Below are 63,349 nucleotides of genomic sequence, written 5' to 3'. Positions count from 1 at the left end.
TGAGAATTTTAAACCCCTTTTGTTTAAAATTCTCAAGCAAAAAAATCTTCTCCTACCTTCTCCTATATAATATAAAAAGATTAATAATGCGTGTGAGCCATGCCATAGCAGAGGATTTTCCAGACTTGAAAAGCATTACTTATTTTTTAACAGACCCATACTGCACCATTAGACATTAGAAGTGGATGTAACTGTGTAACGCTGATGTTTTGTCGTCTTTAGTCGCAGCTTGGTGTGTTTGAAAGGTCCGACCTCCAGCGAAGAAGTTCTGGCCGACACACTGTACGGCGAAATCGACTACATCATCTAATCCTGGACACCGAACCTGTCCAGACTTGACGTTAGTACCATAGTGAGCTCTGCAAACTTCACTGAGCCTGAAAGCCTTTAGCAGTCTGCTGTAGAAAACTATTACTCAAAACTCTATGTACAAACTGGTCACCATTATCGTGCTTCATGTGCCAGTGTTCAGCTTCTCTACAAACAGCTGCAGCTTTTAGCAGGAAGTGTACCATGTAAAGGCCCCCCCCCCAAACGTCTGCAGACAGGAAGCAGCATTAGATTAAAAGATAGAGAGTATATACTGTATCTAGATGCATATGACTGAACAGTGTAAAAATAAAACTAGTACTGTGGATGCACATATTTCTAGACCAGTTACCAGAATCAGACCTGGAGGATCCCAGCGCTTCAGAACTCAGTATTTTACACTCATTACTACGCTGTCATGTGCTGAATTTGGTGGTGTGTGTGTGGGGGTAACATAAATTGCTGCTCCAGGATCGAGTACAACAACGATTTAAGAATTAAGTTAAAATATGAAATGCAATATTGTGTGTTGATTCAAAGCTACAGAAATGTTACCTTGCAATTAATAAAAAGCTGGAAAATGCTCACTGTCATGCTTCATCGTTAATCTTAGGACTGCATCATCAGTAGGGCGGGGCATAATAAGCAGACTGATCATTTATCAGTCACATATATCATATGTGATCCAAGATATCGTAGATTAATATAATTACAAATTATATGCCACTGATATGATCTCAAATTTGTTCTTAAAATTCTTTAAAATAATTATTTCCAAGAATTATATATCATAATTAATTATTTAATTATATAGTATATAATTTTCAAATTATTTTCAAGAATTATATAATATTAAATAAATATCATTCTTTTTTTAATGTAATACCTAATTATATAATTCTTAATTTTGTTCTTAAAATTCTTTAAAATAATTATTTAAAAGCATATAATTATGTAGTATATAAAAATTCTAAATAATTGTTACAATTCTTTATATTTAAGCATTATATAATTATAATAAAATAATTATGGATCATTTTGTTCTTACAATTCTTTAAAATTATTTTAAAGCTTTATAAAATTATAATGAAAAATAATTTTGTTCTTATGATTCTTTCGAATAATTACTTTAAAGCATTCGATAATTATATAATATTAACAATTTTGTTTTTAGAATTCTTTAAAATAATTATATTTAAGCATTATATAATTATATAATATACAATAATTTTGTTCTTACAATTCTTTAAAATTTTACAGCATTATATAATTATAAATAATTTTGACTTTCAAATAATTATTTTAAAACATTATGTAATTATATAATATATAATTAATGATTTTGTTCTTAGAATTCTTTAGTTATTTTAAAGCATTATATAATTGTAATAAATAATTGATTTTCAAATAATTTTAAAGCATTAGATTATATAATATACAATTATAATAAATAATTTTGTTCTTAGAATTCTTTAAAATAATTACATTCAAGCATTATATAGTGATATACAATAATTAATCATTCCGTTCTAACAATTTTAAAAATGATTAAACACAACTTGAACATGTCTATTTTTTTATATTCTAAACATTTATATGAATACATACATGAACAATAAACTAACTAAGTTTCTTGAAATGCAACACACTTGCATTGCTTGTATGTATCTTGACATTTTATTTTTATTTTCTGCTTTATTATACCATAAAAACACACCGGATGGGAAGTCAATCCATCTCAAAGCACTCTGCATATACATTCACGTTCATGTGCACAGAGTCATTTGTAAGGATCACCAACAGCATGTTATTGTATTAGTATATTTATGAGAGGAAATTGCACAAGTATATTCAATTTTCTCAGATTTTGCTGTTAGGCAAAAAGGAAGGTAGAACAAGTTTTGTACTGAGGCCGTTTCTAGGGGGAAAAAAGAATTAAAGTGCCTTGCATTGAGGCTCCTTGTTTATTAGATACAGTGAAACTCAAAGATATTAAAAGTAACCTGACTGTATTAAGAAAGCAATAAAAATGACCTAGAAACAGCTCCAAAGCTTTAACAACATAAAACTGCAATGATCTATGGAACTGAACCGAAATTTGCAGCTAACACTGAAAATAAAAATAAAAACATGTTTTTGAAGTCAGGTTACTTGCTTCAGAGTGAGAAAGCAACAATCTTTCATCAGAAAAGTGGCCGTTTTTTTCCCCTCTCCTGGGTTTGGCTTCAGATTTGTGAAAAAGAAAGATTTTTTGTCCACGTATAAGTTGTTCTATAAGGATATGGTGAGCAACTAATCTCCTGAAATGATGCGCACAGACAGAAACTGATTTTTTTTTTATTTCCATATTGGCAAGTCTACAGTGAACAGCTTGTGGCAGAGTTAGGAGCCCAGGGGACCCACGGTGGTTCGGCTTAGTTCAGTGATGCTGTGAGCCAGAGCGCTGCTCCTCCAGTGTGGCTCTAAAGCAGGGTCGCCAAACTCCACCTGACCACAACACGGTCCGGTGGACTTCCTGTTCCAACATGCCTACTAAACCTGGTAATAAACTAGCGAGATGCATCTGGCAGCCCTGCTTTAGAGTTTTTTGCTCTCTGGCTATGCAAAAACAGCAGCAAGTAGCATCACACAGAGTGTGCACACAGGCTCCATTCATGTTGTGCAGAAATAAAAACAGGACAACAAACGAAAACTGGGTTACACAGCGAAAAAAATTAAAATGTGTGCCAGTTACTCACAAGACCCATCATCAATATCATCTGACGTGAAAATAATTTACAAGGAGTATGTGGGAGGAAAGGTAAACCAGGAAATATAAAGCTCTACTTGTTTTTGTATTACCCTAGTCATAAAGGCAGACTAAAAATGTACCAGTGCGAGTACCCCGGAGGAAGAATTGGGAGGAGTTGTAAGAGATCAAGAGGCGGGGTTTCCTCTGCAACGGGTCAGCAGTCAGCATGGATGCACAGAGCATCAGCCACAGTCACACCCAGATGTGCGGGGAAGCGCTCTTGGGGGGGCGGAGCCTCATCATCCAGGAGAGAAGCATTTAATTCATTAATTCGAACAAGAGCCAGAATTCAGAGAACGATTAGAATACACCTGAAGTTAGTGGAGGACCTCGAAAATACACAGAGGTTGATTATGAACATGTTGGAGACGAGGGGGTGGTCACGTATCTCAACCAAGCAAAACTTGAATCATGGACATGTAAATGTAAGACGGCGGACGAGAGCACTACTCAAAGAATCAGTGACTTATGAATAGGTTTGGGGGGAGGGATAAAACAGAAAGAACTTGAAACAGCCAGAGAAAGAGATACAAATAGTCCTCTCTATTCCACAAGTGCATCCATTTCGGTCAGGACTGATTTATCTGAGTGATACTGGATGTCCCTTCAGCTGAAACAGGCTTTGCACTTCCCTTTAAATTTTATGAGAAACTATAGTGCACAGTAGAAGTTCTGAGCCTCGTACACAAGACCCCCCGCAGAGCTCGGAGAAGACAGCGCCGGCTGTCCGGCACCGGTGACGTTGGATTGGACGTGGGCTTCAACGTCATCAAGGGCCCCTGGTGAGGCAACGCTACACTGCAGCGGGCAGGCCAGCTATTTTTAAACAAAAAAAGTGATCAGGGTATAAGGGGGCCACTCTCAGTCTTGGCCCGGGTCCTTCGAAGGCCCTCCGTCTAAATAGATCTTGAGAGCTTTTTCCTTGCGAGGAGAATAACTGACCCGGTGACCCGTCTTCAGCAGCCGACTGCTCTCTTTCTTCATCAGTTCGTTGCGCTCTTCTTCTGAGAGCTCCATGGGCTCCTCAGTCCTGTCCCTAGAGGATACAGACACAGGGTTTAGGCTATAATTAATAAATAAATAAATAAATAAATAAATAAACAAACAAAAATAAATACATACATATGCAAACACTATAATCTGCAGTAACAGATGAGGCAAAAAGAGGAGAGGGGAGAGAAAAAAAACAAAAACAAAAAAAAACATTACCATGATGAACTGAACTTCATAGAAAAAAAAAATCCCACTTTTTCAGGAAATTTAATTTTGTCAGACATTGGAAAAAAATAAAATAGAGGGATCATTTTCAGTCTTCTAAACTTTTCTCTCTCCCTCTCTCGTGTGCGAGTGTCAATATCCAGAATACAATTCAGTAGTAAAAGATTATTAAATGTCCTTTAAGCCATAAGGATTTAGTGTGGTCTTTCTCTCCTGTCCCCTGGGGTTAGAGTGTTACCTGTAAAACACCACTGCACCATCGTCACAGATGTAGAGAGGCCAGACGTTAAGTGTGGAAACTTTTGGATTCCAGTCTAAATCCTGATGGATCTCCAACACGGATATGTCGCAAGGAAACGTTCCTCGTCCCTATAGGTGGTAGACGGAGAGACACAGTGAATGACCACTACAAAATAGGTTGACCAGAGCTAGGACAACACTCAACCTTCATAAATATTATTTTATTTCAATTATCCTGTGTCTGATCTGATGACAAAATGCTTAAAGATGACTGGATGAAAAAATTTTATTCTCCATTTTAAGACAAATGTCTCAAGCCACTAATTAAAAGTTGTAACACCACAAAAAAAAAAAAAAAACACTGAATTGATGCATTATATACACTGATCAGGCATAATATTATGACCAGTGACAAGTGATGTGAATAACACTAAATAAATAAATAATGATATACATCTCCATATGAGCACAGTATTGATCCGGGTTCTGAACTCATGCATTAAGACTAGACCAACAAACTAAATACCCTAAACCACGCTAGGGAGTTCTCAGACTTGAATAAACATGCAATCATACCTTAGCGAACTCCAAGTTCTCAAGAGGAATCTCACTCATTTCACTGAGCTGCAGGGAAACAAACAGGATGAGAATGAAACATCTTCCCAGACTATCAGCAATCAGTGCTAACTTTACATCTGGGATCTATGCCATGAGGGGGAAAAAAAGGCCATCACCTTTTCCTTGAGTTCATCCACACTGCTGCTCTCCAGCACCACCTCCCGGAAGGCCTCCAGCTTCATCTGAGCCGGACACCAGCGCCGGGTCAGCACAGCCAACTGAGACATGGACTTCATCCTCTCCGGTTCTGCACATTAAAAGAATGTCATTTATAGAAATATACACCTTTAAATGATCTATACATCAGGCATTTATATTCATCGAGTCAAATGACTCTTTGTAGCTAATGTGAAGCCATTAGGCTTTATAGGTTTATGAATATTAAAAAGTTTTCTTGCATAAAGTACAAAAGAACACTGATCAGAAATTGCTTCACACATGGCTGTAAACTCACATTGTACCATGTTTTGCACTAGCCTTCACATGATTGTCTATGGAACTACTGCATTGTCCAGATGAGCAAAGTGCAATTATAAAAATTTCCATGCGCAGGAGTCAGGGCCAAAAGCAGCCCGATGCCAAAGCTTCAACAACTATTATTAGTGTTTCTGCTTAGGCATCTGGCATCATTTTCAACTATTTTTTTTTTAACAAAACAGAAAAGAGCAGCTGGGGGAGTCTCATTTAAACAACAAACAAAATAAAGAAAGCTGTCTCAGAAATAACTGGTTTAAAGTGACGTTATAATAACATATTGAGAAAATTTTAATAATATATTTGAGAGCTATTTTCACACTAGCTGTTCACCATGTAGGTCTGCTTTGTTAGTGAGTCTTCAGTAAATCTAAACAGGCGTTTATTTATGATTTCCATTAGAACTATTTAATGGATGCATATGGTCAAGAATCCAAAAACACTAAGAAATTTTCAGCTATTTTTTTTTACCGTCAAGAACTTCAAGGAAGACTTCCCAATTGCTGGAGATATTGATGTCCTCCTCGTACACGTGAAACTCGAGAAACACCGTGCCTGGGTTTTTCCATGTCTTCTTCCTGAGTCGAAACCTACACGAGCACCAACACAAGACAGTTTAGATTCTGTGTGGGTTTCAGCTCCATTGCCACATGATACCTGTGAGTCAGTCCTCTCAAAAGGTCAGCCGTTAGTACAAGCTGCAGGATTGGGCACAGAGATTAATGACCTTTGAGTTTCATGAGATTCATGGCAAATTCTCCTATTATATTAACTCTGTACAAAAAAAATGTGACTATGCACCAAACAGCCATAACATTATGAGCAGTGAGAGGTGAAGTGAATAACATTGATTATGTCCTCATCATGGCACCTGTTAGTGGGTGGGATATATTAGGCAGCAAGTGAACATTTTGTCCTCAAAGTTGATGTGCTAGAAGCAGGAACATTTGGCAAGCGTAAGGATTTGAGCGAGTTTGACGAAGGGCCAAATTGTGATGGCTAGACGACTGGATCAGAGAGCCTCCAAAACTGCAGCTCTTGTTGGGTGTTCCCGGTCTGCAGTGGTCAGTATCTATCAAAAGTGGTCCAAGGAAGGAACAGTGGTGAACCGGTGACAGGGTCATGGGCTACGAAGGCTCATTGATGTACGTGGGGAGCGAAGACTGGCCCGTGTGATCCGATCCAACAGACGAGCTACTTGTTTTAGCTCTCTAGTATTTAACAGTGCAATGGTGAAATGAAATTAAATACTGTATATGACCTTAATTTATATAGCTTTAATTTAAGGACAATTCCATTTATAATTTGCCTTCAGATAATAAAATGCATGCTCAGTTGCAATCAGTTCAGGTGACAGAACAGTGAAAATCTTTGCAGACAGTCAATAAATAAATAAATAAAATCAACTAACTCATCCTTAGGTTGCTTTCAAAGTACCGTTTGGGTCATTTGCACTTTGGAAGTTTTTTTAATGACTTGAAAAGCATTTGGCAGAAATTCAGCAGATAATATCGCTCTATACACTCCAGAATTCCCCCTACAGCTTTTGTCAGCAGTCACATCAACAATAAGTGGTTACAATGGCAGCCATATACAGCATTACCCACACCATCAGACAAGATGGTCAGCTTCAGATTATGAGCTGCTCTTTATATTATTTTCCCATATTCTTCTCTTCCCATTATTTAAGTTGATCAAACTCTAATCTGGTCTTCATGTTTTTAAGGCTTTACCAATGGATTACATCTTGTGCTAATCCCTCCGTATTTACTCTGATGAAGTCTTCTCATGATTACTGACTTTGACTTAGGTTATATGGTGCAGAATCACGGACGCTGCTGCAGGCAGACTTGGAAAAGCTTGAAGTCTTTTAAATGGGGTGCCTGCGTCAAATTCTAGGAATTAAAATCAGGGATCAAATACGCAATGAAACCATTAGAGAGCGGTGCAGCGACAAATCGACCATATCTGAGGAAGTCCAAAAGCACCGATTGCGGTGGTTTGGTAAAATGTGCCACATGAACCAGCACTGCCTTCCTTACTGGCTCCTTTGGAGATCGCGCCCCGATGGCTGGAAAGTATAACGAAAAGCTCCAAAGAAAACATGGATGAAGCAAATTGAAGACCTGATAAACCAAAGACTTACACCAGCAGAAGCAAAAGAAGTGGCCAACAACAAGCAACGATGGCAGGAAATTTTATACAATGTTCGAAAGCCTGTAGCACCTACAGCAGCGTACTTGCTACGTGGTCGACCGTATCCGGACGTGAGCTAGAGGAACTTCAAGTCAAGCTGACCTTGACACAGATACGCCTGTCTTTATGGCCACTTGTTGTTTCCCAGGTTTATACGGAAAAGAAATCGGTCATCCACCACACAGTTGCTTTCTGCAGTCTCCTGGGCCTTTGGGTGTTCCTGAGCTCACTTGCACTAAATGTACCAAATAACTGATCTTTCTAATGTACCAAATAACTGACTTGGCCATACTCACTGTTTCTGGACGTTCTCCGATATCTTTGTTTTGATTTTTCAGCCTTCTGATTGCTTTGTTTCACTGGCAGTGGCCTTTATATAGATAGTTCCAAATGAACAGTTGTACTTTACCAAATCTAGACCTGCTCACTTTTAAGTGAACTAATGACGGAAACACACACCTTGTCTACTTTTGGTCCCTTATAACTACATAAAAATGTGCTGTTATTCATACACCACTTACAATTAGAATGTAAACACCCTAGAAACATTATGGATTAATGAATTCGAATAAAAAACTTTTGTCTTGTGATCTGAAACATACTATGCAGACAGTCATAGCACATAGATCAAAATCAGCTCATTGTAACCAAACGCCTATTTCCTCTGAGGTTTTGCCAACCCAGGAAAAGTGTCTGCAAGCCGATGGATCCGTCATATATTGGAGCAAACGGATATGAGGCATCCAGGTGCTCACCTGTCTATGCTGAGTTCCAGTTTGCACTGTTCTCGAAGCTGGGGCAGTAACACCTCTTTGGACTGCCTCACTGTCATGCCCTTAGCGAACACAGTATCCAACAGGAATCTACAAGGCTAGAGAGAAAGATCACATTCTCATCAAGCATATTTCCCACCACTCACATCTAAACAGCTTTATTTTAGGATTCAGTATTTGAATCCCTAAGATGTGTTTGAAGATGCTGATACTGGCATACCTCGGATTCATTGACTAACAGCTGGTACACCTTTACCCTGTATTCCCCTTTCTTTAGGGCTCGTCCTAATCGGATGGTGATCTACGGATTTTAAAAAAAACAAAATCAGTACTTTTTAAGCCTTCTTCTGAGAGACTAATACTGCATGCCAGTGTGATGTGTAATAGTCAAAAAAGGCAAACCTTGTTGTCATCCGAGAAAGAAGAAAGAGTCTCGTTGAGTCGCACGCTCTCAAACTCCTGGTTGTTGGCGTAGACTCGGAAGACCTTGAACTGGGTAGAGGGGACTCCAACGAATGGCTCAAGGTTCTGCTTGAACGCTGCCAGTGTGATCCTTTTATCAACATGGACAAGTAAACCTAAATGCATAGAAAAAAAGCAGCAAACACAAAAAGTGAACTCAATTATTTTAATTAGATTGTCAAAGTAAATACTCGGGCTGGATGATAGAGATCCTAAAGGAAATAGGGGTACACAGCAATGACAAGCGAGCTTTCTTCCAAAAAAAAAAAACACCCTAAATAATTGTCTCTGAAAAGGAAACTTGACAATATGAAGTATTATATCAAGCAGATTAATTTAATAATTATAACGTTACAGAAAAATGAATCAAGACCTTCTGACAGACCGGATTTAACAGTTCAATACATCGAGGGTAAAAAGCAAACTCATTTATTTCGGTAAAGTTTAAATCCTTGCCTTTAAATCCATGATGTTTTTGACCATAAACAACTTTTAGTTCACAATGTGCAGGTGAGGAAAAAAAATAATAAAACATTTTATTAATACAGGCGCAGCATTTACAGATAAAACTAAAGTGGCATTTTTACTTGAAACAAATTAAAACTTCCATTCGCTTACTACAGACAATATAGTTATAATCAGAGCAGGGCTAACTTTTTACCTAGGTTATCAAATACACAAGGGAAAAACTTTCCCCATACACCAATACACAGCAATTAGCAGTATTTCTTACCTTTCTGCCCATCTCCGGCAACATTCTCCTGAGAATACGATTCAGCTCTGAAGTACAGGTGATGCGTCTGAGTTTTACTCTTGCCGTTCTCGTCGTATTCGCTGTCAGTGCCCGAGTCCTCCTCGGCTGTGTCCCATGTCTCCTTCTTGCCCTCGTGGGCTTTGGAGCGGCGGCTGCTGGTGATGCTGTGCGAGTCGAGGCCGTTGGCCAGAGGCAGAGGCGCACCGTCGGCGTTGCACAGTGTGTCACTGCTGTGACTTGAGCTCAGGATGTCTGAGTCCACGGAGCTGGTGCTGCGATCGTTGTTGGCATCGGAGTCGGAGCGTTCCTCTGAAGCCAGCTGGTTTTCAGGCTGTGGGAAATCGAGGTGCTCAAAATCGCTGTGATCCGAACTCTTCTGGCTCTCGCTGGTGCTGGAGGTTTGTTTCTGCTGCTGCTTCTGCTGGAGGGAAAGGTTCTTTAACTTCTCTGTGCTCTCCTCCAGAATGGCCTCTACGCACTGGCCGCTGCTTTTAGCCCCCTCGAACGAGTCCTCTGAGTCACCACTCACCTTGGGGCAACTAGTTCTGTGTGCCATGGAGCCTGGAGACTGCTCCGGGAGCGAAACAAACAGTCTGATTGTGTTGCCATGACGGTCCAGAAGCTTCCACAAGAGCGAGTCAGTGAATGCAGCCTGGTGATCCTCTGAGTCCGAGCTCTCCACAAAAACCTAAAGGAAGAGAAAACTATTAGAGGCTACAGCCAGTGATGAATGCAACCTTTTGATAAACGCTAACAAAGAACTTCTGATAAATAGCTCGCAATTTTCCCATTGGTGTTTAGAAAGTGAAACCTTGTTACTCCTGAAGAAACCCTCAGCTTTCAGTGTCTTGTTGGGCACATAGAGTAGCCGGAGGTCATTATAGCAGCGCTCCAGGACGACACGCATGGTTTCTGCAAACAGCCCAGTGGCCTGAACAAAGAAATAAACAAGAATAAAGGCGGCTGTTTGGTGAAATGTTTAATCTCTAAAACTCTAAAGAGCACTGGCTGCTAGAAGATAATCCAGGATTAGGTTTTGACTTGTGTGTGTCATTAGAATGATCAAATTAAGTGAGCTTCAGGTATTCGTGTCCGCAGACTGTGAGTGAAAACATACTTGTGCAATGAGTTGCTTAAACTCTGTAATGGTTTGGTTCAGGTATGCCCTGACGCTGACAGGAGTAGCGATGGTCTCGCTCTTCAGATCCACCACATGGACCTTCACCATCACCTCTGAAGAGTTAAAAACATACACGCATTATATACATTTACATGAACATGTACACATTCACAATCTTACTATGGAAATCCTAAATCAATTAATTTGTTTTAGTTTAAAAACTGGCAAATGTGATCATCTCGAAATGATTCACAGATGACTAGTTAATGATTCATGGTACCTCCGGGTTTATAAGGCTGGAACACTTGGTCGAGTCGGCGGGTCTCTAGTAGCAAATCGAACATGTAGGAGGATTTAACCCCGCCAAGGAGCAACCCCATGGGCATGTCCTCCTCCCCCTCATATGAACGCTCCAGATATTCATGAAATTCATCATACTTCACCAAGCGACAGCAGTCAAGTGGGACTACGGCCTCAAGCTCCATCAGCTGGCAGGACAATAAAAAAACATAAATGATAGTGTATCATAGTGTATTATAATATATACAATGAAGTATGGTGGTGGAAGCACTATATTGTGAACACTATGAGTGAATGCTACAACATAATATGTACACACATACATATGACACACTAGCAGGCATTATGCACTCTACACACACCCGTCAGTAATTAGCGCAGCCTAGGCTTACCTTGTATGCTATTTCCGTGGCCTCTCGGAGTGTTTTGTCCTTGTGAACCTCCAGCTTGTTCTCCATCATTACCATCTTGACAGGATGCATGCAGAAGAGTTTGATCTAAACAAATGAAGCAAAATAGAGTCAAGAGCGTTCAGATAGAGAAACACAAGCGCATTAAAGAATAAGAGGTACAAGCAGTACCTTGCAAGTATTGCGTTCGATCTCTCGCTGCCTCTTCTCCTGTTCCTCGGACTCTCGTTCTCTCTGAACGAGACGCTTTATGTGCTCTGGGAAGTCTTCCACATCGAGGTACTCTGCACACAGAGTTTGGCTTTTTAATCACAAACCAGTAAAATAATTTGGCAACATAAAATTCATCGCGTGAATTTTAACTGCAAAAAAATGGCTCATAACCATTAGATTTCTTACTTGCATTCCTTGAGGGATCTTTCAGTCTGTATATGAGCATGTACGCATTTGTGGAGCTGTTGGAATACAAAACATAATTAGGGGATTATTCCCAGTCAGAAACACCAGTGATGTAAGAATGCCATCTTAAAAATCACAAGTGCACGATAAAGGGGTAGCATTAAATGGGGCTTTGTTCAACGCTTACATAAAGAGTCTGTTGTATTCATCTCAGAGAGACGTCATTTAGTTGTTTAATGGCTGAAATTTCTGGCGGTTATGTCTGTTTTGTGGCAGAACTGTGTGTGCATTTTTTTTTCTTTGAAGCCCCACCATCAAAACAGCAGCCAGGGGCATACATGTCTGTGTGTGGGGGGTTTTATTTACCTGGCAAAGGCACTGGAGTAATAGCCTCTGCTCCCTGAGGAACCACCATACGTCTTCCTGATGTCATCCTGTGTGATCTACAGCAAACAAAGCGTCATTAGAATACAGTTGGCTTTGAAAATACATATATACACTACACTGAAAGCCACTTTATGTTTAAAAAAGGAATAAGGAAAATATGAATGTGTGAATATGAAAGCTGAAGAACCTTGCTGACGTGCTGGTCGTTGAAGCTGTACCACTGGCCATCGCTAAAAGACTTGATGCAGGCGTAGTAGTGTCCACCTGCGGCACTCCCAGAATGCACCATTACCGAGAAGAGTTCGTACGTCAGTGAGCTCTGCAAAAGGATGTTGAAAATGAAATATAAATAATCTTCTGTTAGTTTTATTTTCAATAACAGCATGTCCTGAAGTATTCTAAAAGTCACTTGTCTCTTTATTGTATTAATGAATGAATGAAAAGCCTTGCATCTGTTTATATTAGGTTTAATGTTTATAGTAACACTAACGCTTGGGGAGATTTTGGGGTTAAGAATAGGAGGTACCTTTGGCTTAAGTGCCCTCTCAGTGGTGCTGGTACTGTCCAGGCAGATGCCCTCGTCCACTCCATCATCGGTGGAGAAGTCGTTGCTCATCTGGTCACTGTGACAACTGCCTTCGTTCTCTGCCCCGCTGTCAGTGCAGCTCTCTGTCTGAGGGGATTTCTGTAATTTGCATGTGTGGTAGATCGAAGAGGAAACGAGAAAAACCATCACCATCAGTTACAACTAGTTTTAACTATTCAGGAACAAACGGAGCAAAATTTTTAATGAATCCTTTAAACTACTGTTTAAACATGGAGGCAGATTTTTTACCTCGTCCTCGAGGTCAATAAAGGGGCTCATGTCAAGCTCCTCAGGGAAGGTCATACGGTCATTGAGTTTGATTCGATGCATAGTGGTGTAGTCAAAGTCAAAACGTTTCAGCTGCAAAGTCAGCAGATAGGGAAAGTGCAGAAAACGCAAACCCTGAAGAAGACGACGACAGGGAGAGAGGCAACAATACAATAAGAATGCACTATAGAGACAAAGAAAAGGACAACGGTCTGCAATAATCCACTTTGCTCCTGCTCACCTTGCGTGCGTCGCATTTCTTCTTGCAGCGCTCGCAGAAGTACTGGTTGGGCCCGTCCAAAGTTTCGGGCTGGATGAAGGCCTGCAGTGCTTCTTCCTGTTATGTGCATGAGATCACAGAGAGAACATTAACAGTTAAATAAATGTGCTGGCTTTTCTGTATGTCTAAATACTTCGGGTATTTAATGAGGTATCAAACTGATTAGAGACATTAATGCTACAGTTGAATTGTCATCCATTAATTGTTGCATATTATTGACAATAAAATTTAACTACATTTTTACACGACCCATACATAATGATGCATGTACACCGATCAGGCATAACATTATGACCACTGACAGTTGAAGTGAATAAGACTGATTATCTCATCATGGCACCTGTTAGTGGGATATATTAGACAGCAGGTGAACATTTTGTCCTCAAAGTTGATGTGTTAGAAGCAGGAAAAATGGGCAAGTGTAAGGATTTGAGAGAGTTTGACGAAGGGCCAAATTGTGATGGCTAGATGACTGGATCAGAGCATCTCCATCCCGGTCTGCAGTGGTCAGTATCTATCAAAAGTGGTCCAAGGAAGGAACAGTGGTGATCCCGGTGACAGGGTCATGGACGGCCAAGGCTCATTGATGCACGTGGGGAGAGAAGGCTGGCCCATGTGATCCGATCTAACAGACGAGCTACTGTTGTTCAAATTGCTGAAGAAGTTAATGCTGGTTCTGATAGAAAGGTGTCAGAATACCCAGTGCATGCCGGGTCAGGGCTGTTTTGGCAGCAAAAGGCGGACCAACACAATATTTAGGCAGGTGATCATAATGTTATGCCTGATTGGTGCATAATTCTTTTTTTTTTTTTTTTTTTTTTTTTTTACAAGACCTGCACTTATTAGGCAACTAAATGCAAGTGATTTATAAATGATTGTACTTAATCTTAACTGTAATTGCAAATGATAAGCCCTAGAGGACAGCTGACACAGAGAGAGAGAGAGAGAGAGAGAGAGAGAGAGAGAGAGAGAGAGTTGCTGAACACATGTATGGTACAATTCCAAACAACTGACAGGTTTAACATGACTGAGACATACCACACTGCCAAAGGCCTGACTGGCTCCAAAAGGCCTGATGACCAACGGGATGTCCAAGTAGGTGTCGATTCTCCAGCTTTCATTGCCACACTCCAGACAGCGCACATAGTCCTTCAGTTTGCCCTGGTACAGCTGATTTATGAGATCAGCCTGAGGAGTCATAACACAGTGATTCAGAACAACTCAACACTCCAAATCATCAATATAATTAAACACTTCTCAAATGCAAAAGGCGAATTAAATTACATACAAATGCTTGGGCTACCCACTACTAACAATAACCCCAACTTTACTACATTAACTCATGAAAAACATCCTCGCTCAAGGGTGATAAATCATTCGCCTTTCCATCCACATGAGTGAATAATGAAAACAGTGCAAGTCCTGAGTGTTCGACATATCTTCAAAACACTGTACGGATCACATGAGACTGTGTTTAGACAAACAACTTCCAAATCACAAAGTACTAACCCTGAGACTTTTCTGTTACACTGGGCCCTTTGTTTAGTCCCTAGTGGATTAGTGGAATATCAGATAAAGGTCCAAGAGCTGTAGCACGTACCTGCTCCGTCTGTTTCCACTTCTGTTCCAAAGCGTCAAACATGACCCGGCATAGTTCCTGGACATCGTGCTGTTGCCAGGCTGCACAACACACACACCCCCCCCAATGTAAAACACTGTTCAAAGCACTCTCACTGCTTAAATATAATATACACATGTATGTATATACACATATATATATACACACACATATATATATATATATATATATACACACATATATATATATATATATATATATATATATATATATATATATATATATATATATATATATATATATATATATATATATACACACATATCTGTATATATATGTATATATATATATATATATATATATATACATATCTGTATATATATGTATATGTATATATATACATATCTGTATATATATGTATATATATATATATATATATATATATATATATATATATATATATATATATATATATATATATATATATATATATGCGCATGCTATAATGCTAGGCAAAATGATAAAAGTAATGTTAAACTGCCAGAAGTTTGTTTTATTATATTATTTCCACAGACATAGCGCAAAAAAAAAAAAAAAAAAAAAAAACTTTATACAGAACAGCAATTAAATTAGGAAACTAAAATCTTTTTTTAAACTCATTAACTGCTCACTTTCCAATTATTCTAATGCATTAAAGGCAGCTGCACTTGGTCCGTAATCCTGTTAAATCTATAGATTAAAGATTTATAGACAGTGCAAGTATTAACACTAACCCTTCCTTCACACTAGTGCGACAGGCACACATTCATTTTCCATATGCTAGTGTGTGTGTGTGTGTGTGTGTGCAGTGCAGAGCTGCGATTTCAGTAATATTTCTATTCAAATCAGTTATGCCAGAGTAAATCCAAACAAATGACATTTGAATTTTATTGTGCATGCACGGTCCAATGTTTCTGCAGTTCCTCACACACTTTACTTCCTGCCTGAAATTACTTCCTATTTACTGCTGATGTGGAAAAAAAAATGAATATATGTGTGTTTTTTTTAGATCAATGCAAGCCAGCTCCTCTGGTGAAAGTGAGCTGTGTAGAGCAGTTCTGAGATGAGCTCACCTTCACTGCTGTCCCAGCCGAAGCTGCGGGTCACGTCTGTGGTCTCTATGGCTCGTTTCTTGCTGGTCTGCAGCAGCACAAAAAGCCTCTGCAGCTGGAAGGGGATACTAGTGACAGGATCTTCCTCAGACTCCTCAAACTCCCAGCTGAAAGAGAAATAAGAAATCATATTAATCCCTATTAGCTGTGTCCCTACGTTCTTACAGGGGATGACGACATGTTTTGCACTTACTTGTAGAGAGCATTTCTAAACTCTGGCGTCATGAACAGGGTCTGGAGTAAACTGTTCAGATAGCAAGTCATGGCCTGATTGACCAAGCCCACATATCCTACATGGAAAGAATGCATGGTTAGTCAAACAGCATATACAGTCTATAGATTTTTATCTAGCCTATATACTACATCCTCAACTAGTTCTACTGTCACAAAACATCTAGAAGAGGCCTAAAAGAGGTTACCCGTTTCAGACTTGTTGAGTATGGAGGAGTAGGAGTAGCTTGGGCTGCTGTAGTCGCTGCTACAGCCCACTGTACCATCGCGGGACAAGGGTCCGATGAAGCGGTCCTGAGAACTGTCATCCAGACCACTGCTGTCCGCTGTGCCGGACTCATCCTGTACACACGGAGTGGGAGATTATAGACCTTAATGCTAAAGAAAGACTCTATACCCAACTGCTGCATAGCATTTTGCAGACTGTATTTAAAGTAAGGATTTCTCTCAGCCAATGTAAAAGCACACTGTTCCCCAGACACATTGTGATCGATCGTTACACGCAGCGTGTTGTGGCAGATGTTCCAGAGGCAGCTAAATGTACCTTGTACTACCAGTGCTAGTTGTAATTTCCATTTTAACGCTGCTCAGAAAATGCACTTTAAGCACTTCAACCCGGTACCCCGGGGACAGATTTCCAGCAGTGCACAAAATTCATACTATACATAGATATTCATACGATACAGTAATGTCTTAATACAAAACATTCAATATAGTTAAAAAATAAACACTGCCTGAATACGCACCTTAGGTTTCCATTTTCATTTAATTGGTGCACTCAGTATTTTAAGCTTATGACCATGCCTGCATGAGCCATTCAGATTCCCAGCATATAATAAAACTGAAGATGAGCTAATAGCAGGTAGTGTACTAGGCTTGTTAAAAACAGCATGATGAGAAGACTAACTCCTGATAGGATCTCATGATTTGAGAAAGCTTTTTTCAGCAGACGGAGTGTGGGCTTGACTACATTTAGTAGCATTTTATGAACAATACCGTACTTTATTATGTAGTCTGTTGTTCAGTGCAGAGGCATATCAAATAAAGAGCCTTGTATCAACTCTTATAGCCCTGGGGGAAAAGGAAAGTACACCCTTCTTTAATTCTTTGTCTTTAGTTAGCAAGGCTTGAATAACAAAGTGATGTGGTCCTCATCAACTTCTGTAAAGAAACAAAATCACCTAAGGTGAATAGATTAAAAAAAGCAATATAATAAGTACACCTTTCCAGCTGCTACAGTAAATAGCAGCTGGGTGTTATTAATGAAATGCACATGATCAGTTTATCATTAAGATGTGTGACGACCTCTACAAAAGCAGAACTTTTGGTAGTTTGGTGATCTGGAGCACTACATCATACCAAACAGGACAGGACATGTGTCATCATCTGAGTGAAGCAACTATTGCTGCTCAGCACTCCAGGAAGGGTCATCTCCAAGCCATTTTGTAATTCTCCATTGTACACTGCGAAGGACTGTTTACAAATGGAGAATCTTCAAGACAGTTTCCAGCGGTCCCACTGTGGGCATCCCAGCAAATTCGGTCCATTTAATGCTCACAGACAAAGAAAAATCCCTCATGTCTATGTAGACACATTAGCTCTTTATGTTCATGACAGCATAGTCAAAAAAGTAATATGGCTTTCATGGAAGCCCGTCTTGGAAGGAAGGCCCTTTTCTCCAAAAATAATACAGCAACATGAATTAGTTTTGCAATGCTGGAGTATCACCGTGAACACCACCGTCAAGCACGAGGGTGATTATTGGGGCTTGCCACCAGACCTGATAAAACCAACATCTGAATGACTAAAAAAGGGAAAAAAAAGGAGTTTATGGAACCAAGTCAAAGTCCTGACCTAGACAGCTACCAGAATGTGTGGTGAGATCTTAAAAGAGTACTGGAAACTGAACGAAATGCAGAACAGTGCAGTGCCGGTGTATCAAGTGGCAGAAAAATTGATATTCAAGCAAGGATGTGCCTTTGTGTGTGATCTAAGCACAGCTCATAGCCAAAATAGTAGCCAAAGACTCCCTGAAGTGAACATCATCGTTAAGATGTAGACTACAGCTCCACAGAATCTCTCGAGAACTTACTAATAAGTTAGTCCAGCTTGTTATACTGGCACGTCACAATTTGGGGGTTAAATTACGTCAGTGACCTCTTCTGAGACTATTTGATTCGATTTCCCAGCAACCAAACCATGAGACAGCATGCTGGAGCTTTCACTCGCTCTGTAGGTGAACTAATAAATTTTATTTGTCCAACATTGTGTTAATGTATTATCTGTGACAAGGACAGTAAAGACCGCTGGGGTCAAAATCTATGGTCTGCTATTGAAACATTTGATGACCAAAGGTCTGGGCTCAGAACACCACCATGACATAACCAACTTCCCATTTTGGTGTTTAACTTTAAATCATCCCTGATGCTTGTTGCTCAGAGAAATGGCTGCTTTGTCTTTCCCCATTGTCAATCCAAGGGCTGTAATGCTGAAGGGCTGTTAGAGTTTGCCAATTAGGAAACAGCTGTTGGAGGAGATAACCCACTTGTTGACCCAGGCACCAGTGGAGCATGCTAATTACACACTGATAACTGCAAATTTCTAGCTCTGCCCGTCTGCCCAGCTGGCCACTCACAGAAGCTATCTGAGGCTGCTCCCCATCCTTGTCTGTGAGCTGCAGAAAGTTCCTTTTTCCTAGCTCGAACCCAGACTCCACCAGAGACATCTCACTGGCCTGGTCCAGAGGAGCCTATGGAGATGGAGACAGTGACAATCAATCAATCAATCGAGAGAGGAGCAGGAAAGAAGGATGATGTAGCTTTATTTACATTGTATGAGGTACCAAGAGGAAGGATAAGCCAGATAGAGTATTTTAGTATTTTAATGCAGCAAAGAAACTGAATGTGTGTTTACATGCACATAGATCAGATGTCATTACTAACTGCATTTCAGTGGCAAAGCCAAGAGCGTTTAACAAATATTTGTGTCTTAAAATAGATCAAATGACACAACTTTAACTATTTCACCCAAAGACTTCCACCACATGTTAACACACCACATAAACAAACGGCATCTTGGGCAATATGAGCGTGTGCAGCGTAAAATAAAGTTCCCTTTTTTTGGTTTGCTCGTTTATTTCTATAAATATTGCATTAATACATAATTTCCAAATGGATAACAGTTGACTATTGTAATAATGTACTATAAGAACAAAAAGCTACTTATTTATTTATTGCATCATTTCCAGAACTCTGTTGAATTTGATTTTACTAAATAGTGCAGCCATTTTACTTTTTATTTTAATATTGCTGTATGTTAAATGCCCTTTCAATCTTGCAGGTTACACATCTCTTTCTAGATAAATGAAAAAAAAAACAAGCTTTAAAATAATAGATTAATGGTAGAAATACGATTACGACCTCAGTCTGATTTAAGATCAGTCTCAGGTCACATGCATACTTGAATAATACGGTAAGTGACATCAGATAATGAGTGTATTATTCGGCACACTCAATGTGACTCATAACAATGCATATATTCATGACTGCCAATAATTCTGTTGTTTGATTATCACTACAGCAAGGATTTTAGCATAACTGGATAACTATTCATTCAGCATCTTTTTTTTTTGTAATGTATGGGCTTGCCTATTTCTGCAGACTAATGTACCTGCAAATATTTAATATTCAATGCTCCAGTGTGCATTCACAGACCTCTTTGTTCATGGCTTAGCTCATTAGATCTCTGCCAGATCCTGCACTATGAGCCTTGACGTATTAGAGAGAAAGAAATGGATTAAAAATGTGTATTTCTTTCTGTTTCGTGCAGCAAAATGGAGGACAGCTGTACCATGATGTAGCATGTTTGCTTAAACTTTGGATGCTGCATTATACAGCTATTTAAAGGTGCTGCTGGCACAAATACAGAGTTTAATCCAGTGACCTACTCAGAGATCCGAAGCCAAGCCTGGCACCTGTGCTCTGGGTCAGCTGCAGGATTAACATCCCAACCCATCTGAAGAACACTAAGGCTGTCCATCACGGGCCAAAATACTATTATACACAACAACGTTACTATAATCTGAAGGAATTCTGAAGGCTATATGCCACCTACTGAGGTCACCCGGTGTTGAATATTACATATAACCAGTTATCGACACATCACTAATTCATGATGCGTGATAGATTAGGTTACAGATGAAAAAAAGAAAGGAGGGTGTGAGGAGACGCTTACCAGATCCGCCACGTTGGCCCATGCCAGCTCAAAGGTGCCATTCACGTAGCCGGCTTTGTGAGCGACGTCTTCGAAGAGCTTCGAGAGGGTGGTGGAAGCCGGGAGGTTGAGCGTTAGTCTCTCGTTGACTGTCTTGGAGTTGGTGGTGTCCTGGACGATACACAGCACGCGGGGTTCCTCGGCGGCGTTCTCGATCTGCAACGGACAGACCACACATGCGTATTTGTTTCAACTCTTTATGCATAGTAGCGAGTTTAAGCGAGATAATAGTGCGTGGAGCTGCACCTGGTAACAGAGACACCATGGGAACAGCTTCCGACTGTGCAGCAGACATCATTCCATGTAGCTTAGGTTATGTTAACATTAAGGCTATGTGGCTAGCCCATGAATCAGCAAGCGACATCAAAAATAACAAGCACAAAGTGCCGTAAATTGTTAGCGAGTCAAGTAAAGTCATTTGTTTTCATTTATATTCGCAGAAGTTGCGTTGAAATTCAAAATGCGTCATCGTTTACAGCAGTCTGCTATTATTATTATTATCGCCAAGTATGCAAACACAAGGTAAAGGTAAAGCAAAGTAAAAAAACGTGGCCTTCGCCCATGTTAAGGTCGGCGTCAGTCTCCACTCCCTGTCCTGTTTAATCAGTTATCTGAACAGAATTATTCTGGTATCGATAACAAACACGCTGCTAAAACATATGGCGATACTTGGCACGGTGCCGCTGAGCAATTCCCCTGGATTTAGCCGTAGGAGAAGTGCTCAATGCCATGCAGGTGAGAGTGGAACAACCCTGATTACACAACTCGGTATAGATATGACCTGTTTACATTAATCTCCACGGTAAGCGCGGCTTATACACAGGGAGCAGGTCCATTTCAACACCTTACGATTAGGTTTCTAATTAAACCTCAAGAAAAGCAGCGACACAGCAAACACATGCACTTCCTTCATTAGAAAAATATTGCTGAACCAGGTACCGAATACGCGCCAAAATGTATAATATCTGCTTGATGACAAGAGGGAAGATCACTAACTCTGTTTACAAGGCCAGAGCTTCCTTTGTCTCACACAATGCCTCCCCAGACTGCTCTCCTCTGCCAGTTTGCTCATGTTACTACAAGCGAAGTGCCGGGCTTTCCAAGAATGACGCACGTGAAACCGACTGTCTGGGAGGGAGGGAGGGAGGGAGGGAGGGATAGGGGGAAGGGACAGTGTTTATGAAAGGATGTGGAAAACAAGTCGCAGCAGAAATAACTTTTAAGCGCTCAGCGTCTAGGCTAAGGAGCACTGCAGTACATACGCACGCATCAGCATCTTTTACAAAGGAGGTTTCTCTTTCTATAGGACTAAACAGCAGCGCTGTAGAAAGTTGGGGGATACGACAGATGCCGCATATATAATCTAATATATTAAACATTTAAGGAAGGAGTCTCCAGTGTCAGTATTCTGTAATAAACAGTAAGTTTCTGTTATGGGAAAGTCTTCAAGACTGTGTGATCTTTTACAAATCTTTTTTCCCTCTTAATAAAAATGTTAAATGTGATTATGAATAAATAAAATGTATGACACTAATAAATTCTAAATAGTTATCCGTCTCAAAGCACTTAGAAATGCATGTTAATTGGAAAATAATCAACTTTGAGGTAACGTGTGCATCAGGCCACATATCACCCAGTTGTTGATTATTTTCCTATACCATTACAAACCCGAGGGTTATATACTTTACTTAGATAAGGAAACTCGAGTGGTTTCAGAAGCGTGATTTGATGCCGTATGTTGACGTGCTTTGAAACAGGAAGTCAGAAAGAGGGCATGTGGAAGGCTTTCACCGATTTCCACGACAGCCAATAGCCTTTGAGATACGCTTCACCTAAAGCTGACTCAGCAGTGGTTTAACAAACCTGCCTGGTTATTTCCTCTATCTGTACAATAAGCCTCGTGCAGCAGCGGGAGATGCTCCTATACGGAAATTATACGTTTTAACTTTTAAACTGAATTAAAAAATTGATAGTTATAGGGTTAGAACTCTTAACTTTTATTCTCACACACACACCATGCTGTTAAGACACCCAAAAGTGCTCGTGCTAGAGCTACCTGCGAGAACCTTTTCTTCATCTCCTCCAAAATACTTTGCCTGCAACTCCAAAACATACCCTGCTAGCAAAGCACAGAAGAAGAAAACACAGACTCAGTGGAAAAAAAAACAAATGGAAAAGGAGACAAACACGCGGCTGTGTAGAAAAGCAGATAATAGAAATAAGAGTCGCCTAGACGGTGAACTTTTGAGTCACATGCAGAGCTATAATTATCAGCTTAAGAGGTATTAGAGAACGCTGATGATATCTCTAAGAGAGAAGTGATGTATCCTGCCAGACTGGATGTTCCCCGGGACCTGCTACACAGAACCTGCGATTTCCTTTCCGACCAACAAGAGAACGAAGTGGAGATAATACTATATCGATAAGGTCAGATGTAGGTCGTCAAAGCGCGAATAAACGGTGCGACTTCAAAAGCGCCACTGAAGAAACATTCTCAGCTGGCATGCAGCCGAAAGCGCGCTGACAGAGCCGCGGGGCCTCTCGGATCCTGGTTAGCATTTTCCAAAACCCTTTGAACATAATCGCAAAAACAAAATCAAAAGGATCTCTGAAGCAAAAATCGGTGTGTGTGTGTGTGTAAAAAGCATGTGGTGTGAACCACACCATGCTACAAAAATGAATAGAACAATAAGATTTCTTAATACATTTACTCCTCAATCAGGTTAAAAGGAAAAATCCACTGTGAAAAATAGAATATAAATAATAAAAAATATATAATAAATTTAAAAAAAAAAAGTATTAATAATAAAAAATAAATAAATAAATAAGGAAATGTCTTAATCACCAACTCAATAACAGCGAATTCAATAACATCCACAATGGACTTCAAGCTTGATACAGAGGGATTTATTTATAAAGTGATCATAGGAACGTTTCCACAAAAAATTCTCTAAATTCTGTTCTGGATCGCCTCAAACATCGTAAACCAAGTTCACATCCAATTCACCTTTTCTCCATTTGTTCTCCAGATTCTGGCCTTTCCCTGTTTACCTCTGCAAAAATCCATGTTTGCCATTTGCGTGTCGTTTTCAGTTGTGTTGGCTTTGCTTTTTATGGATTGTTGTGGACGGCACCGTATGCAAATGAAATGCTAGAGCATCCACAATGCCAGTATGAAAGGGGGGGGGGATTTGTATTTTTGGACAAATAAATTTACCTGGTTTGGTTTATACAAACAAGACCATTCGAGGACTGACATCCACAGCACTGCAAAAAAAAATAATAATGCATAAAATATAATAAAGCATGCATCGTCTCTCCAAATCACTGCGTCACAATTACCTTTGAGTAAAGCTGAGGATTGTATTAATCAGTAAAATAATGCACATGCTGACTCACCGCTCAGCACTAACCCTGTGAAACTGCTATAACGCTGCTAACAGGTGGTAGGGGTTTTTTCCTCTCCAGATGCCCACAGGCTTCTTGTAACCTACTTATGACCTGAAGCGTACACCATTTTAGTCATTCTCAAACACTAAATACACATTTAAAGAGATGCGCTAGGCTCGGGTGTAGGCTTCCTCTACACGCCTTAAAGAGGAAGGGTGTGACGAAGTGTGAGACCAAAGAAAGTTAGTTATTGGAAAGTAAAGAAGCTACTGCTAAGCATGTTTAAAGGGTTCAAGAGGGTCAAGGAAGCTGGTAGTAAAAGATGTACATGGTTTTATTCTGCCATCCAGATTTGTTTATTTTGGGGACTTTTGTGAGACCAAGAGCAAAGATGATTTCTTTCTCCAAGATCTATCCGAGGGGGGGTGGGGAAAGTGTCTTGGAGCAGTTCAGAAATGAACTCTTCGCAGTCACATGCGCAAGGTCATAATCTAGAGTAAAGATCGATTTTATCCTCTTAGAAGGGTACACAGCAGCCCTGGAGCTGGATGCAAAGTCTCTATTGACTACAGCCTTTGAGTGGAGCTTGACTTTGATGCAGTCACTCAGAAAGCTACAGACGAATCGACTGAAATCTTACACTCAATAAGCTAAAAAAAAAAAAAAACCCTCTCTTATTTAACCTGGTGAATTAAACACGGTTTACGGAAACCTTACACCTGCAGATTTAAGGTGTTGGCTGCCGAGTGGTTTTGTTTCTAATCTAATGCATGAGGAAGAAAATAAATCACGCCATTCCAGGAAATGGTAAATGTTAACTTAAGCCGGTTTTAGACTGTGCAGTTTCAACATTCTTCCGAGATTGCTCGTCATACTGGATGAGATGTTCCTGATCAAATCCTGGCAGAATTTGTTTAACAGGCTGTACAATAGCATGTTCATTATGTTCAGAAGATCTTCTGATGATAGGACTGTGATTGAAGAAAACGAGTGCTTCTCTTTATGTCACCAATTAGCATGAGAAGCTCTCGAGGGTTTTTTCATAGAAAAATAGTGCCTTACAAAGCATCTGATACTGATCACTTCTTCATATAAGTCAGCTTTACATAATAAACACACAGGAAGCTGTAATTCAACTACTATACTATTTGTATTTGCAGCTGTCCTGCGAGTTTCATCCCATACTGTCCTCCTACTGCGGTCACACAGATGACTGAGGTAGCATGCGGTCACACATGGACTCAAATAACCACTGGTAGCTGCCACTGGACTCAAATAACCATTCTTTACAACCATGGTGAGCAGAAAAGCATCTCAAGTCGAGCCATGAAGTGGAATGGTCACGTTTTGTGTTTTAGGACCATTTCTACTCGGGATCAAAGAATTTGTTTATGATGTTTGATTTTGTCTCCGTCTGCAAACTGTAGCAGAAAGTCATACGATGTAAAATGGGGGTTATGCTGCATCAATCGTTTCTGTCAATATTTTTTTGAGGGGCCATCAGTTTCTCTCTCTCTCTGTCAGCGTATTAGACTGATTTTGGATTAAACTGCTTTCACATGTGTGAAGTGTGGTAACAATAAGTGGAGAACCTCTGAGATTGTAGTCCTGGCTGATCCTACACCGTTGGTCACTGGCCTTGAAGGGATACTCTGTATTTTTCTGATGAATCTGAGGAATAACACCAGGTAACATAAACCAAGTAAAAGGTCATTATATTATGTGGGACATGTTTTTTATTCCGCATCAACACACAGAAATGGTCAATTTTCAGAAACTGTCCATCTCCTGGAATTTTTGCCAATAAGTAGATCTGCTTGCAGAAAATCCTTGTTGATTAACGAGGTCAGAAGTGGACACAGTCCAGTGAGTTCACAGGAAGGCTTCGGTAACTCAGAAACTACTCTTTACAACCATGGTGAGGAGCAAAGTATCTCAGATTGTACAACATTACATACACTTGCAACAACAAGCAAAAGACCACTCGGGTTTGGTTCCAAAAAGAGGAATCTGATGCTAGAGTGAAATTTTTCAGATGAAGACTGGAAAATGGATCTGCGGAGGTTTTGTCTTCAGTACCATCCAGGAATCTCACAAGAGACGTCATGAGAAATTTATTTACAGAGCCGCATGAATAACATGGGAAATCTCGATGGAAGGAATTATTACTTCACTGAGATCAGATTAGGAACAAGAGGAATAAACCCAGCAGCAAGACAGTCCCTTTTAAGAAATCTATATTCACTCAAGTCTCGCCTTTCAAAGAGCTATCTTCCAGTAAACAACTTGCTTGACTTGAAGTTGAACAAGTTCAAGTATACAATCTATCTATCTATATCTATATATATATATATATATATATATATATATATATATATATATATATATATAATTACACTTACAATTAGGGCAAACGACAGCTGTTAATAACTACAGCTGATATTTTGATCTGCTAGTAAACACGAACAGGTCTATGAGAAGCAAGCTAGCGAGCTAGCTAACTAGCTTGCCTCTTCGCGTTCTCGCTAGCTTGTTTGTTTGTTACTTAGCACTGTAGCTTTATGACGTAACACGTTACTAGAACCAATAGGTTATATTTTGGGTGGTAATAATATTTAAAAAAAACCCATCATATTGTTAACGCATGTGTGCGTGTCCATTTTAAAAAGCTAAAACACGAGAGAGCAAACAGTTGTTAGCTAGTTAGCCAAGTTCAGGAAGCTAGCTAACAACATGCACGCGCAGACGACGGTCCCGTTTGTTATTGGACCTGTTCCTGAAACGCTGGTGGTATAAGTTACACGTTTAACGCGGTGATTAATACCAACTAAGACGCTGAGGCTAATGCTAGCTAATGCACTTGCTATGCTAACAAACAGCGGTGAATATAGGCTGAGCTAGCGCAGATGCGTAACAACGCGTCATTCGCGTTTCTTACACCGTTTTGCTAACAAGCGAGCAAATCTGCGGTAGTGTCACTGAAAAACAAACTGATCTAAAGTACGGCGTGTCAGTATGAGAAAGCCCCCTGTGCGCGCGCGCGCGCTCGCTCTCTCCCTCTCTCTTCGTTTTTATCTACCCGGTTTTTCTCTCACCTCTTTGGGTACGAGCTGGTTTTCCTCGCTGGGCACCATTTCCATTCGGGCGACTGTTAAACGCACATCAACCCCGGGGCTCTGATGTCAACAGCGACTCTCTGCAGGCGTTTGGATGAACATCATTTGCGCTCGTGGCCCAAATCCAGCCTGAATGCTGCGTCCAAACTGTCCTCTTACCAACTTGTTATCGAAGTAACCGAGGACATTTTTTCCCCCCTTTTCTGTTTTACAGCAAACCACAAACAGCAAATCAATGAGCGCTAAAAATGGCCGTCTCTCAGTGTGCGCGAGATTTGAGCTCAATCTCTGCGTCACTTCCTAAACACGGACTATTTTGATGTGATGACGTCGATGATGAGCGTCAACGTCACGACCTTAATGAGTGATGTGTGACGTGAGGGTGAGGGGCGGATCCAGTTAATCCGGTTTGATAGTGACAATTGTTTTTATTGATTTCTGGATGCTGATTGGTCAGAAGGTGCTGATTAATTTGTATTACAGCCTAATTCAGACAATCGATTTTTACAGTAATACAGCAAAAGTTTTGGGACACCACTTAGTTCCAGTGAAAGGAACTCTTAACGCTTCAGCATACCAAGACATTTTGGACAATTTCATGCTCCTAACTTTGTGGGAACGGTTTGGGGATGACCGCTTCCTGTTCCAACATGACTGCACACCAGTGCACAAAGCAAGGCCCATAAAGACATGGATGAGTGAGTTTGGTGTGGAGGAACTTCACACCAAGTCCTGACCTCAACCCGGTAGAACACCTTTGGGATGAATTAGAGCGGAGACTGTGAACCAGACCTTGTCGTCCAATGTCATTGCCTGACCACACAAATGCGCTTCTAGAGGAATGGTCAAAAATTCCCATAAACACACTCCTAAACCTTGTGGAAAGCCTTCCCAGAAGACTTGAAGCTGTTATAGCTGCAAAGGGTGGGCCAACTCCATATTACATTCATGTGTATGTAAAGACAAATGTCCCAGAGTCTCCACTCTAATTCATCCCAAAGGTGTTTTATCGGGTTGAGGTCAAGACTCTGTGCAGGCCAGTCAAGTTCCTCCACACCAAACTCGCTCATCCATGTCTTTATGGACCTTGATTTGTGCACTGGTGCGCAGTCATGTTGGAAGAGGAAGGGGTCATCCCCAAACTGTTCCCACAAAGTTAGGAGCACGATATTGTCCAAAATGTCTTGGTATGAAGCTGAAGCATTAAGAGTTCCTTTCACTGGAAGGGGCCGAGCCCAACCCCTGAAAAACAACACCTGAATTCAATGATTTGGAGGGATGTCCCAAAACTTTTGGCACTATAGCATATCTTCTAAAACATTATTGTTTCCACAGTAACAAATAATTCACAGGGACTTTTAGGGCAGGCACTACACATAATCTAAAAAAAAAGGTGTGCTTACTTCACAAATAAAAATATAGACTCTGTAGTATGGTGAAGCTTTCTGTACAGAGATGTTTACCTTTACATTTATGGACGGAGTCTCCAGTTTCAGTAGGTTTTCAGCCATGGGAGAGTCTTCAGTGTTTGCGCTGTCTGGTTTCATGGTAGCTTGACAAGCTGAGCTGTTGTTGTTTGTGTTTTTTTCTTATTAATAATATACAAAGACCGGCAAAAGAGAGGCTGGTGCATGAACAACTGTTTATAGGTGGTATAATGTAAGTCATAACCTGAGTAACTCATTAAATTGAAATGCAACTATAAACAGTTAAAATGCATGACATCATTTATTACTAAAAAATTGTAAGCACTGGAAGATTGCTATGGGATAATATACAACAGGATGTGGTGTTCTAGGACAATAACCCATCTCATATGTATAATAGCCTACCACATTGTGTTTCATTCCTTACATATTCCTTTTTCTGCAAAATATTCCGTAAACATGTTTTATTGTAGGCATATACAATAAAAAAATACAGTGTATGTTTTGTTTAAACTTTTAAATATATGCAGTTTGCTTCACAATAAATATTTTATTGTATTATAGCAATTCATTTATACTTAGGGTTGAATGTAGGTCTCTGTAGCTGTGTGACATGATACCAAAAATTATTTTTTTATTAGACTAATCACTGTAATATTAAGGTAAAATAGGCATTGAGACCAAAGCAAAATTAAGGTAAGAAAGTGAAAAAACAAACACATACACATACAGACGCACACACACACACATTCTTGTTTTTATTACATTGTGGGGACACTAGACCCAAAAATGCTTTATGGGGACACAGTAGTCTTGTGATCCAGATATAGGGAAAAATGGTAGGATTGAGAAACCAAATATGACCATAATTATGCATTCAAAAGAGTATGTTTTTATCTCTTAATGGGGAACAACAACAACAACTGCTGCTCTAAATAATAATATAGATAATAATTCGTTAGGTAATGAAGATGTGATTTTGCACAGACTGCAGTCACTCTTCGACCAGACATTTAATGCAACAACAAATGTGTGGAACATGACATTGCATCCTTTGACAGCATTACTAACCAGCATCAGTGATGAAACTGTCACCATGCATAGAGCGTTGCATATTAACTGTATATTAAGGAATGAGGTATTCACATATGTATCTCTTCTCAGTGCGACACACCTCATCATGCCACTTGCCCTGTGCAGAAAGCGAGAGCACTGCGCAGCTCTCGCGTTTTCCCCCTGTCGGCTCTTTCTTGGCACGATCCCAGTTGAAGTAGGTGATGGGCATGCTGTTGACATCGACATACTGGCCTTCTTTAACAATATCGGTCACTCCTATCCAGAAGTCTTTGGTGCCTGGTGAGCTGAGTTTGGCGTAGTCTCGTAGGTCGCTGTTTTCCCTCAAGTTTCGGGGCGTGGCCAAGGTTCCACCCTGAGCAATGCAGTCCTCGTTGGCCTGATGATAATGCTTGGGCTCTTCAACAACCAGGTAACACTTCTTGTGAGCTTTGATGCCACGAAGACAAACTGAAAACAAACAGAAATATATCCATTCCATTCGTTTTTTAATAGCTTAATATAAGAGGACATGTCTTTAGTAGGATCACTTGAGGTAATATTCTAGAGTGGTGTTTTTTGTTTCAATAGAAGTAGATGATTATGATGATGATGGTCCCACAATATATCAGTACTTGTAGCTTCACGAGTACTAGTAAGAATTTTTGGTCTGTTTAAAGTATTAAAACATTTCCTCCATTGTCTTGGGCAATTCCTTTTCTAAAGGGCAATATTTATTCTCTAGGGCCTCCCTGGGACCCATCTGCAGAAGCCCTATAAATCATAACCTCTAACCTTTAACCCTTTTGGGTGGCATCTGTTTCAACGTCTTCAACATTATCTCCTGCAACTACCTCTGGGATTTTTTTTTAAATTTGAGAGAGCTTCTCTTAGTTTAAGCCCACTTTGTGCTCACAATTGTTTAATACAGGAAACACAGTCCACCTAGACCTATAAGTTATCTAAACATTTGATTAAATTATCTAAACATATTTTTTCAATGTTTCAATATTCAACCACTATACCTGCCTTTAACATTGCACCTGTACGATTGTATGTTGTTTATCCTTTTGTTCCTTGTTTTGTTTGTTATTTTTACCATTCCGGATAGTTCTATCTTTCAGCAGAGGGCAGCAAACCCTCCCAGTTCCACGAAGCAGATCATCTATACGCATGCTGAAGCAGTGCAGCAGGATAACCAGGTTGGTTTTATATACTCTGTGTGAAGGATTACTTCTACCTGATGATGTCTGTAATAATATTTTCACACAAAATCAAACTTTTGCACCTGGACAGTTAATGTCATACATTGGTTTTGCCATTAGGTTGGTTTTCCTGATATTTGCATTAATAAACATTTATATATTGTTTTTGGAAATGTATTTATAGTTTTCCTATAAAATACTGGATCATACATGATTATGTTTATTTATTTATTGGTTAGATGACTAAAGTGCTGACAGCAGTACACAAATACACCAAAAGTCACATGATGGTCATTTATTCATTAATCGTCAGTAAGCACTTTATCCTGGTCAGAGTCACAGTGGTAGTTTAAGTCTATCCTATGAAGACTGGACGTTAGGCAGGAAAACACCCTGGATGGGATCCCAGCATTACACACACACTGAGTAGCTGATCATCGCAGTATGTTCACAAGAGGAACATGAGAAATTCCACACAGACAGTAACCTGTTCGCAGGATCGAGCAGGAATGCTGGTGCTATGAAGCGGCAATGCTTCTTGCTGAACCACTGTGTTGCTTATTACATCATAATGTGCCATATAATAAGCAAATGCCTTTATACCTGTACTGTAGCTTCATTCAAGACCAGCCTGCAATATCACAGCCTTCTAATTTCTCTATTTAGAAAGTGTTTAATATGGATACAAACCCTATACATCTAAATTTAGTAAGTAGCAAAGTAGCAGTGGTCAAAACTTTTTTTCCTAACACACGAGTATATGAGCCTGTTTATTCACAGAGATGTCGATCTTGACAGGACTAAAATGATCAGACCACCGCAGAGTGGGTAATTTAGTCGGTAATTTAATTTAGATAAACCAATGACATGGTTAATCTGGATGGAAATAAAATCACTTGTAGGACCTGGAAATTTGGAATGACCCCAAGTCCCCATATCAACTAAATCTGTCTGAATAGGGCTTTAGAGTCCAAGAAACCACAGGATCATATAGTGGGCCTCTGTGTGAGCTTTTACATTGCAAACTGACTTGTTTTTCCCTGCTTGTGGGCTCAAAAGGTATATTTTGATGAGATAATTGTTAGAAAGTATGAAACTGTTGAGTGTTTAGATGGGAGATGGCAAAACTAACAGGCAACAGGATCATATTTCTGTGGTATATGTTATTCCTATATAACTTAATGAATGAAATCAACCTCATATCAATTGAAACAATTATTGTGAGGAGTTTTGATTGGAATTCTTGAATGTTAATTGTATCGTAGCTAAGAAACCGTTTCAGAAATACATGATGTGGCAATTGTTATACAATTATCCTATTACTTTGTGTATAACTGCCTCCTGAGGAACAAAGCTATACAAATTATGTGCCATTCATATTTTACTCTTATTGTTAGCGTAATGCTTTTTACATGGCTGTAATTGAACGGAACAGATATCAAGCTGTGCGTCTTCCTTGTACAAAACAAGCTCGGTATAACTCGGTTGAAAATTAGCCGCAGTGTTAGGGTATGTAAAGGAGACCTGAATAAAAAGATCCAGTCTGAAATCCAGTCTACCTGTTTGTAGCGCTTGCATCTCCTTCAAGGAGTTCACCTCTTGCCATAGTTTATCGATTTGTGCCTTCATATCATCATCTTCTTAGTCACAGAGAAAAAAAGCAGAACCAACAGAAGAAATTATATACACAGTATATATATTGATAATAACATGCTTCTATTTATTTTCTGCAGTTCATTTCTTTCCCTGTACCGATAACGTTACCTTTACCTGCAGCAGCTTTCCTGGAGCGGGAAGGACGAGCACATCCATGATGAAGCAGGGTGCAAGACAGCAAGAAGAGAAGAAAGAAGTAAGGAAAAGCCATGGCTACTGTGAGAAAGCAGCCAGCTCACACAGAGGCTACATTTATACCAGTACAAGAAACCCCTGAGAGAGCACCAAATACACACCAGCGCTCCACATGCAGACTCCCAGCTTATTGGCTGAAAATCTTGAGTTGGAGTGTGAGCTCCAAAAACAAGAGCATTGCATACCAGAGGTGCTGTAAACAACCAGTTCACTGTGTTCACCCATTCATAAATATTTACCTGGGCCAGCATGCAGCTCGTTTCCTCTAGTCGTCAGTCAACAAGCCACCTCAGTGTCACAGGACATTCTGTACGGATTAAAAACTCAAAAATGTCTGTTCCCATTTCATCTACATCATCTATAATGTTTAGGGTTTTTTTTTAGGAGAATATGAAAGGATTCATAACAAGCAAAAGTGCAAGTTTTAAACGAAATGCTGAGTTCAGTAAGAGCAACACCTTCTCCACATTTGACATGTATAAAATGGTTAAAAACATGTATGTAGATAGATTTTGTGTTTGGGTAAATTCCTATCCCAAAATAAAATCCTGTGGAACACAATTTAATCCAATATTTCAAAATTTAAAAGGAATATAAAGCACAAACATGACTAAAGGTAACCATCTACCAAAGGTCAGAAAGTAAGGAGTGCACAAGCCAGATAAATGACCATGAGGCCAAGTGTAACTCTGATGGAGTGGAAGAGATCGACGTCTCTAGAGTGTTCAGAAGAAATGAAAAAGCTTTATGAGTTTGCCAAAAGGCACCACGGAGACTAGACAAACATGTAGAAAAGTCTTCTGTGTTCTGATCACACCAAAACTGAACACATTAACATACACATCAATGCCCATTACTCCGAAAACACCATCCTGACCATCCAGTGAAGCATGATGGTGGTTTCATCTGCTACATCCACCATGTTGTGTTTCATCAACAGGGACTGGGAAACTGTTAAAGATTAGAGGCATGTTGGATGAAACCAAGTAAATCTGTTCCAGTGTGCAAGAGATTAAGAATAGAGCAGAGGTTAATCTTCCGACTGGACAATGATTCTAAACATTCTGCTGAAACTACACTACAAATCTAAGAACATGAGTGTGTTAGAGTGACCTACTCAAATCCGATTGAGAATTTGTGCCAACTGCTGTTCACCAATGGCCTCCATTCAGTGAATCTTTGGCTGAACAAGATTACCAAGAAGAATATCAGGATCCAGATGTGCAAAGTTCCAGGTTATAACACTACAAAATGTAGAAAGTTTCAAGGGGGGTGAATACTTATGCAAGGCACTGTAGTGCGCCAACTCGCAACCGAAGCCAAGGTAGGTCTGAAATGAACAGTGTGTGTTTGGATTTGCTTGGATTATACAGTGGTGAGGATTATAGACTGGTAAAGAAGTCCAGTGGGTATTCTGATAAGAAATATTTTTAGCTCCTGATGCTGTGAAACACATGAATGTAAGTATAATAGCAGTATAATATAGAAAATCAAGAAGATATAGGCCAAGAGATGGTAGCTGGTGCCAGACAGGCTGGTTTAAGCTTTTCAGAAACTGCTGATCTCTAGAGTTTACTCTAAATGGTACAAAACACATCCAGTAAGCGGCAGTTCTGCAACTGGAAACAACCTTGGTGAAATGACTAGACTGATTTTAACTGATAGGAAGGCTACATGAACTCATATAACCACACTTTACAGCTGTGGTGAGCAGAATCTTGACGTGGATAAGTGCCAATGAGGCTATATTCCACTCCTGTCAGCCAAGAACAGGAATCTGAGGCAAACATTCTGCTTTCTCTTCTGATCAACAAGATGTTCAGCGGATGTTTTTTGTGTTTCGCACCATAATGTGTACATTATGGAAAATATTGTCAGTACAAATCCCAGGAGATCAGCAATGTCTGAAATACTCAAACCAGCCCATCTGGGATCTACTAAGGTTCCAGATTCTGATGTAAATTTCCCTTTGGGATGAATAAAGTATCTATCTATCTATCTATCTATCTATCTATCTATCTATCTATCTATCTATCTATCTATCTATCTATCTATCTATCTATCTATCTATCTATCTGATGTTTTATTTTTAGGATATTTTCAGTCAGTATAAACAAATGAAGGACTTTCTGGCTGTGAGTGTGATATGACAGAGTCAGGACTTTGTTGTCTTTCAGTGTGTGTTTTTCCCTCTGTTGGATAACCTTACACAGATTTTAAAGTGGTTGAAGATAAATTTTAGATGTGTATGAACAAGCACTTGGGGCATCTTAGAGAGCAGAATTGGGTTTGATATCATCATTTACTTTGCAGATAGAACAATTTGTGTGAAAGAAAATGAATATATGAATAGGTTGCCCATAGTAGGCCCGGAAAAAAACAGAAATACTTATGGAAAAACTACAAATTCTAAAAGTGTAGAGTGTCTACTTTCATATGAGGCATTATCCACAACTGTGGAGTGTGACATGGCATAGAAATTTATTTACATATACAGTCCCAAAACTGGCGGACATTCCATTTTTGGTATCTGGTAAAAAGAGTAATGAGCAGAAATATAAGTGTTCCTTATAATGTACCCATGATGGTATATTCCAAATAAAATTTAAGGCTTCAAAATGGTGCTGTTAAGGCTGGATATTATACTGAAATTACTGGGTGTTTCTGAGGAAAAGGTCTGCATAATATCATAGTCATATTTAATACATTTATAGTAAAGCTAGTGAAAAGGTCAGTGGCTGATACTTCTGTAGGTTGAAAGGGCTTCCTTTTAATCACAGATGGCAGTGTCATTTCCTGCACGTTTCCGTGCTGCTTAGCGAAGAGGAAAAAATCTCTCGTGACCTTACAACATCTCGTGGCCTCTATCAAGCAGTGCTGTTTTGGAGAAGAACAGAGTGTATGGTGAGATTGTAAGAAATGACTCACAGTGACTGCAGGAAAGTCGGGTTTAATTTGATCCAAATCCGAACACCTCTGGTTTTTCTCTCTCGTAGTAGAAATTGAGGGCATTTGTTCCATTGTGTGTTATAGCTGCTAGAAGAAAGTTTCTAAGTAGGTTTGAAGAAATCCTTGTTTCTTATTTCTGACAAATATTTATCCACTAGGTAGCTGTTAGCTGCAAAGCTAACCGACCAGGCTAAAAAATAACAATAATGTGATGCTGCTGCGTTCACCTTCATTTCAGAATTTGATGTTGTACCCACATGGCTGCTCCCGGCACCAACATTTATGCTACATTCAGCAACGATGCCACCAGAGATCAACGATAGCAACAGCAACCGTCAGCGACTAGATGCGGGCGTGTCGAGAGATGCAGCGAAGATGAGAACAATTTTATGTTATGAAAAAATGACCTGTGACAATGAGTACACACTGCTTCTTCTTCATCTCGTATCATATGATGCAGAATTTTATAGATCTTCCTTCAGAATGTTTTATTTCAGAGCCAAGAAACTGGTTTGTTTTCCAATTGAATGCTAGTTGGTTTTAAATTTCCCTTTGGGATGAATAAAGTATCTATCTATCTATCTATCTATCTATCTATCTATCTATCTATCTATCTATCTATCTATCTATCTATCTATCTATCTATCTATCTATCTATCTATCTATCTATCTATCTATCTATCTATCTATCTATCTATCCCGCTTATAAACACTATTACCATGGCAACCAGTAGTAAGAAAATCTATACTTCTGTATGTGTGAACGTTGCTTAATGAAATCAGCTTCAGGGTTTGCATGTTCTCCCGGTCCCCATGCTTCGGGGGGTGTCTTCTTTTGATTCTTCTCTTCTTCTTCTTTTGGCCGGTCCAAAGACATGATTGGCATCATGTTCGTATTGTGTGTGTGTGTGTTTGGGCTCTGCGATGTGTTGGCACCCTGTTAAGGATGTCCCCTGCTTTGTACCCTGCACCCCCTGGGATCTCTGCAACCCTGCTTTGGATAATCGGTACAGAAAATGAATGGATGGTTGGATGGAAATACCAGTATTTCTTTTGGATCAGTCTTCATACAGAATATTCTTGCTTGTTAAATCTATAAATTGGACTAAACAGTGTGCTCTTATCAGCCGGTAAATATAGCTCACGAAGGTCATTTTTTAATATAGACACACAGCTCAAATGCACAGAGGATGAAGATTATACTTGATCTTGTATTTCTCCAAACCAGGAATAGTGGTTAGTGTTTCCTTTGCACCTCAATGGTTGGGGCTCAAATCTCCCCACTGCACTGTTTGTGGAGTTTACATGCCTCCCTGTGCAAATCCATGTGAGTCTGAAGACATATGTTGTAGGTTATTTGTTAAGTAGCCAATATTTGGCACATATACATTACTGCACAGTGAAATACTTCATCCTTGAAGGGAAGGGATCAGAGCACAGGGTCAGCCATGAAGCAGCAGAGGGGTTTGGGGCCTTGCTCAAGGTCCCAATGGTGGCAGCTTGGCAGTGTTGGGGCTTGAACCCCAATCATCCAAGTAACAACCCAGAGCCTTAACCACTTGAGCTACCACCAGCACATCTCATCTCGTCCAAAGACATGATTGGCACCTCTAAAATTGTCCGTATTGTGTGTGTGTAGATTGGGCTCCGCGATGGGTTAGCACTCTTTCAAGAATGTTCCTTGCTTTGTTCCCTGCGCCCCCTGGGTTCCCTCTTGAAATAGTCTGTAGTGTGTGAGTCCCTGTAGGACAGGCTTTAGGTTTCTGAGACCCTGTGTATGATAAGAGGTACTTAAAATGGATGGATGGACAACTAGGAGAATGAAAATGTTTTGTCTGGTGAAATCAGTAGTAAGGTGTTTACTCTCTGGTTGTAAAAACCGTCTGCTGGCACCTTTGAATAAAAACACAACACAAAATCTGCTTGTCTTCTTGTGGCTTCAGATTAGCACCCGACTTCCTTAATATGTCTTGTCTTTTGGGTGGAAATCCAAAAGAAGAAGAAAAACAAGACACGAAATCTCTGCAAGTCTTTTATTATTATTATTATTATTATTATTTTTTAACTCTTTCTATACACAACACAGCAAAAGCAAATCAGCTTCACTACATCTAAACATTTCTGCCTGGAATGACTCTAGACACAATTACCAAGCATGAAGAGTTCTACTTTTTAAGGCAAGTCATCGAGCTTTCACACACTTGAGACACTAGGAACAGGAAGAAAAAAGCCATTTTATAGCCTGGGACTGAAATTTCACACAACATACTGGAGTTATGGAAAGACTGGACCGGAGTGTGGCATATCATTGACCTCTCACTATTCAAACCTCAGCATCAGGGTCAGTTTGTGGTGATGAAAGTGTGGTGATGGTTAGAGACTAGTTTCTTGTCATCTTTTATTTTTATGAGATGCTTTTTGTAACTAAAATGATAATTAATCTGTCTCTTCTTTTCCCTTCAATCTTTCTTTATCATTTAGCTCTAAAATCAGTTTTTAACATTTTCTTTCATGCCTTCTTTTCTTCTTCCTTGCTTTCTTTCTGTCACTTGAAATAAGTAAACATTTTCTCTTCCGCTTTACTTTGCTTCATCCTCCCCAAAATTACAGTCATTACCTTTAACATTTCAAAAGTTAAGGCTCTTTTTCCTTCTTTCCTATTGTGCTTTCTATAATATCAGTAAGAAACATGACTTTAGACAGTTATTCCTTTGAAAGCCATAAAAATACCTTTTTTTCTTTCATTCTTTTGGAGAGATTTGGAAGTAAGTAAATATTTTCTTTTCTATCTTACAATTTCATTTTCTAGTTATGTCTCAGAGTATAAAAATAATTTTATATTTCCCTCCTAAACTGGCACTAAAGAAAGTACAGTACAGCCATTCTCTTTCTGTTTTCTTTTCTCACTTTGTTTCTAATTTTACTCATTTTAATGTGTTTCACTTGTTGTGGAATGTTCTGACAGATATCGGTTATGCATAATTATTCAGTATGTATGATTAGAGGTATGTGTGATGCATGTTGTTTCCTTATGTTAGGGTACAGTGTATGTGATACAGGCACAGGTACAGTTAAAGGTACAGGTAGATATAGAGGGACAGGTACAGAAGGTGTTTAGGTACAATTATAGGGTCAGGTATAGGGAGAGGTACAGGAACAGGTTAGGAATGAAGGTACTGATACAGCTATAGGTACAGGTACAAACAGAGGTACAGGTACAGGTTCAGGTAGAGGTACAGGTACAAACAGAGGTATAGGTACAGGTTCAGGTAGAGGTACATGTATAGGTACAGGTACAATTACAGGTACAGATCGAGGTACAGGTACAGGGAGAGGTGCATGTATAGGTAGAGGTTCAGGTAGAAGTACATGTACAGTTACAGGTACAGATAGATGTACAGGTACAGGGAGAGGTACATGTACTGTATAGGTACAGGTAGAGGTACAGGTAGAGATAGATGTACAGGGAGAGGACCATGTGTAGGGAGAGGTACAGGTAGAGGTATAGGTAGAGATAGATGTACAGGTACAGGGAGAGGTACATGTATAGGGAGAGGTACATGTATAGGTACAGGTACAGATCGAGGTACAGGGAGAGGTGCATGTATAGGTAGAGGTTCAGGTAGAAGTACATGTACAGTTACAGGTACAGATAGATGTACAGGTACAGGGAGAGGTACATGTACTGTATAGGTACAGGTAGAGGTACAGGTAGAGATAGATGTACAGGTACAGGGAGAGGACCATGTGTAGGGAGAGGTACAGGTAGAGGTATAGGTAGAGATAGATGTACAGGTACAGGGAGAGGACCATGTGTAGGGAGAGGTACAGGTAGAGGTATAGGTAGAGATAGATGTACAGGTACAGGGAGAGGTACATGTATAGGGAGAGGTACATGTATAGGTACAGGTACAGTTACAGGTACAGATAGAGGTATGAGGTATGATAGAGGTATAGAGACATGTATAGGTAGAAGAACAGGTATAGGTAGAGCTTCAGGTAGAGATACAGGTACAGGTACGGGTAGAAGTACAGGTACAGTTACAGTTCTCTCTACACACATTACACTCTTGCAAAAATATACTTTTTGAAACATGAACTCAGCACAGGCACCAGAGTGTAAACACAACACAGATCCACACACACATGCAGAATCACAAAAGCCAACAGTGTCTGCTCTCCTTCACTCTGCTGCTGCTGCTCAGCTTCACCTCCTTTCTAAAGCTCAAATCACTTCCTGCTGAATTACAATCTGAGAAAGAGAGAGCTACCTGCTTGGTCCTGCTGTGTGACCAGCGTAGTGTCCTAAAGGCTCTGGACTTCTGTCTTTGAAGAAGACTTCTGTCTTTCCTTCCTTTCTTCCTTCCTTCCTATTCCCATTCCCATTCCTTACTATTCCCAGTTTTCTTTATTTGTTTTTCTTTCTTTCTTTCTTTCTTTCTTTCTTTCTTTCTTTCTTTCTTTCTTTCTTTCTTTCTTTCTTTCTTTCTTTCTTTCCATCCTTCTCTCCTCCCTCCCTCCCTTCCTTCCTTCCTCCCTTCCTTTTCCCAGTTTTCTTTCTTTCTGTCTTTGTTTCTTTCTGTCTTTCCTTCCTTCCTTCCTTCCTTCCTTCCTTCCTTCCTTCCTTCCTCCCTCCCTCCCTCCCTCCCTCCTTTCAGATTTTGTTTTACAAACTTACTACATTTTTTCCTTGCCTTAGAGCCTCAAAGTCTACAGGCTGTGTTAAACCTCACACTGAGGCAGACACAGAGACACAGAGGCAGACATGGAGTCAGACACGGAGTCAGGCGCTGAGCCTTGCTTTCCTCAGTCACTAACAGAGCAGAACTGCACACCACACGGTCAACACATCCACAGAGGTGGGAAGCAGAAGCGCACACACACACACACACACACATCAGGAAACACTGGAACACTTCAGCACTGTGCTGGGAATGGCACTTGAGTTGGCAAGAAGGATATTTTCAGATGCACTACAGTCACACACTCGTACACTTCACTACAGCGTGGGGGGAACACGGGTCACTCATCCCCTCACAGTCTCTCCTTCCCCTGCGGCTCGTCACTGGGGTCTACTGGATGAAGGGCATTCGCTCCTTATTATCACTGTCTCCTTCATGCTCCTCCTCTTCCTCACCCGCCTCGCTCGTCTCGGTGCTGTCGCTCGCCATCTGCAGGAGCAGCACAAACTGCCTTTAACTGCCTCTCAATAAACTTTCTTTCTTTCTTTCTTTCTTTCTTTCTTTCTTTCTTTTTCATCCCCTTCTCTACTATCAGTTATTATTAAAAATTAGTCCTTCCTTCCTTCCTTCCTTCCTTCCTTCCTCCCTCCCTCCCTCCATTTCCCATTTCTTTAATCAAAGGTTTTCTTTTAAATAAGAAAAGATTGTAAGATAATTTAATTCATTTTAATTCAGCTTTTAATGTTCTTTCTTTCTTTCTTTCTTTCTTTCTTTCTTTCTTTCTTTCTTTTTTCTTTCTTTCTTTCTTTCTTTCTTTCTTTCTTTCTTTTTTTCTTTCTTTCTTTCTTTCTTTCTTTCTTTCTTTCTTTCTTTCTTTCTTTCTTTCTTTCTTTCCCCATCTCTTTAATCAAATGTTTTCTCTTAAATAAGAAAAGATTGTAAGATAATTTGATTCATTTTAATTCAGCTTTTAGTGTTCTTACTTTCTTTCTTTCTTTTTCATTCCTTCCTTCCTTCCCTCCTTCCATCTTTCTTTCTTTCTTTTTTCCTTCCTTCCTTCCTTCCCTTTTCTTTCTTTCTTTCTTTCTTTTTCTTTCTTTCTTTCTTTTCCCATCTCTTTAATCAAAGGTTTTCTCTTAAATAAGAAAAGATTCGTAAGATAATTTAATTCATTTTAATTCAGCTTTTAATGTTCTTTCTTTCTTTCTTTCTTTCTCTTTCTTTCTTTCTTTCTTTCTTTCTTTCTTTCTTTCTTTCTTTCTTTCTTTCTTTCTTTCTTTCTTTCTCTTTCTTTCTTTCTTTCTTTCTTTCTTTCTTTCCTGTTTACATTTCCCATCTCTTTAATCAAAGGTTTTCTCTTAAATAAGAAAAGATTGTAAGATAATTTAATTCATTTTAATTCAGCTTTTAGTGTTCTTTCTTTCTTTCTTTCTTTCTTTCTTTAGATATTTTCACATCTAAACACTTTTAAATGAAGCCTTAACAATCAGCTGTAAGGATAGAGGGATAACATACAGTAACATCTGGAGAGCCCTTCTGTCCCCATCAGCGAGTGCACATGTGTGCTGGAATTTGAATAAAGGCATTACTTGTGTTATGAGGCAGATGTGGACACCTAATAACGTGATCTGAGGAAAATTCACAGGAGCATCAGGTGAACCTGGGACACAAGCCACAGTTCTAGCACGAGCTAAAAACCTTCGTCTTGTGCTTTCATAAGCCGTTATTTGCGCCGACTCCCTCTGACAGATCTCCATGGAAACTACATCCTAGAATTTCTCAATCACTGTCATCACAATGTTTTTCTCTACTTTTTTCCCCCTGCTTTTCCTTTTTCGTACTTGTCAGCAGGCCCAGGTGCACTAAACGCTCCCTCGAGCTCGGAGCTTCACTCACTGATCTCGATCGCTGTTTCATCGGCTATCATAGACATTTCACCTGTACGCTTATACAGATACACACGCATGATACGCTTTATTTTTGCGTCACTCACTAAAGGAGTGGGAGACTTTTCCACATCCAGGATCAGCTTTCCGATGTTTCCTCTGTCGTGGATTCTCTGCATGGCCTCCTTCACCTGGGGTGAAAAGAAGATACACACGTTTTACAAATTCATTTCTCTACCTAAAAAACCAGCTCAGACTTGAACATTTTCATGTGTAAATATTCTTGAGATTGTTAGTTTTTTTCCTTAATAAGCATTTAAAAAAAATCTTATTTATAAACCCAAAATTCACCTCTAAAATCAATAAAAAATATCACTTTTGAACAGAATCTAGCACTATTCTTGAATTTTCCATGATGCTGATGATTTTCGAGATTAAATAAAGTCAATTAAAAAACGAAAAATAAATGTTATACAATGAGCTGATGTGTGAATAGAGGCTTAGACATTTAAAATGAATAAGTAAATAAAGTTTAATTAAAGATAAAATTCAATTCATTTCAATTTATTTTGTATAGCACCTTTTACAATGAACATTGTCTCAAAGCAGCTTTACAAAAGAAGAAAAACAGAGAAAGGGGTGGGGGAAAATAAATAAAAATAAAATTAAATAAATAAATAAAAATAACTAAATAACTAGAAATAAGAGTAAATCATTAAATTTAATAATTAAACTATTTTATCCCTAATGAGCAAGCCTGTGGCGAAGGTGGCAAGGAAAAACAGCCTTTAGTTGAGTGTACATAATCATGGAAGCTAAAAATGAACGTTTATATCTGCAGAATTATGATTTATATTTACAGTAATCCATGCATGATAAACAAGAATCCGTGATACACGGATGCCTCCCCCAAATGCTATTTTTTATCGTTTAAGCCGTAAATTACCCTCCCACACTCTTTAAACACACACAGAACACATTTGCAAGCATATAGCGAGATGAATTAATAGTGCTTGCAGAAAAACCGTAAAAATACAGCGTTCACAGCACAAAAAACGAAACACTGGGGACTGTGTTTCAGTGCGAAGAACTGTGATGCTGGAGAATTCTACTTCCCTTTCCCCAACTGCACGCTTAGCCAGCAGCCAATCACAACCGTGATTAAATGAATGGGGCATTCCGATTGGCCAGACTCATTCCTCCAGCCGTACTGTATTTTGATTTTCAGCATCACCACACCACGCTGTCCTAAACAACGCTACGTGTTATAAACGCTTATCAACATTTTACTTCATTTTCAATTAATGTTTATATTTTGTAATTAATAATTATATTTTTATTAATAAATTACCTTATTTCAACATAAAAACAATTCACTATAAGGTTTGCGGACACCGCGATATACCGCGAAAATCCGCAAAAAAAAATCATGTTCCAAATAAAAATTGGCGATATACCGGGACCGCGATATATGAACCGCGATATAGAGGGGGATTACTGTTTATCAATATCCACCAGTACAAGAGCAGAGATTTCATCAATACACACACACACACACACAAAAATAATAAAGAGACAATTATTCCAGTTTGCCATTGCAAAAAATAAACACCAAATACATTAACGAAAATCCGCACAAAGCAGCAGAAAATTGCCCATAGTCTCCGGGTGGGAGGGATTCCATAGTCTCTATTACCTGTCAATCACAGAGACACTAGACCGAGATGTCTCATCCTATCCATCTTATCCGGAAAGGGTTTATTGGATGCAGGATTTCATTCCAATAAAGCAGAAACCACACCTGAGTCTACTGAAAACCAAGATCAGCTGATTAAACAAATGGAATCAGATGCTTGACTGGAATGAAAACCTGCACCCACACCTGCTCTTTGCAGATTGGCCTGAATTGGCACAACTGCATCATTTACATTTACATTACTAGCATTTGGCAGACGTCCTCATCTGGAGAGACTTACATTTTATACAACTGAGCAATCTAGGGTTAAGGGCCTTGCTCAGGGGCCCAGCAGTGGCAGCTTGGTGGACCTGGGATTTGAACTCACACCCTTCTGATCAGTAGTTACACCTTGACCACTAAATTAGCACATTCCCCCATCAGCATCAGCCAATCATGAGTCCTCATGTATGCTGAAGAGGGCAGATAGCCCTTTCCTTTCACTGTGTTACACTGCAGTTTGATTGTCAACCGGTCCTTATTTTGCTTTGAGAAAGCACTGTTACTGAGAAAGCAAAATTATTGGCACCCCTGATGAAAATTTACAATAAATATACATTTTCATCTTCATTTTAATGTGCTTGGATTCCAGAAGCTCTATTGCACTAAGTATATATTCAAACCTGTTTGTCATCTGTATTTCTGTGGGTAGAAACCAAAGATCAACAGATAGTCAAGTCAGGCAATTGTTATAATAAATGACATGCATGTAATAATAATAATAATAATAATAATAATAATAATAATAATAATAATAATACCCTTCAGCCAAATAATCAGCAAAATGGCAAAAAAAGAGAGATAAAATATCTGGAAAGTGTCAGCGATTGGACACTCAATCAAACTGCCCCTTGATACATTGTCCTGTGAGGTCAGTAGAGATGGAGGCAAAAAGATCCTAAATAAAAAGATGTCCAAAGGTGAGCTGAATCTTGTGGGGGTCCGAATTTTATTGCACAACAACATGCTGTTTGGAAGAATTGTGCTCAAAAAAACATTTCACTCATTTCATGTGATATATGATTTTTGCTTATTTGCAAGGGTGCCAATAATTCTGCACTGCACCATTCCAGTTTCCAGTGCATTTCAGTTTCCTCCCAGCTTCTACTAAAAAATGTGCCGGAATAACTAAGATGCGAAATTCAGAAAAATAAAACGGTTCCAAAGCTTCAATTTTTCTGCTAATCATGTGCAGTGCAGTGCATTTTTGTGGAAAATTTGCTGTCTCTGCTGCTTCCTCGTTTCATGAATATGACATTGCTGAGTCAGAAAAGACGCTCTTTTGTTTTTTAGGAGAGAAACTTAATCTCAAATTAAACAGCAGTGCTGGTGATATTAGCAAGGCAGACCCACTAGCTGCTAACTTCTGCACAAGAATAAACAAAAAAAATACAGAACAAATTAGCTTTAAGCACATCAGATATTTAATTCGAATCACATTTAATAGGTTTCAGGATAGAGTTTGTCCTTTAAACACGACAGCCTTTGTGTCAGACTGCCAAAAATGCGTACAATAAACTGTGCTATTTTCTCCTATTGTCTGGCGTCCGTTTCTATTGTGCGCAGGCTATAATCAGGAGCATCCTCATAATCCTTATTCTGTGTTTCTTGCAGCAGATGCAGCTTGTAAACAGAGAACACAGTGTGTTTCAGCTCTAATAGCTAACTCAGTGCACGCTGCCAAACCGTGCTGGGTTTTTCACCGAGCTGCTCATCCTCCGCTGAGTATCATTCGCCTCATAAACCATGAACCGCAGTGTCTCCAGCTCCCCCGACTCAAATCTGGTTTCATCTCAGTGGCATTGCAAAAGAGGTTTGATTGCCTTGGAATGAATCTACTGCGCAGGAAACGCTAAAAATGCAATCCAGCTTTTCAGGCTAATAATTCACAAGAACCCAAGAAGAAGCCTTTATTTATCACATAGTCATTAGAGCACAGTTTTCTTTACATATCTCTGCTTGTTAGATGCTGGAGCTTAGTGGTTAAGGTGTTGGGCTACTGATCAGTTTGAAACCCAGGTCCACCAAGCTGCCACTGCTGGGCTCCTGAGCGAGCCTTAATTGTTTAAAATGAAATAAATTATAAGTCGCTCTGGATGAGGGCATCTGCCAAATGCTAGAAATGTAAACTGTACATGAGGATGTTAGGAAGCTGGAGTCAGAGAGCAGGGTCAGCCTGAATACTGCATCTCTGAAGCTAGGTACTTCAGCTTGAGCCTCCAACCTTCAGAGCGTTAACCATTGAGCTAGCACTACCTAAGAGCGATTTAACCCTTCACAGTGTGACTGACGGCGAGACTTCAACCGTTTTGTTTTTTTTATGGTTTTATGGTATCATTCGAGCACATTTCTACCTCGGAGACGATGGTTCACTACTATCCTTCCAGGTTTTAATGATGCCTTGGACAGTTATTAACCCAATTTAATAGTTTCAGCAATCTTCTTAATAGTATTCTTCGCTTGATGCATGCCAATATCCTTCTGAAACATCTTTTCCACGACCATGACCATGTCTTCTGACACGGGTGTTTAAGAAACGAGAAGCTTCTCACTGTATCTTAGGGTCGAATAACTTGTTGGCAGCTGAAACATATTAATCACTGCAGTAATTATCCAATGGACGGCTCTTACCTATTTGCTTAGTTTGTATATATATATATATATATATATATAGTGTGTGTGTGTGTGTGTGTGTGAGAGAGAGAGCGAGAGAGAGAGAGAGAGAGCGAGAGAGAGAGCGAGAGAGAGAGAGAGAGAGAAAGAGAGCATCAAACAACATTAATTGTTCCTAAAAACCAAACATATTGATTTTATAATGAAACACTGAGTCATATCTGCTTTTTGACAGAAGAAAAGCTGCCTTGTTGTTCTGCTAAAATCATGACTCATTATTCTCTGCTGAATCACTCTGATGAGTCTCTCCAGTGTTTCATGGACAGAAAGCATATTTTGTGAGCTGCACCCACACTGCATGATAATGTGTCTGATTTTCAGCGTTAACCTGTATTGAGGGACACAATTTGCAGGGCAAAACTTGCTTTTTGCTAGATCCTGCTCCCCGGCTGAATCATTGTTAGAGTGTACGGTTGACTCGGCGTCGCCCGGGAATATGAGTAGCTGGCTGCGGCGGGCTCGGTTCTGAAAGCTTCCTCGCTCTTACGTGACCTCGATGGTAGCTCAGCCGCATTTTTTGGCGCGCGAGCGGATGAGTTGATGCACTTACTTTGGAGAATTGCATGAATAATGCAGTGTTCTTAGTAGATTACCTTGTATGACATGGTTATGTCAGTTTTAAGGAAAGAAATACAAGAGCTCTGAGGTGTTGTGTTCTCTGATATATAAAAGATATACATTAAAGTGTATTTACTTCCTGTAAGTCTACATCCATCCAGTGTTTTATTCCTAAACCTACAATTTAGAGTTTAGTGTTTATGTCCATGAGACAAGCTAGTTCCTGTTTCACTTACACTATAGCAGCTATAATCTCTCATTTTTTTAAAAGAAGAAAATAAGCCACCATATCATGTTACGGAGAGCACACATTCATCCCATGATGAAAAACGTACTTTAAGCTACAGCTTTACTTCTGTTACACAGCTCTGACACTTCCATCAATGTGAAATTGACGTCTCCTAACAGAAAAACTTCATCACATCAACAAATACAGACATTTTTTAAAAACGGAGCGTCTACCATACAAGTCCATGTGTTAGTTAGTTACTAGAACGAGCCCATGACTATAATCATGTGACCTGAATTAGCACTCCTGTCAGAGCTGATGCTATTAAAATCAATCAGCACCTTCCGACAATCAGAATCGAGCATTCGACAGATAAGATTATATACAGCGTTAAGATGAAACCAAAACATGATCAGCCTCAATCCTCAAGCCTGCAGTGATGTTTTTGTCATTACTGATTCGAGGGAAACAATACATAATTTTATAATATGATGTTCCTGCACTGATATGAGTCACTCTCACGTTCCTGTAATGCTGCGTTCAAGCATGCGGCGATTTTATTGCTGCAAGTCACCAGTCACTGTACTACCGGTTGCTATAGTTATAACATTTTTCAATGGGTGGAGCAACTAGCATTCCAAATTTTTGTGTCTGTGTATAAAATTCAGCAGTGTATATATGCATCATGTGATACGAGATGAAGGACGAGCAGTGTGTGCTCTACTGTCTTCACTCCTGTTGGTAGTTGATGCACCACAACAGTCCAGATTTGCATAAAGATCTTATTCTAGTCATGTCTCTGGCCACGCCCACATCTAGCTGCCAGCAGTTGCTGTGGATCATGTCACCGGAAGTCTCAGGCTCTTACTGAAAATTAATGATGATCTCCTTTTGCTTCTCGTGTTGAGTCGCTGCACGTGTGAACGTAGCATATCAAATGGCAGGGATTTTGTACGTATACATCATACATCCATCAAAACCTTATCAACATTAGGCACGAAATAAGTCTGCCTTCATGATAGAGAGAGAGAGAGAGAGACAGAGGGGCGGGGGGTATAAACAAATAGATAATTAAGAGAGAAATAGCTGGTGCTGATAAATAGCTGGTGACTAACGAAGTAATTTTGAGCTAACACTATACAGCTTGTTTCAAGCTAAAGAACAAAATACATGGATCAGGTAAACAAACAAAAAGATAAAGAGATAAAGATAAAGAGTCTTTATTGTCATTGTAGTGATACAACAAAATTTGGTCTTCTGTTAGACTCTGGGTCATTGACCAGAAGATCAGGGTTTAAGCCCCAGCACCGCCAAGCTGCCACCGTTGGGCCCTTAAGCAAGGCCCCCAACCCACCCTGCTCCAGGGCTGCTGCATCATGGCTGACCCTGTGCTCTGACCCCAACCCCCAAGGATGGGATATGCGAAGAAAGAATTTCTCTGTGCAGTAATGTATATGTGACAAATAAAGACAACTTAACACATCTGAGGCAAATGTTCATGTTCCCAACAGTTTTATCTTCTTTTTACTTCACTTGTCACTTTGGACTTGCTAGCTAGCTCAATCATTAGCCTGATTCATTAGCTTAATTATTCTCTGTGTCTGTATTTCCCAGTTGCCTAGCAACAGTGTTCTCCTTACCTAATCGGGAAGGGTTAGGCTCTATCCAATGCACCAAACGTTATAATACGAACGTTGTGAAGCAGGCTGTTATTTAATATTTTTTTCCTCTAGAGGTTTGCAGAAACATTTTTTTTTTCGTAGCATGGCAGCCCTAACTGTCTCAGAATACACTGCTGAGTGATTATGTCCCCTGTTAACTAGGGACAGAGTAGAGGGGATAATTATGAATAATTGCTTTGTCAAGACCATAAAATAGAATTATTATCTCTGAATGCGTTTAAAACACACTGACACATTCATAGGGATATTTTTTTCACTTTTGCTTGGACCCCTGGGGTTTCTTAGGTTTTATTCAGCGCTCAGCTGTTGGAATCTCGAACCTGAAGATGTTGAGTGATTTTTCTATAACAGCGCCTCTGACAGTCGTTTCAGCTGTAACATAAGTGGCAGGTTTCTATTAATGCGCTCTTTCTAAGATGTTATCGTTTCTGTAGTAGCAGCACATTCGCAGGGACTTGTGCGAAGGATGTCACGTTATAGAAGGATTAGGAAAACGTGTTATTTGAGAGATAGAGACGTTTGTGTGGTATAGTTCTGGACATTTATGGAAGGAGTCACCAGTGTCACTGCAATGTAACGGTCAGGAAGTACCAGCAACACTGGAAACTGTTTTGAACAGAAGACTTTAAGTCAGAGAGAAAAGAGATAAAGAGTTCATAGCTGCTGTAACATACACCAATCAGGCACAACATCATGACCACCTGCCTAATATCGTGTTGGTCCCCTTACCCGTCAAGCCATGGACTCCACTAGATCACTGAATGTGTGGGTATCTGGCGCCAAGATGTTAGCAGCAGATACTTTAACTCCTGTAAGTTGCGAGGTGGGGCCTCCATGGACACTTACAGGACTTAAAGGATACTTTTGATAGATACTGACCACTGCAGACCGGGAACACCCCACAGTTTTGGAGATGCTCTGATCCAGTCGTCTAGCCATCACAATTTGGCCCTTCGTCAAACTCACTCAAATCCTTACGCTTGTCCATTTTTCCTGCTTCTAACACGTCAAGATGTTCACTTTCTGCCTAATATATCCCGCCCACTAACAGGCGCCATGACGAGGAGATAATCAGTGTTATTCACTTCACCTCTCACTGCCCATAATGTTATACCTGATCAGTATATGTCTCATTTGTCTCACAGGTGTTCCCTAACATTAAATATTGCTGCAAAATATTACAAAGTATGACACAATTAACAAATTAAATATAGAATTCATGGTATAATAGATATATTATATAGGAAATAGGAAAAACAGTCTCCTTTGGGTGGGGTAACAGTGAGTGGGCTTCACGTCAGATGGCATTACTCCACCCAGATGTGGCTTATTTTCCTATTATATCATTTAGCTAGTTAACTCTAAAAGCCTTTACTTTACTTCCCAAGAACCATCTTAAGATGAATAAAGCCTTTTGTTAACAAACATAATCTTTCATATGGTGAAGTTTTCTGTTGTGAGATTTACTGAAACATTTAAGTCTCCAGTGTCGGCACTTTGTAACAGTTACGTCTTAATCTGTATTTAATCACGATTCTCGTGTCCTCCTGTAATTACGAGTTGGGAAGTTGTAGTTACGACGTCAAATGTTTTCACGTCACTTCGGTCAGAGCAAGATGGAGTGTACCTCCTTTTAATTAACTACAAAGAAAAATACAGCAAGGTATTTGAAAAATGTGCATTAGGTGTGTTTTTTCTGTTTTCTAACCAATTTATCAAACCACTGAAAACTTTATCACTGCAATGTTATATAGTAGTTGTACAGTACTATTGGTGATTGTGCAGGCAATTAGCTTGTTTTATTGTAAATAAAAAAGTCTGAACTCAGCTTCTGAGATCAATAAACATTCAGATTAAAGAGATTTACCATGAGAGGAAGGCTTTATTATCATTACACTACAGCAGAATTCTTTTCTTCACATAGCCCAGCTAAGGAGGTTGGGGTCAGAGCACAGGGGTAGCTATGACACAGTAATGGTAAATCAACAGATTTACCATCAGAGGAAGCCTTTATTATCATTACACTACAGCAGAATTCTTTCCTTCACATAGCCCAGCTAAGGAGGTTGGGGTCAGAGCACAGGGGCAGCTATGACACAGCGCTATGGCAGCTTGGTGGTGCTGGGGCTTGAACCCTGACTAATCCTGCTGAACAACCCAGAGCCTTAACCACTTGAGTCACCAACTATTGATGCCACCATTTTTTCTAATGAACAAGACCGCAATTTGGAAACTTTGTACTAAAAGTTCCTCTAGTAATTCCAACTTTCTTTGTTAAAAAAAAAAATCTTTCCGACATTATGACTTGAACGCACCATTACTTCCAGCACACAATCCGATACAAAAAAGCAACTAAATCACGGACCTAAATCCTTATGAAACAAATTAACCAGCCACTTGTGATTTCGAGCCTCTCTTCCCTTGCGCCATTCAAAAATTCTAATCTCAGTATAAACCGGCAGCTTGTACCAAAGAAGCTTGGCATGGTTTAATGAAGAGTCAGTGTTACTTCATCCTTCTCCGCTCCTTACCCACCCCAGCCAGCAGAAACCTTGTCTCCTCCACACAGACTGTAAAAGTCTTCAGAATTTACATTTTCTGTTTCGAAACCAAACATTTTCTGATCCTCGCTCTGCAACGTCGCGGTCTGCGGATTGAAGAACGCTCTGAAAGACGGGGAACAGCCGAAGTCTGATGCCGTTTTCATCTGAAATATGAAGGGGACTGAGGCGATCACCAATTTGTGTACAGTTTATGGAGAACTGCAGAGTTTTTAGGGGGGCTGAGTAGAAATGTTAAAGCCCCCCTAAAAATGGCCTAGCGACGCCCTGTAATCTGTAATCATCTGTTCTGAAAGCATCACCTGTGAGTGCTTGTGTTATCACCCCACGCTATCTTTTAGTGGTATAAATTCAGTTGCCATGTCTCCAAAAAAGGGGAAATCAGGCATCAAGAGGAAAGCTGTTGAAACAGATTAATTCGTTTTACATTATTTTCTATGGGGAAAAATAATTCGGTTTTCAACCAAACTGGTATTTGACCTGACTTTTGGAACGAATTAAGGTCGAACACTGAGGTACCACTGTATTAATAAAAATCATCACGATTTTCTAGAAAGGTGCATTAACGAAAAAAAAAAAAGCCAAGATCATTTCGACCTTTGCTCAGATCCACATTCAGGAACCAAGAAACCATTTCCAACAAATCTATTTTCAAACCTGAGGAACGGAGAGACGGTGTATTAACACACTCCCTGCTGAGAGGTACCAGTCTGTACCAGGCTTTCCGACAGCTTGCAGGATCATTAACTTTTTGCGAGACGAATCATCATGAACTATCTTCTTAGTCTTCTTGGCTGATTTTCAATGAGCTGTGTGCTGACTGGGGAAACCTTACAGAGCCGGTGGCTCCGTTCTTCTTGAATGGAGAACACAGATTTATATCCGGAACCTTTCTTATTAAAAGACACGATGCTATTAGATTTAAAAAAAAAAGAAAGAATGAAATCACATTGAGCTCTTTTATTAAAGTGCAATCGTAGATATTCTTGCTTCAGTGTCTACTCAACATATCTTCTCTTTTCTAAAGACGAAGTAAAACCGTATGTGAAAGGCCAATCCAATACCTCAGACGTGTTTCTGAGAAGAGAAATTTTTGCTGACTAATCGACTGAGTCCCGTGGTTGAAACCTGCATGCACAAGGAGTCTAGCTGAATATCAATCTAGCCACCCTTAGCTAGCAAGCAGTGAGTGATACCAGGAACATTCTGTGCTATATCCTATGTGCCAGCTTCTTCACAAACTAGCTTCAGATATTATTGAAGCTGAAAAAGTAATTTATGTAAAATGAAGGAGTACAAGGATGTTCTGTGAGATTAATGTTTTTATAGCTACGAACTGGCTCTCTATATTTAGATGAGCATGTGTTCAAATCCCTGGTGATATGAAACCGGTGCCAAAATCAAAATATATGGATAGGTCGATCTGATGTGGTGACCCTGAACAGGAAGCAGCCGAAGGACAACATGAATATTTGTTCTTTGCGTCTAGTTCCCCAGCTATCTAACAGTGCCACAGCATCTTTTTCAAAAACAAAGGACTTTTGCTGAAAAGACTAAACTACAAGGACTTCACTTTTTCAACCCAGGTTTTCAAGAACAATATAACTCTTCGATCCTACATGCTGTACATGACAGCCTTGCTGTTGTTAAATGCCTTTGACACTCAAATGTCAAATAATGTGCAGCATACGGTGCTCTTGAAAATCTAAGCTTGCCTACGCTTGTTTTTTTTCTCTGCCACATGTACCAGCATGCACCTTTATCACTTTTCACAGCAAATATAACTTTAGAGATATTTCATGTATTTTCCTTGATATACATTGTCTTGCAAAAGTATTCACTCCCTTTTCTCACACTTTTCCACATTTTATAATGTTACAAACTGAAATGGACGTAACTGGGGTTATCTATTCATCTCTTTTCTACAAAGAGTCATGGGAATAAGAGTCCTAGGGGATTTAGGGCGCAAGGCAATGGACAAGCTGGATGGGGTGCCATCTCATCACAGGGCAAAATCCCACTAGTGGTGGGCCGTGCATTTCACACCTAGGGCTTCACCAAATCGATTTCTTCTCCTCTGTCTGCCATTGGGAGATAAAATACATATATTTTATTTAGTTTGTGCGGTTCGCTGCCTCTGAATACTCCAATTATCTAATCAAAGGACGGGAAATTGCTGGCATAATCGTATGCCTGCTAGATGGCCCCAGTGACGCCAACTCGAAATCTGATTGGTTAAGGTAACAATTTCATTTCCACTTATTTTAAGCTACAGGCACCTGCACTATTGATTCTGAAGGCCTTAAGGCAGATTTCTATCACCCTGGCGACACATGATGTCAGTCACTGGCTGAAATATGATTGGATAAATACTCTTATCATAAATATACACTACTGGAAGCAGCACGACCAAGAGAAAAGCTTTGAAATGTAGAGAACAGACTATTGGGAATAATTTAATACACTTTCATGGAAAAACATATTAAAATGCAAGTCAGTGATTCAGATCACTGCTGTTTAGGCCAGCAGAGAAGGCCTTGCTGGCCCTGACGACCCACCACTGAATCCCGCACACACCCATTCACACATTACAGTCAATTCAGAGATGCCAATCAGCCTTCGCATTTCGCTGAGCTGGGAAGGAAATACCTGTTGTAGGCATAGAAACTCCCAAAGCACAAGCAAAGTCTACACACAGGATATCGAACCCCTGACCCTGGAGTTTCATGGCAAACAAGTTAAACACTAAGCCACCATGTCCCCCTCCACAGTTCAGGCAAAGAACAACACCTACTGCTAGTCTTAAATATCTCAAACTTTGTCTGGTGGTAGAAAAACAAGTCAAGAGCCGTTCAAGAGTCAAAAGAGTCGACTCTTATAGGTGAGCTGAACCAACTGATCTGATTCACTCATTTTTGGGTCGGTGAAGCTTTGATGAAGCAATTTGAGCAGCTTATAAAAAAGTGGGTGTTCCAGAGAAACGTACTCAGAACTCATTCTGGTGCATGAAGATAAACATTTTACCCTAGGAACGAAGCCATATTTATTCGAGCCTTTTCATGCTGCCGGGAACGGAGGTGGTGATGAGTCACAAGCTGAGGTCAAAGTTTCTCCTGCAAGCATCTGGTTGTTTTTTCTCCCTCAGCCTCAATTCTCACACTGACGTAGCCAAACACCAAAGACCCTCATACATGATCTAAAGAAAGGCTGTGAGCTATTGATATAAAGGAAGGTTAATTTTGAGCTTTAATTTGAGCTCGTCTTATGGTTGTTCCATTCGGCTGAACAACAGTAATGTTTCAGCAGTTCGTACGTTCAAATACATCACCAAATTCAGGGTGCATCATTTCTGTTCATTCTCACAAACAAGCTGCCAAATTTATCCTTATTTTAATTCTTTTTCCCTTTAACCTTATTTGAATTGCAAGCACCACATTCCTAGTATAATAATAATAATAATAATAATAATAATAATAATAATAATAATAATAATAATAATAGTCCTGACATTAAATATTCATAAACCAAACACATGATGGATGAATGACTGAAAAGAGCAAACATAACATTAACTGAGGAAAATTCCCAGAGCCTGGTCACATTTTCTCCTATTTCTGACTAGCCTTCAGATAAGGTTAGCAAAAATAGCCTTAGAATTACACTCCACTTAACTCTATAAATATTGTACTGTAAGAACAGGCATTTATCACTTCATCCCCATATGTTACACACACTAGTGCTGCCTGCACTACAGACATTTTGACAGTCATCATATCGATGTACACTACTATACACTTTATATACATTACTAACCTGTCTTATACTCTGTATATTGTTGTCTTTATTTTTTTTTTGTATTGCATTGCCTGTAAATTAAACGTATAGTGTCGTTATTTTATCTCTGTACTTTACTTCTGAGGGTCACCAACTTCCATACTTGGCCAAGAAACCTGATACTGATTAATATTTGGTTCTAAAGGCTACAGTAAGGTGGAATGACTTGTGTTACTCCCGTTAGACCTGAGCACCTTTGTCGCTTGATTTCTTAGTGAAATATTTCTTCTGTGTCACGTCACCATGACCAAAGACTACTTTTTCTTAGAAGTAAGATCCATACTGATAAAATAATTCTTAATACTCCGAAATATTTCTCCGTATGGCTTAATTTGGTGACTCCCGGCAACTTATTCAACTTAATCCATTCTGTGATTGATATTTTATCCTCCAGTGATGGAGTGCTTACTGGAGATACCACTGATCCTGACCATTTTTGCTCTCTGGACCTGCCTGATCCATTCTGATGCCCTGCTTCTGATTGGAGTTCTCATCACTTAGAGGCTGCTTACTGCTGCTGAGGATGTCTCCATGTTGTCAGCCTGGAGATATATAGATTGTTTTGGATAGTACCATGTAGAAATCATGGAAATGGCTTTGGACTGCAAGTCTCCGTCATTTAACACTTCAACAGAAAAGAATTTAGAAATCGCACCGGTGTCAGCCAGATGAGGATGAGGTTCCCTTTTGAGTCTGGTTCCTCTCAAGGTTTCCTCCTCATGAAGTCTCAGGGAGTTTTTCCTCACCACCGTCGCCTCTGGCTTGCTCATTAGGGAAAACTCTTTGCGGCCATTGTTAAAAGCAATGAATCAGTTCAATTGATTTATTGGTGCTGTTTCCTTTCAAGCAGCGTGATATTAAATGTTTTAGAAAGTATCTTCTGCGAGCTCTTCTTCTCCGCCAATAAAAACTACCTGAGAGCCTCCACCATGACCTTTTTGTGGTTCAAACCCTGTCCGGTTGCATCACCCACAAGCAAATTAATCAGAATAGAATCCGAAGATGAAGATGTTACATTGTCCCATGTCTCACGCTTGCTTATCCCAAGTCTCTTATGAGTCCATTTGTGTGTGGTTCCTCTCGAGGTTCCTTCCTCATGACATGATTTTTTTTTCTTGCAACTATCACTTCTGGCTTGTTCAATAGGAAATCTAAAGCTAAATCTGGATTTCTGTAAAGCCTCATTCTGGCAGTTTCTATTGTTCATTCAAACTGAATTGAGGTTACAGGTCTGGTTGTGTCTCATGTCTAAAAATCAATTTAATAATTCAAAACAGCATGCTTTATTTAAGATCCAGCCTACGAGGGCTCAGGAAATGAGCTTCCACAGATAATAAAATCTCTGCAGCTGTACATAAGGTCAGATTCCTCTTGTTCATTTGCTCCTTTCACAAACAACCTACCGTTTTATAATCAGAGAAGGAAATCGCTCGCCAACCACACAATAGTTCCATACTATTAGAAATCTCACTAGTCATTTCACCCTTGACAGGTTTTTGTTCCATGGCGAATAACGTATGAAGGGACTGAGTAATTCAATTAGAAGAAAAGCAATAGAGACCTAATTGAATTTTATGGATCATAGATGGGACTGATTTTGTTACACGTAATAAGTGGCAGAGTGAGAAGATGTCAGTATGGGGAAAAAATCGAAAAAGGAACGCATCGACTGAATGGAAGGTGGAAGCAACAATTTAGTCGGCATGTCAGTAATGTATTTTCCACTGTAATAACACACTGCTGGTTAATGTATCATGGCACGGGGTTGTGTTGATGATTATATGTACATTCAAAAATGCGGTCAGCGGTCATCCTGCTGTTAATTACCAGTGTGATGAGGCTGAACAAATAAAATGCAGTAATATCCTTAAGACTATAATTATAGCTTTCGATTGAGTTACCTGTATTATGATTTACTATACTGCTAAAAGAAAATACTAATTTGTCAGCAAAGGAAGGGTTTGAATTTATCACAACATCTAATAAAACACATTGTCTGATGCTCGATGCTCGATTCTGATTGGTCGGGAGGAAGGAGGTGTTGATTTTTTAATTTTTCTGTAATAGCAGCTTGAACTGTACATCCATACTTCCTCATTTAAACACATTAGCGTCTCTATAGTAACCTCTCATCCGCAGGGATTTGTTTAGTAGCCCCAATGTTTCTTAATGATATGGAGATGCCTTTTTTTTCCTGAGGTGATGTCTAATTAGCATTTACGGCAAGAGTTTTCAGTGTCAGCGCTTTGTTAGAGGCAGAAGTAAAGCCGTAACGTTAAGCTGTTATTCACGAGGAACAGAGGAGTTCAGCTTTGCATTTGTTGTTGTTGTTGTTTTTGTCTTATTAATGTCAGAAAGAAAAAGAGTGCTTGGTGACAGAACAACTGTTTAGAAATAAGAGGCAGTGCCTTGTCTCATGCATGTACCACAGCATTATATGTAACTGTAAATGGTTAAAAGGCATGACGGATCGTTCTTAAATAAATATGAAGCGTAAAGCTTGGCAAACTGCTGTGGAATAAGCGGAATGAATGCTTCAGACTTTGATTTTGAAGCGTTGTCCGTCCTGAGATGCTTTGCTCGTCACCACAGCTGGAAAGCGTGATTATTTTGTGTAACAGCAGCCTTCCTGTGAGCTCCAACCAGAGGCTATTCTATTCTGACCTCAGAACATGGCACTCACTGGATGTTTTTGCTTGTTTCTCTTTGTAAACTCTATACAATTATGATGAAAGTCACACTTGATGAGATCACACTTTTGTCATCCTGATTTTGGATACGAAGATTAAGTGACCTGTATCTGCATGACTGGACTGCACTGATGCTCCATGATCTGATGACTGGATAAGTGCATGAATATGGTGAGTGTATATAACATTATATCAACAATACTCATATAGAAATTAAGATATTTAAAAAAAAAAAAAAAAATTCACTGAATGCCAATAACCACATCTAATAATACTGACAATGTTCTCAAGGATTTTCTAAAAACACAAGCACAAAAATGAAAACTAATGAGCTAAAGACGCCATTTGTGTTAAGATTTTAGACACGTTTGCAGATCACAGCAGCTCTGGGCCCTTTTAAACCTCTGGCCGTCTGACAAATACTGACTGAGCAGTGTTCATTATACCAGGTCACCAGACTCAGCCATCAGAGCAGCTCCCAGGTTAGCATGGCAACTGATGTGGTTGCTAAAAGCAAGGCCACGTAGCTGTCGCTGACGTGGAGCTTCACAGCAGGATGGTGACAAAGCTGAATCACACGCTTGGGAGAAACAGGTCCTTGAGCAGAACGAATCAGTGCAAAACTTTAATTTAATGGGTCAGAATTCGTGTATCGGACGTTTGACGCAGCATACAATTTTCTTTGATTGCGTATGCAATTAAGGAGTGTAAACGCTTGCAAATGTGTAAGCAGGGCAACTTAATCCCTTTTTAAAGCCCTCTAAGAGGCGTGTGAGAAGCTGGCGAGTTCATCAGCGTCGCAGAAATATTGCACCACAGCTTAGAAAAGGGTTCACGGCGATCCTAATGTTCCATTTAGCATCCAGATAGACATTTTCTTTCACCCCACAGGGAGGAAAAAAAAGAGCGACAGCATCTGGACTGCACATAGGTAATGAGATCCCAGGCTCTCCTGCTGAGCACATTACTATCTCCACTTGAACCAGCACCTTAGGCCACATTCTTATTTCCCTCTTCTCTTCTCCTTTCTCTCTCTCTCTCTCTCTCCCTCTGGTTCTCTCAAATTAAATGTCTTTCCTTCTCTCTTCCTTTCTCGCTTTCAGAGAACAGGAAAAGCAGCGAGATCACGCTCTCTGAGGAAGGCGTCATCACAGTCAGGTGATTAAAACCGTGTATGTCATGTCTGTTATGCGTAACAAGGAGATATTTCTAATCACACTAGGCACACATTGCTCTAATCTCATCCCATATGAAAAGTTGTTATTGTTATCATTATTAGCTACAGTCTGTAGTGCAGATGAACAGTTTGCTCTTTTTGTAGCAAATCCTTAAAAAGCTTATATAGTCTGCCACAGAGTCTATACAGAATCGTATATATATATATATACATACATATACATATACATACACATAGACATTGTTGCAAAGCAGCTTTACAGGAATATAAGAAGAAAATAATATTCAGAATAAAATATATATCTATATATATGACTAATGAGTGAGCCAGAGGCAGCAGTGGCAAGGAAAAACTCCCTGAGGTTACATGAGGTAGAAACCTTGCCTCCAAAGGGAACCTGGTCCTCATCTGGGTGACACTGGATAGTCTGTTAAATAAATCATTTCTTTTCTATAACTGTACACTATATAGTCAAGTGCAATTGTGTAGCCAGGAGCTTTTAAGCAACATATGAGCATGAGCATCAGTGTCATTTCTGAATAATTTTTAGTTTTAGCATAAAGAACTTTAGGTAGAACCTAGCACTGATATCCACCCAATGAACCTTTGTGGCATCTCATTGTTATTATTATTATTTATTTATTTATTTATTTATTTTGCAAGAAAGGGAACTCTCCATTAAATCTGATTCTAAAAAGCATAACTTGAAAAAAGGTTGTCATTTCATGAGCCTCCAACAAAAGACAATTCATTATGACACTCCTAAATATATATATATATATATATATATATATATATATATATATATATAAATCTAGCAGCCTAGAGCAGCTCCAACTTATGATAAAGACAAATATTTGTAAACTATAAGTGCAAATAAATTGCAAAATCCATATTAGGCAAACTTCAGCGGTGCTAGCTAATGAGCCGAGCTAAGTCGCTGGGGGAATTTTAAATGACTTCCTATTGGTTGTATAATATATTACACAGGGTGTAGAAGCCATTATCTAAGTGTATGTAAAACCATTTGGTATTGTCTGGGATGATATCGCGTTTAGTAAGGTAGGATTACAGAGCATTGTGCAACCTGGAAAATCTGTCAACGAAGATCGCACAATATTTATGATGTTTTTGTCATATTTAAATGTGTTTTTGTTTTTAATCAAGCATCATTCTAGTTGATTTGTCCTGGGTTTTATGGGTCTCAATAGACAGGAGTAGACAGAGGGCTATGACTGGATATACTATAGCTACCAGAAAGCGTTGCTGAGATGGACACTGAGTGGACAGACATCGAGAAAACGGAGTACCGAAGTGGCATCACTAATAACAGGACATCCCTCCTAAATGTCTTAAAGGACAAGACAAAAGCTTACCAGGGAGGCTGTCAAAGAGACCTACAACAACAACAATAAAGGAGCTACAGGAATATCTGAGAAGTACTGATTAGTCTCTGTGTGTGACAACAATCTTTCATCTTGTCTGGGATATAGGGTAGGACGACTAGACTTTCACACAAAAAGCTCACCCCAAACCATGTGGTAAAATGCTGTTAGATGCAAAAAAAAGCACATAGTACACCATCACACTGTGAAGCATGGTGGTGGCAGCATCATGCTTTAGTGCTGCTTTTCTTCAGTCAGAACTGGTGCTTTTCTTAAGTTGGAAGGAATCATGAAAATGCAGTGAATTTTAGAACAATTCAATTCAATTCAATTTTATTTGTATAGCGCTTTTAACAAAACCTTCAGGTGTCTGCTAGTATAGAAAAAAAATAGAAATATACATTACAGCACAATTCTTTCTTCACATATCCCAGCCTTGGAGGTTGGGGTCAGAGCTCAGGGTCAGCCATGATACAGAGCCCCTGGAGCACAGAGGGTTAAGGGTCTTGCTCAAGGACCCAACTTGGTGGTGCTGGGGCTTGAACCCCTAATCTTCCGGGCAATGGCCCACAGCCTTAACCACATGAGCGACCACCGCCCACCGTATGATGGAGATGAAAAGGAATGTCACCTTTCAGGATGCAAATCAGCAAAGGAATAGCTTGACCAAAAAAATCTATCAGAGATTTTGAGTGACCAAGCCTGAGCCTAGATCTGATCCAACCAAAAACCTGAAATGTACAGGAGATGCCTTTATAATCTGATGGATCCAGCATGAAAATATTGCCTGGTCAGGAGTTTGCAAACGGATAGACCTGTTGAATATTTTTACATCACAAAACCCGGCCAAGCGTGTGTAGACTTCTAGATGCAATGTACATTAATTCAATTCAATTCAATGTATTTGTATAGCACATGAGGTGATGGTACCAAGGATGATATGAGGAAGAAGAACCAGGCTCATCCTCATTTGGGTGATACCGGTGACACATTAATGTGCTTAATAATGTTTTTTTCCCTCAAAACATTTCACTAATACTGAGGAGATGGTAGAAGATGAAGTAGATGATGATGATGCTAATGATAAAAGCAGAAGATCAGGGTTACGTCCCAGAGCAGCTACGTAACAATGTAATAAATTTTAAAAAATAAAGCATGGTTATGGTATATACTAATAATTCCTTCCATAGCTGAATTAGAGGATAAACACTGCGTCTGTCCCCCTTTATTGTGTTAAAATCGCTGAGCATTAATAATCCTCTTGATCTCACAGCCAGATTTATTCAGCTGATTGGATTAATTCTATTCAGACACATATAAATTCCAGATTTAATGTATACACTTATCCCTAATTACTGATTACTGTCACTGAATTTCACAAGAAGTGACAGAATCTACCTAAAATTGGAATCTAAAAATTCATCCTCCGCTGCCGCTTTGCAGACAGAAAATCAAGTATTCGAGGCTGCTCGGGTGACTGTATGCGGCTCCGGTTAAAGTGGGACGTCATGCGGAGTAGGAGCATCCCAAAAATAGCAAAGTTATTAGCTGTGTGAAAATTCGGCGGTGAAATATTACATCTTGTCCTTATATTTCCTCAGGAAAACGACTTTTTGCACAACCTGTACTGCAGTTACTGCTCACCTAGGAGCCGTAAGAGGCTCTTGTGGAACACACGCATAAAAGAAATGATAATCTGAAGCCTGTGTTGGTAGGAACTGAGTGTAAAATGGCACAAAAACAAAGAATCCTAATGCATGTTTGTTTTTCCAGCACACACATCCTCCACACTTACACACACATTCACAGTTGATGCAATAAAGCAGTGCGATATCAACGCTGCATCCAGCTGGATGTGGGGAAACGGTGACAAGAACAAGGATGTGAGAGAGAGAGAGAGAGAGAGAGAGAGAGTTAGCATGACGCAAAGGTAACGTCACAGAAAAATGATGAGAGAGGGAAGAAACTAGATCTAACCCAACAAAAAGAAAAGTAATGAGCTGATGATGATGACATCTAATGATTTCTTACCAACATAAAATAATATATCACTCAGCAGAATGGAAGAAAGCACAAATGACAGCCAGTTCTCTAAATCATGGCTGGTTCCATAGCATGTGCAGGTCTGTTAATCTTAATCAAAAGTGATGTAGGACCGGCTGGCTGCGTAGGCAGGAAGAAAAAAAACACACACATCCAGATCTATCAAAAATGGCCTGTAAAGTACACCTGTCATTCGATCACGAGCTCATACTGACAGCCCCTGATTGCACTGCTGAACAGATGAAGCTTGGCATGTCACTTCCTGTTAAAATACTGCCACTGCCCACATTTCACCTGACTACCTTCGGGCTTCGGGGGAAACTTTGACTGACAGCAGGTTTGGTTGGAAGCGGTATTCTGACTGCCAGCTGGAGGAAGACAGAAGAACAGAGAATCATTCACTGTG

General features: G+C 39.6%; 4 protein-coding genes across 7 annotated transcripts in view; 1 reads left to right on the top strand and 3 right to left on the bottom strand.

Moving 5' to 3' along the window:
• The window catches only part of dkk3a (dickkopf WNT signaling pathway inhibitor 3a), a 13,688-nt gene extending 12,796 nt beyond the window's left edge, over window positions 1–892 (top strand). The window contains exon 7 of the mRNA XM_058400219.1: window positions 223–892. Coding sequence (XP_058256202.1) covers window positions 223–310 — 88 coding nt within the window. The 3' untranslated portion in view covers window positions 311–892. The remainder of the gene's footprint in view (window positions 1–222) is intronic.
• Window positions 893–2,630: 1,738 nt separating this feature from the next.
• On the bottom strand, window positions 2,631–27,624 carry usp47 (ubiquitin specific peptidase 47). 3 transcript variants are annotated; one of them, XM_058400819.1, is made up of 28 exons: window positions 27,303–27,624; window positions 20,779–20,973; window positions 19,181–19,294; window positions 16,734–16,887; window positions 16,508–16,604; window positions 16,276–16,421; window positions 15,185–15,264; window positions 14,623–14,772; window positions 13,546–13,641; window positions 13,287–13,439; window positions 12,978–13,136; window positions 12,639–12,770; window positions 12,431–12,507; window positions 12,065–12,120; window positions 11,837–11,949; window positions 11,648–11,752; window positions 11,236–11,443; window positions 10,953–11,068; window positions 10,647–10,766; window positions 9,815–10,523; window positions 9,022–9,197; window positions 8,840–8,920; window positions 8,602–8,717; window positions 6,122–6,240; window positions 5,293–5,423; window positions 5,135–5,182; window positions 4,557–4,687; window positions 2,631–4,136 (listed from the first exon to the last, which is right to left on the bottom strand). In XM_058400819.1, the coding sequence occupies exons 1-28, from the start codon at window positions 27,345–27,347 to the stop codon at window positions 3,962–3,964; spliced, it is 4,002 nt and encodes a 1,333-aa protein (XP_058256802.1). In that variant the 5' UTR covers window positions 27,348–27,624; the 3' UTR covers window positions 2,631–3,961. The 3 variants fall into 3 exon arrangements, with proteins under 3 accessions (XP_058256802.1, XP_058256801.1, XP_058256803.1); XM_058400818.1 differs by lacking the exon at window positions 27,303–27,624 and adding an exon at window positions 22,874–22,909; XM_058400820.1 differs by lacking the exons at window positions 2,631–4,136; window positions 27,303–27,624 and adding exons at window positions 4,217–4,240; window positions 22,874–22,909.
• A 1,454-nt stretch (window positions 27,625–29,078) lies between these two features.
• On the bottom strand, window positions 29,079–32,915 carry clec3a (C-type lectin domain family 3, member A). Of its 2 annotated transcripts, none has more exons than XM_058400437.1 (3): window positions 32,779–32,915; window positions 32,568–32,645; window positions 29,079–30,274 (listed from the first exon to the last, which is right to left on the bottom strand). In XM_058400437.1, exons 1-3 carry the CDS (start codon window positions 32,873–32,875, stop codon window positions 29,877–29,879), a joined length of 573 nt encoding a protein of 190 aa, XP_058256420.1. In that variant the 5' UTR covers window positions 32,876–32,915; the 3' UTR covers window positions 29,079–29,876. The 2 variants fall into 2 exon arrangements, with proteins under 2 accessions (XP_058256420.1, XP_058256419.1); XM_058400436.1 differs by having other exon boundaries at window positions 32,773–32,910.
• Window positions 32,916–37,827: 4,912 nt separating this feature from the next.
• The window catches only part of vat1l (vesicle amine transport 1-like), a 34,625-nt gene continuing 9,103 nt past the window's right edge, over window positions 37,828–63,349 (bottom strand). The window contains exons 8-9 of the mRNA XM_058401665.1: window positions 42,484–42,567; window positions 37,828–40,979 (exon numbers count right to left, since the gene is read on the bottom strand). Coding sequence (XP_058257648.1) covers window positions 40,881–40,979; window positions 42,484–42,567 — 183 coding nt within the window. The 3' untranslated portion in view covers window positions 37,828–40,880. The remainder of the gene's footprint in view (window positions 40,980–42,483; window positions 42,568–63,349) is intronic.

Source organism: Hemibagrus wyckioides, linkage group LG10 (genome assembly GCF_019097595.1).
Source record: "Hemibagrus wyckioides isolate EC202008001 linkage group LG10, SWU_Hwy_1.0, whole genome shotgun sequence".
Lineage (NCBI taxonomy): Eukaryota > Metazoa > Chordata > Actinopteri > Siluriformes > Bagridae > Hemibagrus > Hemibagrus wyckioides.
The sequence above is the reverse complement of the archived record's forward strand: the minus strand, read 5'-3'. Positions and strand labels throughout refer to the sequence as shown.

Coding starts and splice junctions, on each gene's coding strand:
- clec3a (XM_058400436.1), bottom strand. CDS start 32,875: ATGGCTTTTCCTTACTTCTTTCTTCTCTTCTTGCTGTCTTGCACCCTG. Junction 32,646..32,772: donor GAAAGCTGCTGCAGGTAAAG/GTAACGTTATCG, acceptor GTGACTAAGAAG/ATGATGATATGAAGGCACAA. Junction 30,275..32,567: donor GATGCAAGCGCTACAAACAG/GTAGACTGGATT, acceptor GTTTGTTTTCAG/TTTGTCTTCGTGGCATCAAA.
- usp47 (XM_058400819.1), bottom strand. CDS start 27,347: ATGGAAATGGTGCCCAGCGAGGAAAACCAGCTCGTACCCAAAGAG. Junction 15,265..16,275: donor CGGCTGGGACAGCAGTGAAG/GTGAGCTCATCT, acceptor TGTGTTGTGCAG/CCTGGCAACAGCACGATGTC. Junction 11,444..11,647: donor CCACGGAAATAGCATACAAG/GTAAGCCTAGGC, acceptor TTGTCCTGCCAG/CTGATGGAGCTTGAGGCCGT.